Source organism: Halichoerus grypus, chromosome 9, assembly GCF_964656455.1.
Source record: "Halichoerus grypus chromosome 9, mHalGry1.hap1.1, whole genome shotgun sequence".
NCBI classification, from domain to species: domain Eukaryota; kingdom Metazoa; phylum Chordata; class Mammalia; order Carnivora; family Phocidae; genus Halichoerus; species Halichoerus grypus.
The window spans coordinates 110,948,342-111,018,258 of NC_135720.1; the positions used below are offsets into that span (position 1 = coordinate 110,948,342).

At 54.2% G+C, this 69,917-nt stretch overlaps 1 protein-coding gene across 2 annotated transcripts; it reads left to right on the forward strand.

The window, feature by feature from the left end:
* Positions 1-2,858: 2,858 nt before the first annotated feature.
* Positions 2,859-60,488, forward strand: MDGA1 (MAM domain containing glycosylphosphatidylinositol anchor 1). 2 transcript variants are annotated; one of them, XM_036074363.2, is made up of 17 exons: positions 2,859-3,012; positions 31,602-31,741; positions 36,044-36,218; positions 37,901-38,097; positions 38,907-39,039; positions 39,281-39,550; positions 41,779-42,108; positions 44,574-44,870; positions 45,868-46,152; positions 47,848-47,999; positions 48,839-49,016; positions 49,275-49,298; positions 50,340-50,492; positions 51,140-51,274; positions 54,705-54,835; positions 55,062-55,170; positions 55,914-60,488. In XM_036074363.2, the coding sequence occupies exons 1-17, from the start codon at positions 2,946-2,948 to the stop codon at positions 56,003-56,005; spliced, it is 2,868 nt and encodes a 955-aa protein (XP_035930256.2). In that variant the 5' UTR covers positions 2,859-2,945; the 3' UTR covers positions 56,006-60,488. The 2 variants fall into 2 exon arrangements, with proteins under 2 accessions (XP_035930256.2, XP_035930257.2); XM_036074364.2 differs by lacking the exon at positions 49,275-49,298.
* Positions 60,489-69,917: the final 9,429 nt, after the last annotated feature.

Below are 69,917 nucleotides of genomic sequence, written 5' to 3' on the forward strand. Positions count from 1 at the left end.
GCATCACTCATCCATTCATTTAACAAATCTGCAGCTAGCATCTGTTGGGTGCCCCGCACTAAATCAGATCGCCTTATTCAGCCTTGGATCCACAGGAAAGGAAGGAGAGAGAAAGGGGGGAGGGGAAGGAAGAAGGAGCAATCAATTGGAGGTGGGCTGGAGAATAAGATTCTTTAGATGTTTTGGGACTTCCCAGGATGGACAGAAAGGGAACCGAGAAGGTGTCACTGGATGGCACATCCCCCCACCGCGGCCTGGCATTTCCCCCAACACCTCCCACTGCTGCCCGGCACGTTCTCCTGTGAGAAGTCAGTCCCTCGAGGGTCAGGGGAGGAGGGACCTAGCAGGAAATGGACCTGGGATGGGGTGGGGTTTATTATTTTTTAAATTTATGTTTTAATTTTACATATTGAAAAATGAAACCTTTTTTGGTGTAAGTTCTTTGAGTTTTGGCAAACGCATAGAGTCGCGGAACCACCATCACAGCCAAGATACTGAACAGTTCCGGGGAGTGGGGGAAGGAGGGTTAAATAATCTCCCCGCTTGTTAGCTGCTGCGGTCGTCCGCGATCCCACGGGCCGCCCTAATACAGTCTTGCGCACCAGCCGAGATAAATAACGGCGACAGGTGGAGCAGGTGAGATTAGCAGGACCCGGGTGGGGGGACGCGATCGGAAGCGCAGGGGAGGCCGCCCACCTGGCTTCCCAGCCTACGCCTCCTCCCCGCTGGCGTTTGGGAGGAGCGCTCTCCCCACCCCTGCTCTGGGAGCCTGGGTGAGGTAGCGGAGTTCCGGAGTGCCTGACCCCCGCAGCTGGAGCGGGCCGCCGGGCTTGGCTACCGGAAGAGAGTGCGCCCCTGGGGCGCTTGGGGGCGCCTGAGGTCCTAAGGAGAGGCAGGATGGGGGGAGAGACAGGGGCGAGCCGGGGAGAATGTGGGTGGCCTAGGGGAGCTCCGGCAGCGGGGTCCTGCGGACAAACCTGTTGGCAACCGGTGGGCCGAGGCAAGGGCAGGAGCTCCAAGCGCGCGCTCTCCGCCCCCGGCTCCGCCAGCCGCGGTGCCGGTGGCCCCCACGCCCTACACAGGGAGAGGCCGCGGCTGCCTGGAAAGGGGCGGGGGCTCGGCCGGGGGCGGAGGGACTCCGGGGCCGCGCAGACAGCCCTGCAGACAGCTGGCGGCCGGCTCGCGCGCCTGCAGGACCCCAAAAGACGCGGGCCCGTGGCCTTTCCCTCCGAACCCCGCTTTAGTTCCGACCACCAAAAGTGCAAAACATTTACTAAGTGTGCACTGCCCCGCAGGCTTCGGTCCCCGGGGCGAACGGCCGTGCTTGCCCCGCGAGCATACTGGAATCGGTGCACCCGGCTCGGCAGCCAGTCTGGGTGTGCAAGGGCGGGCGAAGACCGCGCGTGCGAGCGCGCGGCTGCAGAGCCCGCGCCGAAACCCACGTCCCTCCGCCACTGTCCTCGGGATAGATGGATCCATTTCTGCTTTCTGACATTTTCCTGCCGGGGGGTGGGGGGGGGCGGAGAGAGGAGAGAACGGGGAGGGGCAGAGAGAGAGAGAGAGAGAGAGAGAGAGAGAGAGAGAGAGAAGAAAGCAGTCTGCTTCCCCCAGCCCTGTTTTGTTTTCTCTAATTGGTCCTGGGGGAGGCGAGGAAATTGGACAGAGGCTGGGCCGGGCGAGCTGGGCTGCCTTTAATTGGCTCCTTTTTTTAACTGGAGGGGAATCAAACAGGAGAGCGAGCGACAAAGGGTGGGAGAGCGAGAGACCGAACGAGGAGACGCGAGGAGGAGGGAGGAGGAAGGGAGGGAGGGAGGGAGGCGGGGGGAGCGCGGAATGAAAAGCTCCGAGGGGGGAAAAAGCAGCACAGCGAAGCCCAAGTTGCCGAGCGAACGGAGCGCTCACGCGGCCCCGAGCCCAGCGGCCGCCGCGCCCGGGAGCCCGCCCGGCCCCGCCCGCTCGGGGCCCCCGCCGGCCGAGGCCGCCGGGCGGGGGCGGGGACGACCAACTTGGGGCGCGGCGCAGCCCCGCTCTCCGGAGAGCATCGAGCGCGGGAGCGCCACGGCCGCGGCCAGACGGCGGGAGCGAAGCGCGGTGAGCGGAGGCGGCGAGCGGCGCCCGCGCCGCAGCCCCGGCCTCGCCGAGAGCGCGAATATTTTTCAAACGACTCAAACTTTCCTCCTTTCCCCGCTTTCTGGGGTCTCTCTTGGCTGGAATTGCTCTCCTGATTCCCGCGGGGGCGCCGGGGCGCGATTCCTCCTCGGGGTTCCTCGGTGGCTCGGTTAACTTCGCGGACCTGGGGACCCGTGGCTCTCGCCCCTCGGCCGAACCCAGCCAGCGCTGCTCCCCCGCTCAGGAGGGCCGGGGGCCGGGGCTCCTTCGCCTCCGGGAGGGCGCCCAACCCGGCCCGCTTGGGTCGGGCTACTGAGACCCCAGCACCCGCCGCAGAACTGGTGACAGCGGATTAACCCCGAGGGAAGTCCGGGCCTTCCCGTCCCCGCTCCGCGGAGGGGCGTCCCCTGGGCGGGGAAACGACAAGTTTGTCAGTCGTCGGTGGCCTGTTGGATCGAAGCGCCCCCGCCGCCGCAGAGGGGTCCCTGGCGCCCAGCACACGGAGCAGACAGCCCTGGGGACCCCGGACGCATCGGCGGCCGGGCTCCTCGGGCCGGGGCGCTGGCTGCTGCGCCGGGCGCGCCAAGGCACCCGGGGCCGGGCCAGCGCCCCCTGCGTCCCCACGCGGGCAGCGGCCCCGCCAGAGGAGAAACCCGGGTCGCCGCCGCCGCCACCGCCGCCTCCTCAGTCTCCTGGTCTCCGTCGCCGCCGCCGCCCCCTCCGTCGCCTCTCGGGGGAGGGGGGGACGCAGGGGGCATCGCGGGGCCCCGGCGGATGCGCCCCCCGCCACCTCTCGGGCTGCGCCGCCTCGCGGGGATGAAGCACCGGCCGTGAAGATGGAGGTGACCTGCCTTCTACTTCTGGCGCTGATCCCCTTCCACTGCCGGGGACAAGGAGTCTACGGTAAGAGCCCGCGTCCCGCTCCACGCTGGCTTAGCACCGCGCGGAAACTTTGCAAGAGGCGCAAAGTGCGCGCTGCCGGGGTTTGGTGGGGACCCCGGCTCGGACTCTGGAGTGGATGCCCGGATCCCCGCCCTTCTCACGGCGCGAGGAGATCGAGCTAGCTGTTTCGGAGCACGGAGACGGGTCGTAGGGTCTAGCGTGAAGCCGGGGATGCCAGGGGGAGGGACCCACTTCCTCAAACCTTGCCAGGGGCAGGAGTGACTCGGAACCCTTGAGAACACCCAGTCGGCTCGGGAGATCCCGACAGACCCCAAACCTGGGCCTGGGGCAGCGACTTGCACGGAAACCTGGTCCTACCCTGGCTCGGCCGGAGTAGAAGCCGAGCGATGCACGATCCGGAGTTGCGCGTGGCTGGCGGGTGAGCTGGCTGCCGGCACCGCGGCCGGGCGGCGGGCTCGCCTTCCCGGCTCTCGCTGCGGCTTCGCTTCTTTTTACTCGCTTCTTGACGGCCAGAGCGGGTGCCAGCATCCCCCGGATTGGGTGCCTAAAACCCCGGCATCCGTTTTCGAACCTAGCCTGAGCCAGTTCCTCCTGTCCCCGGTTCTCAGCTACAAAATCCCAGCCCCACCTTCCTTCTCCCTGAGCGCACACACGGACACATTCAGCCACCGTCCCCAGGAAACGCGAACACTGCACTCACCCATCGGGCTACGTGTTCAAACTCTGCCTCCTGCCACGCAGCTCTGCTCCTGCGTCCCTACGCCGTGTTCTCCGGCGCTCAGGGGACTGTGGCTGGGTGTCCCTTCTCCAGACTCTCCAGAGGGTGTTCCCCGGGGAAAGGTCCCGAGAGCAGGCATCATCTGTGCACGATCGTCCAGAGCTCCCCCCTCTCAGGGACCCTCCTTCTGAGTTCTAGCAGGCTTCTGTACCCTGACCTTAGAGCGCGAAAAAGTCCGTCTCGGGGCCCAGTGGTCTTTACTTTGCCTTCTCCTGACTGCAGGGTGGTCTGTGTGGGTCACTTTGTAATCGTGTGTAGCTGGGGTGGGGAGAGGTCCCTGTCCCTCTTCCCCTGGGCCCAGGGTCTGATTGTTCATCTTTAGATCAGAGGAGAGTTTGACTCGTTCTGTGGGTGCGGAGGCAGAGGTATTGTCCTCCCAGCTGCCCCCCCACCATGGCGCCGGGCATACACCTGCCAGCCTCAAGTGCAGATGCTAAATGCTCCCTTCTGGGGGCGGCTGGCCTTGCTGTGCCTCCCAAGAGGCAGGGGTGTCCTGAGGGGTGTCTGGGAGGTGACATGCTCCCCGCCCTACACAGTTAGCTGGCTTTGGCTTAATTCCCTGGGGAGGCGGGCCCAGGCATCTGGCCAAACTCTGCTTCTTAATTAGTTTGTGTGTCTCTTACTGCCTGGCCCTTTACAGAGGCCAGAAGAGGGAAGGGGGAGGAGGAGCGCAGCGGAGACTGGGGGGGGGGGGGCTTGTAGGGAGGAGGCCACTGAGCTGGCCCCAGAGGCCTCCCTAGGGCAGAGGAAGACACCAGGGGTTTAGGGGGCGGGGGTCCTCTTTCTTCTTTCCCCCAAGGTTTCCTCGTAGCCTCACTGCCTCAAGAGCTGGCCTAAGGAGGGATGTCACTGAGGTCTTTGCCCCCTGCTCCCCACACCGCAGGGGCTCTGAGAGTGACAGAGACCTCGCACTATTCCCTGCTGTCTGTCCTCTACCCTGCTCTTCCCTCCAAATGTCCTTGGGAGATCTGGCCAACCTGTTTCCTGGCCATCCCTCTCCTCTATCCCCTCCAGCGTTTCCAGCCTTCTCCAGGGCTACACAGGGCCCATGTTGAGGAAGCTCCTCTGAGCCTAGCCTGGAAGCCCCAGCAATGAGGGCAGTGGGGGTGGGGTGGGGGAGATAGGGGTGGTGTCTGCGGGCTCTGATTTCAGAGGACTTGGGGCCAGGATTTAGCCATTGGCTTATCTGCCCCCTATTTTCTGTAGTTTCTCCTCCCTCGTGTGCCTGGGTCTCCCTTTTCGTTGCTCTCCATTTGGAGCAAATCAAGGTGAGCTGGGTGTACTGGGGCCAGCCCCGGGCCCTGGGGTGACAGCGCCTTTGGGGTATTGGCTCCAAAGAAGCCTGGGGCCTCAGAGGAATTGCAGAGTGGAGTGTCTTCGTTGAGGTTGATGGAGAGAAGTGACAATCTAGTAGGAGAAGGAGGACGGCAAGAGGCTGCTGAGTTCTTTGTGATGCTAGAAGCTTTGGCCAGAGACAGCAGAAGGGGGAACAATTGTAGGACTGTAGTCCTTCTGCCCTCCCAGTTTCCCTCTCCGTCCAAAGCAGATAAAGCAGCTCGAGAAAGAGTAGAGTGTAGGGGTGAGGGATGGTCACTTGTGTCCATCATTGTATCCTGGCATCCAACGTGGTACCGGGCACACAGCAGAAGCTGGGCAAACATTTGTTGTAGGAATGAAGGGCCATGGTTGGGGAGGAGGTTGAGGAAATGTTTTTTGAAATTCTTTTCCTCCAATAAGTCAGTCTAGGATGTTTTCCAGCAAGGTAGTGGGGCATACTCTGAGGGTCTCTGTTTAGGGAGAGTCACAGAGCCCTAGGCTGGCAGCCTAGGGGACCTCAGGGAGAACAGAGAAGAGGCTTAAAGCCCAGGCACAAAAGAAAACAGTGTGTCCTGGGGAGGGAACTCCAGCCCCTTCCCCTCTATCCCAGGCCTGTGTGGCTGAAGGAGGGGCAGATTAACATGGAAGCTAAATTGAGGAGAGGGAGGAAGAACAGGAGGACATGGAGGGCAAAGCCGGCAGGATCTAGCCTGGGCTGTGGGTCTCTGTTGAGGCTGGTGGGAGGCAAGTACTCAGAACCCTATACTCCACTTCCCTCTGAGGGTCCTCTTGCCGGCACTGAGCTCTGCTGTCTGCAGTAGGGCTGGGGAGGTGCGCTCAGTCTGGCCAGGTGGCCTCCCTTCTTCTTTGGGGCGCAGATGCTATAGCAGCCGAGTACTGGACCAGATGGTCCATTTGGAGCTGATCCCCTCCTCCCTCCCTGCTTCCCAATCTCCTGGCCCAGTTTGTTGTGCTCCGTGGTGGATCCTGTAATTTGTTTTCTGGCTGGCAAGGGAGGTGGGCTGGCCCCAGAGTGATGGAGGAAGAGTCTCCTGTGTGTGGAGAGCATCAGAAAGCACCCCCTCCTCCATCCCGGCTTCCTTTCCTCCCCTAGCTGCTGGACTTCCAGCCAGGGCAGGTCGGTGGGATTCCTCTCCCTTACAAAAACACAACGAACCCCTGGATTATTTAATATGCAGGAGTAGGAATTGACATTATCCTTAAGACAGGTTGTTTGCAACTTACTGGTGGAAGTCAAAATATTTCACCAAAGGTGTCATCAGAAACTACTATCCTATGCTAATTTTTGTGGGAACATGAAGACAGATGTTGAATAATTTGACAAGAGCAACATAGCTTACAGAATTATCACCAAGTCAGGTTTTTTTCCACTCCTCTGAGGGGTGCAGAGAAGGAATTTCAGGAAGTGTGTCTCCCAGTACCATCTTCTGGGTGTTCATCTGGGTGTGGGCACTCTGGGGAATTTTCACTAGAGTTTCTATCACGTGCCTTGAGACTGGCTGTCCGTATCTAACTCTCCCCCTGGAGAAGGCATGGCATCAGAAAATTCTGGTCCCCTAGGGCTAACAGAAGGCTTGGGGTTTTCTAAATGTCCTCAAGAAGGTTCAAACCTCTGTTCCTTCTTCCTCCCCAGTTACAGAAACAGCATGAGGGAGAGCCGGGGCCTTGTTCCACCAAAGCCGGCTGGTTTGTTTGCCTTGCCGACAGCACTGTCTCCCTGCCCCGCCCCCCACATTTCCCCGCTGAAGTTGATGTTGGCCGCTGAGCCAGCCGAGGGCTCCCCAGGCCCAGCAGCAGGCTGGAGAGCCCCACTTTGGGTCAAGATCGGCATGATGTCCCATCCTACACTGCAGGCTGGGAATCTGTGTTTCCTGACTGGCTGGGGGCCCTGGTGAGGGGGTGGTTAGAGAGAATGTTATTAGCCAGGAAAGCACCCTTGAGGGGGTGTGCTGGGGCCACGCCAAGGGCCCACTTGTGATTGGCCAGGCTTGGCTGTGAGTTGCCGGGGCTGGGTGGCAAAGCCTCATTTAGAGCCTGCTATTAGCTCTGCTTTGCTAGAACAGGGAAGAACAGGCGGGGTGGGTGGGGGTGGGGGTTGCTCCGGAGGGAGAATAGAGGGAGCTAATCACCGCCGCCAAGGCCCGGGAAATGAATGATGCAGGAAATCAATATCTGGGGGCGGGAGTGGAAATCTGGGCAGTGGGAGCAACCCCAGCTTCTCCAGCCGCCCAGGAGGCATGGGTGGGCCTGGGAGGAGTGGGACAGGCCGAAGTATGGAGGACCCCTCTGGGCCACCTCCTCCCACCCCCCCACGACCACTCTGCATCTCAGCCCCCCCACCCTCGCCTATCTGCCACCTGCCTTCCATCTCCATGTTGGGTTAGGAGATGCCCCTGCAACACAGCGGGACTGGGAGAGCCTTGCCCTGCCCCCTACCTGTCTCTGGACACCTGAGCCTGACTTGGCCTCAGGTGCAGGGAGTGTGTATAGCAGCCTGGGGACGCTGCCCCCTGCTGTTGGCACTGCCACTCCAGATGTGGCCAGCAGGGGGAGGGCTTGGCCACCACATTGCCTTTCCTGGGCTTCCCTGGGCCTCAGGCTTCCTGGTGGGCTGAGAGTTAGTCCAATTCCTCAGCCTGGGGTCCCTCGGGGCTCCCTAGGGCCGGCTGAAGCTCTGGGCCCCCTCCACCTCCTACGTACTCACCCCAGTGTCCCACGGCACTTGCCTGTGGCCAAAGCCACGCGTCCTGCCCCTAGTGCCACAGGAGAGCTCTGTGGTGGGGCTCAGCTCTGTGGGATCCTGCCCAGGTGGGGCTGTATACAGAGCAGGGACTGTTGCCCTTGCAGAGCTGCCTCTTTGTGAACCTGGGGTGTGGCCCCTGTTCTTCGTCTTCCTCCCCTTCTCAGAAGACTCTGCTTTGCAGGCACGCAGCTGCCATGGCAGGAACTGGGTATGAAGGGGCCCGATTACACTTCAGTGCTGATACAGGAGGCAAGAGCAATGCTTAACACAGGAATCCTTTTTTAAACAATGAAATCTCTCTTTTCCCCAAGTCAATGAGTAACATGTAACAATCAGAGAATATATTAAATTATAAGGAGGAAAGTAAAACTCGACACCCCGCCATGCATTTGGTGAGGGTTCTTTCAGGCATCCTTTTGTGCAAAGAGGAATGAATCTTTCAAGGAGACTCGTTGGTTTTAACAACAATCCCTTATAGGCGTGTAAGTGTCGTGTGCCTGCCTCACTGTTTCAATGCCTCTGCCCCCACTCAGTTGGGCTGGAGGACAGGCTGAAAAGGACTGGGCAGTTAGAGTTGGAACCGCTAAGGAATGATAATAACAACCGCTCACGTTTCCTGCAGAGGCTGAGATCACAAACATGTATTGTCTTTAATCCTCACCACCGCCCCTTGAGTGAGTCATTGTCAGCCCCTTTTACCAAAAAGTAAACTGAGGGCTCAGGAAGATGAAGTCACTTGTCCGAGTGACAGAGCTGGGCTCAAACCCAGAGCTGATTACAGAGCCTGTGCTTGGGGGGAGTAGGCTGGAATCCTGGGTGTGGGAGAAGCTGCCAGGAAGTTCTCAAGCAGAGAAATGGGCTGACGTGAGCCATCTTTCAGGCCGCTGTGCAGCTGCGTGTTTTAAAGAGGATATGGCCAGGAGGACGGAGACTGGGCAGGAGGTCCTGGAGTTGTCCGGGGAAGCCATAGGGAGAACTTGATCCAGGGTGGTGGCTGGGAGGATGGACAGGAGGGAGTGGGTACAAGGACTGTGGTCATTGAACAAACACCTGAGTGAAGGCTCTGGATGGAACACTTGAGATATCTGGTGAGAGAAACATGCTCTTACTCTCGGAGACTTTGCATTCAAACCGAGGAGAGATAGGCAGTAAACAATGAACAAGTATGTAATGCATCGTATGACGATGGGTTCTATGAAAAAGGGTAAAGGAGCCAAGGGGACAAGGAGTGGTCGACTGCAGTTCACGTTCAAATACAGTGGCTGGAAGGCCTCCTTGTGTAGGTGCCACCTGACCAGAGATCTGAAGATGCGGAGGGAGGAGGCCCGGTGGATATTTGCAGGACGTATATTCCAGGCAGGAGATTAGCCAGTGCAAAGACTGGGGTAGAAGCGTGCCTGGACTGTTTAGCAACAAGGAGGCGTCCAGTATGGCTGGAGCCCAGTGATCGATGGGGAGGGGCGTTGGGAGGTGGGTGTTAGAGGGTTAGTGGGCCAGGTTGTTAGCAGTCTTGAAGGCTATGTAAGGATGTTGGCTTGTATTCTGAGAGATGTGGGGAGCCATGGGGGGGGGCGGTTTGAGGAGGAGAGGGACATGGACTGACACTTTTTAAATAGAATTCCCCTGGCTGCCCTGTGGAGAATGGGCTGTAGGGGGTTGGGTATGGGGGAAGGGATCCACTCAGAGATTGTGGGAAAAGGCAAGAAATGAGACCATATGATCATTAGCTTCCACAAGTGCTTCAGGAAGAGTGTAGGCAAGAGTTGGGGCTGCCGATGGCTCTGAGGCTTGGCACGCAATGGCGGTGAGGTACAGCAAGGGCCATGGAAGGCAGGCAGGTTTGGGGCAATGGAGTGACGGAGTTAAGAGCTGGGACTTCTGGGTAAGAAACCTGGTCTGAACCCCAGCTCTGCCCTGCAGCAGCCACGAGAGCCTGAGAAGTTACCTGAGCTGTGGAAGTCATGGCTTTTCTGCTTGTCGGATAGAGACAGTCAAACCCATGGCGTGGGTTTGTGATAAGCAAGTGTGATAAGTGGGAGTAACTGCAGTGAGACAGCCTGGGAGGCCCTGAGCCCCGTGCTCGGCTCTCAGCCAGGCCTCAGTGCATGGTTTTCTTTTAACAACAATGCCAGTGCAGTTTTGAAGTTCATGGGATCCCGGTGTGGGATGTCTGGGAGAGATGTTGGCGGGGTAAATGGACGTAAGTGTTCACGCTCAGGAGAGAGATCATGGTGAGAGGCAGATTTGCACATCTGGATTTATGTGCACAGAATGATGTGGGTTGAAATCGTGAATGGACTAAAACTGCCAGGGAGGAGAGAGTAGAGTGAGGGGCACTGGACTGAGACCAGCACCCTGGGGGTGGGAGGCATGAAAAGAGACAGAGTAGGTGGCATCAGGGAGGTGGGAGGAGACCCAAGAGGGGACAGGGACAAGGAGAAGCGAGGAGAAGGGACGGGGTCGGTGGGAGCTGAGGTGGAGGAGGAGACAGAGTAAGGGCCGTCTAGGGGCTGGGGGGTTGGCGGGGAGGCAGCTGCATCTCTGAGCAGGGCTCCTCGAGATCCAACAGGACTCCACTGGGGCTTTTGTGAAAACGCAGATGCCGATTCAGTGGGTCTGGGGCTAGGCGGAGATTCTGCATTTCTAACACACTCTTGGGTGCTGCCCGGGCTGCTGGTCCGCGTTGCTCTTCGAATACCAAGGGCACGCAGGAGAGACGCTGGACTCAAATGGCCGACTTGGGTTGGAGGGCCGAGTGGGTAACTTGCTGCCAGTGCGGGGCCCTGGCCCCGGAGCCTTGCTTCTGAGCCTCAGTTTCCCTCTCTGGAAGGCTGGTTCAGGCATGCCCGCCTCTTGGGATTACAGAGAAGCCCGACAGTGATAACGCTTTGTAAACTCTCAGGTGAACTCTGGGGACTGTGTTTCCCGAGAGCAGAGGGGGTGGCAGGCAGATGGTAGGGAGCCCCGGGTGTGGGTGGTGTGTGGAAGCAGGAGGTGCAGCCTGTGTTTTGAGAAACGTGGCCGGCCGGGGAGGGGCTGAACCGCAGTCCCTGCTCCCTGGACCCGGCCTCCTGCCCGTGGGAAGCTGGGGCCGCAGGGGCGGTGGTCTCCGTCAGTGGGTAGTGACTTGGGCGGGCAGGAGGGCGCTGCTTGGCCAGCTTTGCAGATTCCACCCCAGGCTCTTGCTGGTTCCTTTCCAGTGCCAGAAACTCAGCTGAAAAAGACTTTGATTATCTGGAGGGTTGGAAGCTGTGTAGAGAAGTGGTTCTCAACCCCAGGGGCATCTCAGAACCACCTGGAGAGCTTTTCCAACGACAGATGCCTGGCTCCACCCCCAGACCTCCCGAATCAGAAGCTCTGCAGGTGGCATCAAGGCAGCTGTGTTCGTAAAGAGCTCTCCATTTGATTCTTGGGCACAGCTGGTGTAGACCGTGCATCCGAATGAGTCAGGCCCAAACAGATGTCTTCTTCCCTTGGGCTTTCTGAGGGCATTTCTGGGTTTTCCAGGTCACCGCCCAAGCTTTGATTCAGCCAAGCTTATCTGGACCCTGGGGTCTTTAAAAACAACAACAACAACAACAACCCACACTTATTATTTTGTAAATGATGAGCAGGGAGGCTTTCTAGTTTAATAGTTCTAACTGGCAAGTCCAGGTCACGGGCTTGGGAAACTGGCCCCTCCCCCTGCTTGGAACCGGGGGATTTCCAGTCCTGAACCTTGAGAGCCAGAAAGACACTGCCCCAGAAACTCTTTTCATTGATTTTCAGTAGGTAAATTCTGTTACCATTTTGAAATGTTGCCCTGTTGTTTATTCTTTTCTCTTTTTGGTTTAGAGAAAATGAAAATTTCAGAGCTGGGCCATGTCACAGCCATTCAGCGTAAACCAAGCAAATATTTAATGAGTATCTGCTAAGTGTCTGAAAGGGTGGTGGGTGCCGGGGCTGCAGAGGGGAAGGGCACCTGCCTCCAAGGAGCTCACAGGGAAATGGGAGAATGCAGTCTTTTCCACAGCCCTCATTTTCCAGATGGAGAAGCTTGAGTGACTTACCCAAGGCTGTACGATTAACAGGTAGTGGAGTAAGGATTTGAACTCAAGCCTGGCTCGTGCCAAGTCTAGGGTCTGCCTGCTGCCCCATGTGTGAGGTTCCTGAGGGTGGTATCTGGCCATTTTTTATTCCCCAGCCTGTGTTGTGGAGGATGGGCTGGCTGATGGGAGCAGCGTGAGGACCCTCGGTCCTATATCAGATAGACATCACATTCTGTTGCCAGAAACAAAGACCCAACTACAGAGCCTCCAACAAATTAAAGTTGACCTTCTCAAGTCAAGAGGTAGGCTCTCCATGACTGCTATGGTGACTCCTTGGTCACTAGAGATCCAGACTCCTTCCATCTTATTGCTCTGCTCTCCTTCTTAGAGTGGTGCTTCTCAAACTCTGCCACATGTTAGAATTACCTGGCGAGTGTTTAAAAATCCCAATGCCTAGGTCATACCCCATAGCAATTAAATCAGAACGTCTGGGAGTAAGAACCAGGCATTGGGATATAAATGTATTTTTAAAGAACTCCAGCCATAGAGTGTTTTGCCTCAAAGTCGCCAAAGGGCTGCTGGGGCTCAGCCATCATGATACATTCCAGGCAGGAGGAAGGGAGGAACATCTAAAAGGGTGGACCTACCAGCTGAGTCAGCTTCTGTTAAAGAACTTTTCCAGGAGCTCCCTTCCAATGACTTCTGCATACATCGCACTGGCTAGTCTTAGCTGCAAGGGAGGCTGAGAAATGAAGTCTTTTAGATGGGCACATTCTCACCTAAGAAAACATGAGGTTCGGTTAGAAGAGGAGAATGGATATTGGGTAGGTAATGAGTAGTCTTAACCACAAATCCCCACCTCAGGGCCCGTTGGCATCTTTTGAAATGAGAAAGGATTTAGATGGATGTGAACGCTGTTATCACCCCTCCGTGCCAGGCTAGCTCAGGTGGGCTGGGCGGCTCTGAGCGCTCTGAGGATGCCCAGAAGGAACCTCAGAGAAGACCGAGAGGCACAAGGAAGGGACAGACGTTCATGAGGGGTCCCACTTCTCATCTGCTCTTGTTCCCTCCCCCTCCTCCCACCACTCATGCTTGCCTGAGTTTGTTCATTTCTGTTGCTTGGTACCTCTTTCCACTAGCAGGTGGCTCCTTTGAGTCATAGCCACAGGAGCATTCTGAGGACCCTCCTGATTTTTAGACCAGAAACTGAGGGTCCATACTGGAAGCCAGGGACTGCACTGTGGAAGTGATCTAGCTCATCTTTCTCCCTGTCAGACCCGCACCCACCCGAGACCAGGCTACTCCACTGCTGTTTGCTCAGTGTCTCTGGTCCTTGTTGCTGGGAACTTCTCATTGTCTGACCTTGTTTCAACTTGCCATAACATCATCTCTAATCAGTAAGATTCAGGAGCTGAGGCTTCTGAGCTGAACTTGAACATCTGTTTGGCCCTGAGATTTTTCCCCTATGTGGTTCTTAAGAAACTCTGAGAGGGACATCAGGAGGGTAGAGGTAAGGAGCTGGATTCCGGTGGCCTCATCTACCTATGTTTGGTTCTGGGGTTTCAGTGAAATGCAGGGAGACCTTGGGGAGGTCAGTTTAACTTCCAGTAAAATACAGAGGCCCACAAGGCAAGTTGGAGGTGGAAAGGCCTGGCTCTTCTCTCCTTTTTGGAATAAGGCTACAGGGTAGACAGAGGGAAGGCCATGAGATGGGGCCAGAGGGTGTGGCAAGGAGTGAGCTCAGCTGCTAGCCAGTAGCCTTAAGTGACCCAGAAGCAGATCCTTGAGATTCAGTGCAGGAAGAAACTGAGACCGGTGAAGGTAAGTGGCTTGTTGAGGTCACACAGCAATTAGGTACTAAGGCTGAAGTTAAAAGCCATGCCAAGGGACTCTATAGCTAGATCTTGCTCATTCTCCAGTATCACCTTATAGGTTCAGGAGAAGCCAGGACATGTCCGCATGGCATTTATAAGCTCTTTTATGTCCATAATTCCCCCTCACCCCCCTCTGAATCCTATTTCTTATTCCCAGGCCTCTTTGTATCTGGACTATAGGATCCGGGGCTTGCTCCTGGTTCAAGACTCTGGCTTAGATTTTAGAAGCTGTTAATGGAAATCTCAAGGAGGCCCCCCTTGTGGGTAGAGGAGGCAGCTAGCTGGTTTGGCAGTGTGAACTGGAGGTTGCTGCCAGGACCCACCAGGTCCGACATCTCTGTCATCTTGCCTAAGTCCCACCTTAGAGTTATTAACAAGTGGGCCAGCAGAACCATAGACACTGTTACCAGAAGGTTGCTCTGGGAATACCTGGCAGCCCTCAGGCCTTTTGGTCGGTTGATCAGATGAGTTGGATCTTGAAGTGTTGGTACTCAGACAAGGAAGATTCCGAGGAAGTAATGGGTCAAGGTTGGGGACCATGGTCAGTTATGTGATGTTTGTGGGTGTGATGGTTAAGCAATATGAGGGCTCTGGGTCATAGCCATGTGAGAGATTTAATAGTGGACATCATGATGATCAGAACTGGCTTGGACTCTCAGTCTTCATTTGGGTGCCCCAGAAGCAGACCTTGAGATAAGAAGCCAAGTGAGGTAATTTATTTGGCAGGTGAGCCTGGGAAACTCTGGTAGGGAAATAGAGACGTAAGACGGGGACGCAAAGGGAACCAAGAAATGTGCCTTGTCAAGCCAGTCACCATGTCCCATTGGGGACCTCTGGGACACTGTAAACACACCAGAGTTCTCCCACTGTGGTGAGGGAGCTGGGGCATGTATACGCCAGCTCCAATCTGTCGTTGGTTGAGGGCTGCTCCGGGGGTATTAATTTCCTGGTACTTATAGCCCAGTCCACATGCAGTGTAATCTCTAGTGGCCAGAGACAGCCTCAGGCAGAGAGAAGCAGCTTCTGGCCAGCGTGCAATCAAGTGGTTAGGGGAAGGGGGGTGGCGGCAGGCACCGACAGCTTGTATTACATCCTGCCTAAGCCATCCCCCTTGTTTTTTCAGATCCAGCCTGTTTTGCTGAGCTCTTTGTTCTTAGGTCTTGTCTTCTGGATGCACATATAAGCCCTGACTCCAGGCTGAACACTCTCCCCTGCGGCCATCAGACCTGTGAGCTGCTCATTTACTTCCTTGGATTCTGTGACCAGAAACCCAGCACATCGATTTCCCCAAGACCTTCCTGATAGAATCCAGGCTGTCCCTGAAGGATGGAGGGGGCCTCACACTTGGGGAGGGCAGGGTTGGGGGATCATTGAGGACAAACCCAGAGTCTACAGGTCTTTTAGGCATTGCCATGAGAGGCATGATCTTTAGCTCCCCACCTGCTGAATTCAAAACTAAGAAAGAGGTGGGGACAACCTCCGAGACCAGCTCTCTGCAGGCAGAATTCCATGTAATAGAGTTGATTGTATTCTGTCCACTTCCTTCTCCAGGAACCAAACCTCCTCCCGTGGGCAATGACTAGGCTAGCCTGCACCCCTGAATATCCCTGGGACTTATAGATCTAAATCAGAGCACCTCCATCCTGTTGTGAATTTTTGTATCAGTTCATTATCCACCTGAGATTAATTAATTCATCAAATATGTATTGAGTACTTCCTATGTGCCAGACACTGTTCTAGGTGCTGAGGATACAGCAGAGAGCAAGACAGAGAGAGGATCTAGAATTACCAGTTCGTGGAGTCAGAGCCGGGAGGGATCTTAGCACAGAACTAATCATTTGTCGGAAGAGAAACCTGAGGCCGAGAAGGGGCAAGACAAGTCCTCAGGCCACACGGCAAATAGGGAGCCCAGCTTGGAATCAAGGAAGGTCTGAGATAATGAGCTAAGGGGTCAGCTGTCCCTAACTGGTCAGTTTTTAGAGGCAGAAACCAGTGGCCAGAGGCAGAGTCACACCAAACTAGTGTGTGTGTGTGTGTGTGTGTGTGTGTGTGTGTGTGTGTGGCTTCATGTGGGCTAGGGCAGCCAGCAGGAGACATGAGTGGCTTTCTGTGATCAAGCCGTCCCACCTCCTTCCAGGGCATTCAGAGGCTGCGGTGAGCTCTCCCCTCCCCTCTTGCCTCCCCTAGCTCCCCCATATGGCCATGGCATATGGCCACAGTGGCCTCGGGCAGTGCCGGGAGGGTTCAGTACTGAGGGATGCCCCAATGTGCCTGAAGCATCCACACCCCTGTCTGACTCACTCCCTCACTTTCTCGGGAGCTGAAGGAGCACGCTCAGTGGGCTGCATCCCTCGCAGTCTCCTTCCCCTCACTCTGTGGGAGTTGGGGCAGGTGGAAGGAGTGGCTCCAGAGAGCCAGGCTGAGAGGCAAAAGGAGGTAATTGGGTGGGGAGCTCTGGTGATCAGTGTGTGTGTGTGTGTGTGTGTGTGTGTGTGTGTGTGTGTAGGACCATTGGCATGAGATAAACTGCTCCCACTGGGTACCTCGATAGGAGCTGAAATACATCCCCCTCAGTTCTCTCTATCCTGTGCATGTGTACTCCATTTGTATTTTTGTGTGTACCTGTAAATATATGAGGGCGTACCTGTGCTGAAGGTGTGTATATGCATGGTGATACACCCAAGAACGTGCACCTATGTGCGTGGGGCCAAGCATGTACATGTGGGGAGACTGCAGACCTCTTTGGGGGACCTTCTCTGGGTCCACCTTTATCCCCCTGCCCCTCCAGGCAGCCCTTGGTTCCCAGGCGGGGGGCAGGAACAGACATTCAGCACTCTGGGCTGTCGGCCAGTGCTTATGTCCAGCCTGGGTTATGGCTGGTCCCCCCCACCCCCCACTTCTAGGAGACCTGAAGTGGGGGCCAGGGGCAGGCCGAGGCTGGCCTGGAGCTCCCGGCTAATTTTCCCCGGCCTCCATCGATCCAGCAGCTTCTCCTGAGTCTATTAGCAGTCGGCGAGTGAAAATATCCCCCATTGCGAGCCCTGACCTGAGACAGGGAGGAATCCATAGCAATTTGTTCAAACAGAGGAAAGCGTTTCCCTCTGATTTGTATTCCAATTTATTCTAGGCAGGAAGGGGGTCAGGGTGGGGGGGATGGGCCCAGGCCCGTCTCCCTTGGCCCCCCATGCCAGCCAGGGTGGCAGCTGGTGCTCCCCATGGTTCCTGGGGGAGGGCTGAGGCAGGGAGGGCGGGCCCCAGCAGGGGGACGGGAAGAGAGGCCCGTCAGCCTTCCCAGCAGGCCCGGCTTGGCTGCAGAGCTCAGTTGTGGATTTGGTTTTCACAAAATACAAAGCCGCCTGCTCGGAGCCTCTCTCCCGGGCACTGGGGCCTGTGCCAGGCGTGCGCTCACCCACTGCACCCATGCCAGGATGGGGGCTGGGCCGGGCCCATGGACAGTGGCCCCAGCTGGGCTGAGTGGCAGGAGGGTCTATTCTTCTCCTGAAGCCCTCACCAGCCAGCCTTGCAGGAGCAGAGCTGCTCAGGCTCGGAGGGGAGCTGACACTTCGGAAAAGCTGCTGTGCAGGGTGGAGAGCCCCTCGCCACAGGAGCCCCGAGTGCATCTGACTGGTGCCGTGCTGAGGCTTCGTTCCTGGTCTGGGCAAATGGGGGGCTCACCACTCTCCGACCCAGGAAGTCTCTCTTGAGCACTTACAGTGACGACAGCTCTGACTGACATTCATTAAGGACCCACTATTTGCCGGGCACTGGGCTAATGCTATCAAGTATCCAGTCCTTGCAGGGTCCAGGCGTCCTTGGGTGCCTCAGTTTCCCCACCCTTCCAGATCCTTCTGCCACCTCCCTCACCCACCTCTGCCCGATCCTTCTCACTTCCTCCTGAGAATCACTTCTCCCTTCTACCTGAGGGTGGCCCTGGTGACTGAAGGTCTCAGGACTGACGCCTCTGAGGCCCCCTTTTCCAGAGGGACCCCACGAACAGGCTAGCTCCTTTTTTTCCAGGTAGCTTCCTTTGGCCCCACCTCACCCTCACCGCCAGGGCGCAGGCCTCTGCAGAGGTGACGCCATGGCAACGGGAGAGGAGGATTCTGGGAAGGGTCAGCCAAATGGTCCTACAGCTACAGCCGCCCCCCCCCCCCACTGTTTCTTTCTTTCTTGGCCAGTGCCCGCAGGGAGGGGAGTAACCAGAGACGCTCTTCACACTCAGGTGTCAGCGACTAGCAGCTCTGAGGTCCGCGGTTGCACATGATTTGCCAGGCTCCATGACACCACCAGGGTCTAATTTCAGAAGCCAGCAACTAAATATATCAAAGTGGATGAATAATCATCTCCCCCAGGTGGGAGAATGTGGCGTGAAGGAGCAGAGGCTTCGGACACAGATGTGGGTTCAGGTTCTGCCTCAGCCGCTCCCCGGCTGTGTGATCTTGGGCAGGTTATGCTCTGTGCCTCCCGCACAAGCTTCCAGATGGCGGTCCCAGCGCCCTCCCGAGGGGGCTGTGGTGAAGGGGCAGTGCGAGCGCGTGGAAAGCCGTTCTGAGCCCGGTGCCTGGCACACGGGGGTCAGTGATGGCGGCTGTTCAGAGGCGGCCCTGCTAAGTGAGTGATGCCCGTGCCGGGGCCTGGCTCGGGAAGCTAGTGAGTCACAGAGACTGCCACCAGGGAAGCTGCACGGGAGGCTCTGTGTGCCGGCGTGTGACACATTATTAGGGGGAAGAGGGAGCAAGACAGAGACCCTGGCCCGGGAGAAAGGGTGGCAGAATTCCAGCCCTCCTCCCATCTTCCTCTTGGGGAAATTTATAGCCAGAATGTTCCCTTCGAGCCACTTTGTAGGTTGGGAGACAGGTATGTTTTGCACCCCGGCCTTTACTGCACCACTGCCTCTCCCAGACCTCATTTTCCTCCTAAGAGGCAGCCCCCACCCCCGCCCCCACCTCCTCAGCCCCTAGGAGCTTCCTAAGGGCAATGACTTTTCTGTCTCTGGCTGCGATTGAACTCTGGTGCAATTGGCCTCCCCCCTCCCCAAGTCCTTCACTTTTCTCCCCCGACCTACTGGGTTCCAAATCATTTATAGGTTGTTCGGAGGCTCAGCATTATAATCAGATCCTACGGTGCATGCCACTTACGTGGTTTCTAAAGTTTTAGCCAAAAAAGGAGTGAAAGCCTTCAGTGATGGAGAAAAAAAATAATGAGAATACTTAACAGGAGGGCAGGTATGGCATTTCTTGATTTATAAATGTACCCAATGCTAAAGAAAATATGTTCCCCAACTTGATGCTTCCTGCATTGACTCTTGGAAAGAAAAGATTGTTCATCCTTTTCAGGGATTTAACATGCTTTCCCTCCCAGGGGTGTTTGCCTTTTGAAAGGGACACAGGTAAAGAATGAACAAGTGACTGTTTAATATGCAGGTGTTGATGAGTGTTATGAAGAACACACAAAGCAGGGAAAGGGATTGAAAGTGATAGAAGTGGGGGCATGCATGCTGTCTGAAATAGGGTGGTCAGGGAAGGCCTCCCTGAAAACACAGCTGAAGGAAGTGAGGGAGTGAGCTCTGGAAATCTGGGGAAGAATAATCCAGCAGCGGGAGCTGCAAGTGCAAAGGCCCTGAGATAGGAGTGGTTTTGGCCTGCTTGAAGAACAACAGATCTGAGAGCAGTGTGACCACAGTGCCAGGGGGCAGTAAAACATAAGTGGGGATGGGAGCAGATGACAGGGGATGTGACAGCCTATTAAGAAAGTGTTGGCTTTTGACTGCACGTGAGGTGGGAGCCATGGTAGGGTTTTGAGCAGAGGAAGGACAGGGCTTGACTTAGTGTTGTAAAGGGATCCCTTTGGTTTCTTGTGGAGAACAGACTGTACTGGGCAAGGGAGGAAGCAGAGTAGACCTATCAGGAGGCTGCTGTCGAAATCCAGGCAGAAGATGGTGATGGCTAAAAGTAGGGTGGTATCGCAGGGGTCGGATTGGGGATCTGTTTTGAAGGCAGCTGAGAGGGCTTGCTGGTGGATTGGGTGTGGGCTGTAGGAGAAGGGGTGAGGATTGTTTCTGGCTGACAGCAGGGGATATTGTGTTTTCACTAATGGGGATGCGGTGAGGAATGACTCTCAGGCCGCTGGCGGACGGTAACGGCTGTCCTCCGGATGTCACTGGGTGCAGAGAGAGGCATACAGCAAATCAGGCCCTTACATCTCTGCTCCCTGATTTTTAAACCTCAGAGCTAAGCCTCCTGCCACCTCCTGAGCTGGATGGGGTGAAGGCCGGTCTGGAGAACTGTGGGGAGGTGGCTTCAAGACGTTTCATGCAGTCAGGTCATGGCACCTTTAACTCCACCCCACCCTGGGGTAGGGGACAAGGCCCCGAAACCCACAGCGCCTGGGGGTGGGACCCTTGGAGGCTCTCCAGAAACTCTGTCCTCCCCTCCCCTGCTCTTCCGTCCTGGGGTCTAAGGCCCCACCTGCTCTCAAGCCGCGGGATTGGTTTTGCTTTCAGGGTTGTATTGTTATTATTACCCACTTAAACAACCTCATGGAAAAAAAAAAAGAAAAAAAGGGAACCCAATGACCATCAAACACTAACCGTTCATTCTAAATTCCCAGCCCATACCTGTCAATACATTTTTATATAGCGGTAAACAGTCGTCCGTTCTGCACTGTCGGCCGACTTTATCTCCCACGCACGTCTCGCAGTATTGACTGAGCCCTCAGCCCTGTCACTTTAATGGCTGCAGGGCACCCCCGCATCGATGTGCTGGAGTTGGGTCACCATTTCTCTGTGGCGGAGAGTTTGGGCAGGTGCCAGTTTCCCCTGCTTCTAGAGAGCTCTGCCGTGAATAACCTTATGTGAATTACTTTTTCCTTTTAAATTATTTCCTTGGGGCCTATTCCCCAAAGTGAGATTGCCTAATAGGTCATAGGATAGGAACAGGTTTATGGTTCTCATTTCGCCCTGCTGGGTCACACTACAAAAAGTTTGAGCCAGCTTTGCACACAGCCCAGCCACAGTGGATTTTATCCTCCGAATTTATTTCCCTGGGTTTAATAGATGCATTATGACTTGTTTCTTAACTTCCAGTGTTTGCTTCCCGAAGCCACATTTGGGTCTCTCGGCGCCTAATAAGTACCTGATCTGGGCAGAACTTTACAGTTTACGTGGAGCTTTCTGGTATGCCATCTCAGTGAGGCACTGTGAGCGTAATATTATTGGCCTCTGTTTTATACGGCAGAATGGGAGTTTAGTCACGTTAAGTGCTGGAGTGAAGCCTCCAACCAGTTCTTGCAGGTTTGGTTAGAAAGGATTCCCATCCGCCTGCCACCATCCCATTCTCTTTGTGGGCCCAGGGTCCCCAGATGCCCAGTTCAGCCCCAATTCAGTGCCCTCAGCCCTGTCGTCTCCCCTCTGCTCCCACAGCCAGCTGGTGCCAGACCCTATGCCCTATGCCTATGCTCCCAGGTTGGGCCTCAGCTCTGTGGGGCTTGGAGGAAGCCACTGGGTTTGGGGGTCAGGTGGGGCTTTGGGGGTTCTTTGCCTTAGCAAAGCCATGACACTTTCCATTTCCTGGCCTAGGACTGGCCCAAGCTCTATGTTCTGGGTGGGGAACCCAGACCTAGCAGGTTTTATTCTGCTCCCTTCAAACCATACTTTTTTTTTTTTTTTTTTTTTAAGATTTTATTTATTTGACAGAGAGAGACACAGCGAGAGAGGGAACACAAGCAGGGAGAGTGGGAGAGGGAGAAGCAGGCTCCCCGCTGAGCAGGGAGCCCGATGCGGGGCTCGATCCCAGGACCCTGGGATCATGACCTGAGCTGAAGGCAGACGCTTAATGACTGAGCCACCCAGGTACCCCTCGAACCACACTTCTTGAGTATCGCCTAGGCAGTGTGCACTGTGCTTGGTGGATCTGGTTTTTACTGTATTTAACACTCACCATAGGGAGCGCGCTTGTGCCCATTTTATAGTCAGGAGACTGAAGCTCTAGACTAGAGAGTTAAAAGATCTGCCCCAGGCCACAGAGCAATTGCTGTAACTCCCTAGACAAGAACCCCGTGCCCAGGCTGGGTCTACACCAGACCTGCGCCTCCCATGGGTTTGGGTCAATAGTTATGCTTTAGTGTGGGGCTGGGGTGGGGACTTGGTCATATCTAATGTCTGGGCTGCTGCCAGGGTGCAGGGCCAAGGGAATGGCAGTGACTGGTCCCCAGGACTGGCAGAGCTTGGCAGGGCTGGGCAGCTGGGACCCAAGTAGGAAAATCTACATGATTGACCCCATGTCCATGGACTTCACATCCCTGGGCCAGGCAGGCTCAGGTCCTACGTTCTAGAAGCCATTCTCTGCCCTATGGATGGCAGCCTCTCTCTTCCACCATCATCCAGTATGTTCTCTTGGGGAGATCTTTCCTTCCCACGATTACCTCCTTTAGCCCACCTTGCTGTTCTGGTCTCTCAAGATTACGGCTCGTGGCGTTCCCCCCAAAGTAGACCTCCGCATCCAGTGTTGCATTTTCTCCTTGTAGGCCCTTTGAACAGGTTCCCACAGGGTCCCGGGCTATATTATCAAATGGAAAAGGGTCTAGAATTTATTAAGTACCTATTTCGATACCAGTCCTTGTGTTAGGTACCCGATGTGTGTGATCTCATTTAATTCTCACAACCCAGAAGTTACTTCCCCTACTGTCTGAGATGTCTTTTCTCCATTTGCAGAGTGAGGAAACTGAGGCTTCAGGAGGCTGAAGGACTTGCCCGATAGTAAGGAGATGAATGGTAGAGTCCTGCCTCCCGCCCCTTGTCCCACACCATCTGGGCAGCCCCTCAGGCTTACATGTACAGCCTTAGGTCAAGCAGTGCCGGATTTAGGGCATGTGACTCTCTGCTCTCTTTCCTGAGTGTCCTGCCTGCACTTATTAGAGCTGCCCTAGGTCCCTTCACTGTTGAGACTTTTGATCCTGGTCTTCTGCGACCCAGGGAGAAAGTCCCTTACAGCTTCTCCCAGGGCACCTCAGAGTCCCCACATAGGGGGCTTTCCTGGTGGCCTGTCCCGACATCCTGGAGTTCCATTAGTGGGGTGCCCATTAGACTTCCATTGATCCACAGTCCATGAGTATCACTTGGCACTCTCAACCCCTGTGTGCCTTCCGATGAGGCCAGGATGTGGGTGCAAGGGTGCTGGACATTCCCTGGGACTGGGGCACAGTTGGACCGGCCACCACTTCCGGCAGAGGAAATCTGTCAAGAGGGCCAGGCTCTGCCCAAAGCGTCGGGTTCTGCACACGGTACTAGGCCGTGCAAACAGTATCCAGTCCTGCAAATAGGAGCAGGCTCTGCAGGCAGTCGCAGGCCCTGCCTCCGAGCGGGGAAGCAGAGCTTTTGTGCTCGGTCGTGGTGATAGGGTGGCAGGCTGAGCACTCATCCCTTCTTCTGTGGCTGCTCTCATATTCAGTGACGGCACCTTGTACTTGGAGGTCAGAGACATACACGCTCAGGTTGGGGAGAGATTTTTGTGGCCAAAGAGGAGGATGGCTGAATACGGGTTTGGTTGTGATGAGCCAAAAAAGGACCCTGGGGTGGAGGGCAAACTCTAGTGGGATCTGCAGCCAAGTGAGGACAGAGGTTCTTCACTGAGGGCAGCTCTGCCTTTACGGCTCTGCATCCCAGCTCTGAGGGGAGGACAGTTCACACAATAGGTGCTTAGGAAATACTGCAGAAAGAATCGATGAATCAATGGCAAATAAACAGGCAATTGTGTGTGTCCTCTGAAGGGTTGGGAGCCCAGGAGCGAGAGGGAGGATGGAGAGGAAATCAGCTTGCACTGAGGTCTAATGACCCAAGAGAATGTCCAGAGGGGTGCAGGGCAGAGTGTGATGATGCTTCCCCTCAAGATGACCGGCATTTTTTTTTTAAAGATTTATTTATTTATTTGAGAGAGAGAGAGAGAGAGAGAGCGTGTGCACATGTGAGCAGGGGGAGGGGCAGAAGAAGAGAGAGAATCCCAAGCAGGTTTCCCGCTAAGCGCGGAGCCCAGTGCAGGACTTGATCCTGCAATCCTGAGATCATGACCCGAGCCAAAACCAAGAGTTGAATGATCAACTGGCTAAGCCAGGCCAGATGCCCCTCAAGATGACCGGCATTAAGGTGAGGTCAGAGGAGATGGTGTGGGATGGGGGAGACTGTTTCAGGCTGGTTTTCCCAGCATTGAATTGGAGACTCCCCTAGACTTGGAGAAGTCCCCTGGTCCATCCTGGGTGGTGAACAGAGGACAGGTGGTAGCCAGCTCCACAACCAGCCAAGGCCAAGGTGGGGGTAGGGCAAAGCCTTGCTGTGGACAGCACAGAAGGGTGAGTTTTCCCAAGAGGCCTATGTTTGATGGCCCACAGTTTGTTGGAGAGGTGTGGAGCGTCATCCCTGGCAGAAGGATGCCCAGGTGGAGCTGGCCAAGTGCCTGCCCCATGAGCCTCCTCCCAGACCCTGGCCGTCATTCTCTCAGCAGCTAATTAAAAGAGAAAAGCCTGTTAATATTTCAGCACTGTTAACTCTGCTAAATTATTAAGTGTCCATTTACATTACGTGTATAAAAGGATCGATAAACATGTGCGTACCAGGAGCTGGGAGGGCCACGGCAAGATGGTTTCTAAGGATGCTGCATGGGACTGGCCTAACTAGTGACTCGGAGACTATGTCGTGCATCCTGAGCCCTGAGTCCTCAGCACTGTGCCAGGCACTCAGGAGCTGGAAACACACAGGGCTTAGCATAAAAGTCAGAGAGTCAGACTCTAAATCAGCAGGGTGTCCTTGGGCAACTTACTTAACCTTGCTGAGCCTCAGCTTCCTGATCTGACAAATGGGTGTAATAGGCTTGTTATGAGCAATACATGAGATAATAGACATAAAACACTTGACACATGCTGGCACAGAGTAAATTGTTACTGTTATGTATATATCGTGATGTTATTGTTATGTTAGGGGGGTGGGTCGGGGGACACCGGAGCCTTAACTCCAGCTCACGGCCAATCTCTCCCTGCCCGCTCAGCAGGCCTTTATAGACATTGTCCTCATCCCAGCTCTTCCGGACTGCACACTTCTCTAGTACCCCTCAGCACCAAGCTCAGCACCTCATGCTCATAAGGATGTGTTGACTGATGGAAGTCAGGACTAGAACACAGATCCTGATTCCATATTGCCTGGCCCAGAACACTCAGTGATACTTGTGGGAGGTTGTGAGGATGGTGGCACTTGCCCTGCCATCTGCTAACGGGGTAGATAGAACTGACTTCAGGTGGAGAAGTCTGCAGCCCCCTTCTCCCCCCCACCCCCCTGTTCCTCTGGAAGTTTCCCAGCCACACACACCTTCCCAGAAAGAATCAGGAGTTGGAAGCAGGACAACAGCCCCCACTTGACGATGATTAACTTTTTTTTTTTCTGCAAAGATTTTATTTATTTATTTGACAGAGAGAGACACAGCGAGAGAGGGAACACAAGTGGGGGAGTGGGAGAGGGAGAAGCAGGCTCCCGGCTCAGCAGGGAGCCCAATGCGGGCCTCAATCCCAGGACCCTGGGATCATGACCAGAGCCCAAAGCAGACACCTTAATGACTGAGCCACCCAGGCGTCCCTATGTTTAACCTTTTTAAATGCGGCGTGGGGAAGAAACCTGAAGGAAAGCTGATGGAGCTTTAAACTAAGGGTTTCCATTCATTTCGCTGCCTGCCTGCCTGCCTGCCTTATTTGGCTCTACATCTTACTGCCGCATCCTTGTGCATTTAACAGCACCTCCTACACTTTGGCTAGTGCCGGGGAGGAGATTCTCTTATGAGGGATGGGGGTCTTTGAGGAAATTTCCCCTCCAGGTTCCAGTCAGAATTCTCTTCTGAAGCCTGGTGGATGAGTTGAATTTGCTTTAACATGAATCCTTGAGAGTTTGTGGCTTCCTCACTGGGCCTGCTGGGTGCTGGCTGTCCCGACCCCCACCTATAATTTGGGGTGTATGCTTTCTGGAGGAAAAAGGAGTGAGCCGGTAGGCCCGAAGCATTGTACCAGGGACCCACTATTTCTGCCTCAGCTGTACTCCTTATGATGCTGCCTTGTGGGTGACACCTCTCATGCTGTTTGGCTCTGCTCAGCCACAGGGCTGGGGAGGGCCGTGATACTTGGCTCGACAGCCATTAGTTTTATATTGAGCTTTGGATCAGCATTTCTCCACTTGTTTTCCACAACGCTTCTCTCTTTCAAGATGCTAAGAGTTCCTCTGTGAAGAAAGGGCTTTATGGTCAAATATATTTGGAAAGCACTGGCTTAAACTAAGTTACATAGGTGTGTTTACTGCAGGACTTTTCAGAGCCTTTAATAATCTACCTTTGGGTGCCAAGACACTCTGGGAAGGAGAGAGAAGACGCAGCATCAGCATCCTGACTTGGCAGAGGACTATCAATGAACACTTTATGGCACCATGGGTTGGGAGATACTGTTTTCCTTTTCCACGGGGCTTCATTGAAAGATCTCAGGAGAGTGAAATCAGAAATGTCTTATAGACCAGAGGCAGGGAAACATACATGGTTCCAAACTCCCGTCCTATCTTCTATCCACCAGTGTGGTGTCAAGCAGAGATGATCAAATCCAGCCTCCAAAATTCCCAAAGAGCTTGTTACAAATACAAACTCTGACAACCTTGGAGTTGGCATGGCAACAGCCTCCCTGGTGACACAAGGCGGGGGTAGGGGATTCGTGGAGGACTGGGACAGGGACTAGAGTTCCAAGCTAGCAGGTGAAAAGGCCGGGGTTCAAGTCCCACTCTGCTCTTGTCCTGTGTCAGTGAGTGACAGGGACAGGGCATTTCCTTCTCTGGGCTTCCACTGTCTTCTCTGCCAAAAGAGGCTAAATCAGACTTACTCTTTTTGCCTCTCAGAACAAGGTAAGGAGCTTGGAAATATATACAGTGGACCCCAGGAAGGTATCACTCGTCACCATCTGTGGCAGATAAGACCAGGTCCTTTCATGCAAAGGACTTGCAGCCCCCCAGGGAGGTGGGTTCTTGAGAGGAGCGCGGGATCATTTATAGAATAATGATGCTAGCTACCATGTTTAGATGGCTTACTGTGTACCAGGCACTGCTTTCAGCACCTGACCTAAGTTTACTTACGTATTCCTCACAACAAGCCCATTTTACAAGTGAGCAAATGAAGGCTTAAGTAACTTGCTAAAGTCACGAAGTAACTTGCTGAGAGCTGAGTGTGCTGGGAAGCTGAGAGGGATGCTCAGAAGGGGCCCCATCCCTCCCCCCCGTTCCCAGCTCCTCTGAAGCCTTGCACCGCCCTCAACATGAATTTTAACATATCTGTGAAACATCCCTACCGGCTTAATGTCCGCTTTGAGCATCTCCAACCTGGGATTTTGGGGGGCCCCAGAGGGTGCTCTCCTGCCCCCATCTCTTGTTTCTACTTAATCATCTCAGGAGCTGTTATTTATTGAGAGAGCACATATTGTTTGGCCAGATGTTTGTGTTGTTTTTTTTTTTAAAGATTTTATTTATTTATCTGACAGACACACAGCGAGAGAGGGAACACAAGCAGAGGGAATGGGAGAGGGAGAAGCAGGCTTCCCGCTGAGCAGGGAGCCCAATGCAGGGCTTGATCCCAGGACTCCGGGATCCCGACCTGAGCCGAAGGCAGACACTTAACGACTGAGCCACCCAGGCGCCCCTGGCCAGATGTTTTATAGATGTTGTCTTAAACCCTCATGCCAGCCCCGGGAGAAGGCATTATTGTTCCCATTTTATGAGGGAAGAGGCTGAGGCTCAGAGAAGTTAAGTAACTTGCCTAACGTCTCCCAGCTAGTGGGTAGCAGAGCCAGGCATTAGGCCCGGATTGTCTGCTTTTCCCATTTCTCTAAGGCATCTCTCTCCTCTGTTCGCTGTTCCTTGACGAATCCCCTGCTCTAGAGTAGTCTTAGCACTTAGAGCACTCTGAAGCCATCCTGTTCATTTCTGTTCCCTTGTTTGCTATCCATCTCCCCAACAGTGCTCCTTTGTTGTTTGCTTTTCCTGATGGTCTGTCCGGCACCCACGCAGAGCGGCCGGCTCGAAGCATTTGTTGTTTGACAGACTGAATGAAGGGATTATGATGTCATGGTGCCTCTTGACACAGGTCCTGGCCTGGTTGCCTTTGGAACAGAAGATGCGGCTGCTGGCCTTGCCTTCCCAGGGCGCGTCGAACAAGAGGCTGAGGTTAAGTGAGGCAGAGCCTTTGGGGGCCTGCGACTTGGTGGGGACTCTGTTGGTTCAGGGTCCGAAACACAGTTCTAGCCATTCCAGGGGTGAGCAGAGTGGGGGAGGCTGATTCACGTTAACGAAGCTCAGTGGGAAGCCACGGGCATTTTCCCTTTGCTGCAGAGGGAAAATCTACACCTCGAAGAAGTCAGCCGTGGGAAGCAGAAAATCAAATAGGAATCAGAGTAAAGGGAGTAGGTAGTTGTAATGGTTAGTGTCAACCAAAGAAACCTGATAACCTCAATGGGCAATTTTTAAAAATTGAAGTGTAACTTAGGTAGAGCCAAATCTTAAGCAAATAACCCGATGCATTTTTACATATATGTCCACTCATATAACTACCACTCAGATTAAGATGTAGACATTTCCACCGTACCAGATGGGATCCCACCTTCTCCCCAGAAACTTCTGGTGTGCCCTTCCCAGTAAATAATCCCTATCCCCACCCAAGGGCAACCACTGTTACTTTAAAATCGGTTTTTCCAGTTTTGAATTTCAGACACATGAAATCATATACTATTTACTCTTTGGTGTCTGAGTTCTTCCACCCAGATTGTCCATGTGAGATTCAACAGTGCCATTGTATCTATTAGGAGTTCTTTTTATTTTATTTTTTATTTTTGTGTAATATTCCATTATATGAATATACCAGAATTTATTTATCCATGCTAGTCTTGATGGACATATGGGTGGTTCTCGTTTTTAGCCGTAATGAATAAAGCTGCTGTGAATATTCTTGGACCTATTGTTTTGTTGTCATAAGCACTCCTTTCCACTGGGTACTACCCAGGAATGGAATTGCTGTGTCATGAACCATACCCTCGTCTAGCTCGAGTAGGTACTGCTAAAATCTCTTCCACAGTGGTTCTATCATTTTAGAGTTTGATACTCTTAAGAGTTAATGTCATCAAAGGGAGTTAGATCATCTTAATGATGTCATCATTCATGATGCCCGGTCTCCAGTGAGGAAACGTGGCTGGTGGCCAGAGGCCTTGTGTCTGCTGGCCAGGTCCTGTGTTTTCTGGCCTCTGCTGGCCAGACCCTGAGAATGTCAGGCTCTCCAGCTCCTTTTCAGTATTCCTTATCAGTCACCGAACCTTCTGTGGTTACAACACTATTTGGCTACGGGCAAGCCACAGTGTCCAAGATTACAGCTTATCTTCCACTCAAGCCCGTTATATCAATGCCTTCCTTGTGGGGAGGCACCCCAGGCCTCTTGTAGACATCCATGGGACCTTCTGGTCTTATCAGCAACTGGCACGCACATCATGCATGGCGGGGGTTGTTTCCTGATGAGATTTCCTGGGGTCCTTGGCCACAGATGACTCTCTGCCATGGTATGGTGATGTTCATGCATTTTCGTCGCAGAGTGTGAGTTTCAGACCCATTCCCCAGATTCCAGGGTGCATCTTATATATGGACTACACGCTGATTACAAATGTATAGAAAGTGTGAGTTGAGAAGGATCTCAGAGGTCTTCTAATCCACTCCCCCGCTATAGGAGGGGAAACTGAGGCCCATGAGGTCTGACTTGCCCAAGGTTGCATAGCTTGTCTCTGACAACTAGCCTCAGTTCATTCCTCTATGGCAGCCAGGCAGGCAGGATGGTTGTCTGGACACTCAGACTCTAGGCTGCTGGTAGCTGTTACTGTTTGCAGAGACTCTCGTGGTTCAACATGTGTTGCCCCCAGTCGCTGCCCCACAGGCTTTTTGACCTACAGCCGGGCTGCCTCTGGGGACCCACCTCTGTAATTAGTTCATGACTGTCCCATCTGTGTTGGTTGGAGAGGCTCTGGTAAGGCGCTACTTGTAACTGCAGGATACATCGGGGTTCACTAAGCACGTCTCATCTAGCCTGTGTTACTGTCACACCCACCCTCGTGAGTTCTCAGGGCTGGCAGCATTCTCTCTGTTTTAGAGATGAGAAAATAAAGGTCCAAAGATCACTCATGGTTTACTCCAGGTAATATATATTATATAGGACTTTCTCCTTCACCCAGCAAAAATCTCCCCTATTCTCTGAGGCCTGGTGAGAAAGCTGCCTCTTCTAGAACCTTCTGTGATCCTTCCTCTAGCAGACTTTCTCTCTCCTCTGATCTCCTAGGGCCTTCTGTATCTCTTTTAAGATGCTTAGCGACATCATCATGGGATAGTCTTGTAAATTCATCCATTCAACGTTCACTGAGTGCCCACTGTATTAAAGGCCTCGTGCTGGGGATAACAAGATGGAACTCATGGTTTGGTAGACAGAAGGACAAGAGCCCTGGATCTGGCAGACAGGCAGAATGATGCTCTGCTGTTGCACTGGGGGAGTGATGGGTACAGAAGGAGGGAGGGCGCCGGTCAGTCAGGGGATGCTTCCTGGAGGAAGTTACACATTTTATGTATAGGTTTTACCTCATCTTTGTGCACCTCTTTGGGGCAAGGACTCTGTTTTCAGCCCCTTGTGCCCCTGGTGCCCACCTCCACTTTCTCCACCCTCAGCTGTGAGCAGACAGGTATGAACTCGGGGGCCTCCTTTTCAGAGCCCAAACATTGCTGGGCTGGGGGCTGGACACTTAGGGAGGGGCTGTGTACTTCTCCCAGTCAGTCGTCTTCCCTTTGGGTGTCACAGCTGTGGTCCCCTGGCCCTGGTCACTGTGAGAAAGGCCAGGGAGGAGCCAGTCTTTTGAGAGCTTCCAGGCCCCTGGAGAGAGCTTCCATCCCTTAAAGAGGTTGGCCCAGGCTCAGGGAGCAATGAGGGAAGAGTAACAGGCCTTTGGGTGAGGGGAATGAGCAGTCTGTGGGACTGGGAGATATCTTAGTCAAGCTCTCTAAAAGTAAAGCCTGGGATGGTTGAGAGGGTGCAGGTCAGGCATGGGATTTGTGAGAAAGTGCTCTCAGGAGACACTGGAAGGGGAAGCAGCCAGGCAAAAACATGGTTCAGTTGCTTTAGCCTCAACCTGCTCCCAGGGGGACTCTGGAGAGTAAATGGCACCATGGTCATCCCACCAGCGGGGTTGGTGGGGGGCGGGGTGTAGCTATCAGTCACTGGGCTCCGTGTGTGCGTATTGGGGAAAGGGGTGATCTTGTGGGCATTTCTGGCCCAGGCAGCTCCCACTGGCAAAGGGCAATTCCCAGGGGAAGGGGAGCTCTGTGCACCTAGCAGCTAACGCTCAGCAGCTGGGGGGTGGATGCCCCCGCCAGGTATAGGGAGCTGGGGGGAGCACCGGCAGCTCCCACTACAGGGCCTGCTGAGACAGTGATACTCATTGAGTGATAACCAATCGGTATAGATACCGAGCCCCTCATGCTCATCAGCTCACTGAGAGCACAGATCTCCTGAAAGGAGAGTGGGATGAGGAGGAACTGCCCCCATCCTGAGTCCTTGACCTTTCTGGTTCTGGCCTGGGGCCCTGGGAGTGTCCTTTCCAGAGCTCAGCAGGTCAGGCCTCTGAGGCGTGGCCTGGGGAGGTCTGAGCTTCCTCCTCCCACTTACATACTCAGAGGAGGGAGCCTTAGACCCCCTCTGGCCTTGGTGCCTCTTGCCTAAACCTGTGTCTCCCCCCCCACCCCCCGCCCCCAGCTCCTGCCCAGGCTCAGATTGTCCACGCCGGCCAGGCATGTGTGGTGAAGGAGGACAACATCAGCGAGCGTGTCTACACCATCCGGGAGGGGGACACTCTCGTGCTGCAGTGCCTTGTCACGGGGCATCCTCGGCCCCAGGTAAGCACACCCCCCACCCCCCCACCCCACGGCCTCGGCTTCTCACTCCCCACCCCGCCCTGGGATCAGAGCTGCCGAAGAGGCAGTGGGAGCTGGGAACAAGAGGCGCACGAAGTTGGCAAGCCAACACAAGACAGAAGACTGGGGCGGGGAGAGAGCTAGAAAATGAACTCTGTGGGGAAGGGCTGGAGGCCGTGATCTTATTCTCCTGAAAACATGGATGGCTGAGGGGACAAATTAAATGGCAGTTGTTCAATTCCACTTCATTCCTGTTGTATCTGCTGGGCAGACGCTTCCTCAGATGCACCTTCCACCTCAGTCTGAGGGCAGACCTCACACACCAACACTGTGTTGGCGCTTCCTCCAGCGTCTTCTCTTTGGAGCCTCACAACCAGGCTGTGGGGGAGACATGAGGGCTTCTGTTACACAGCTGAGGAAATCAAAGCTTGGGGAGGTTGAGTGAACTCCCAAGATCACACAGCTCCTGGGAGGGTGGAAGCAGAATTTGAATCCAGAACCAGTGTTCTCTGTAGCTTAGCACACTTCCCCCCAGTGTGTCCATCTTTGGGTTGGGGGGTTCCGGGAGCCTCTTCAGGAGGCTTCAGGTAGGCAAGCCCCACACCCTTGAGGTTAAAAGACTGAAAGCAGTTAGAAAGCAACAGAAGAGGAGTACCTGGAAATGCCAGGTATGTTTTTGTCACGGACCAAGTATGTGGTTTAGTTAGAAGGGTTGTCCAATTATCACTGAAGCTGATGGGAAGAGGCAGGAGGCGGGCTGGAGGGGTGGCTGGAATTTGCTGGTGAGCTGCTGTGGCATTTAAGAGCAGCAGAAAATTTTTCATTGGCTCCTAGGGAGGGCAATGAAATGCAGAAGCATTTTTGGGATAATTTTGGGCACAGAGATGGCTTTGGTAAGTTTGGCCTGGAGATAAGCAAAGGGACAAGGAAACCCCTGAGGACTCAACCTGAAACCATCATCACCGCTTGCTTCTTCTTAAAGTTTTGCTTCAAAGTGATAGTGATGCTGCCAGGCTTCAGGTTGCTGTTTGCATCAGGCGTGACGTCAGGATGGTCCTCCCTGGCCAGGGAGGCCGCTGGGCCATCTCTCCCTCAGGCTGCACTGGCCACCTGTGTGTGTCCCCTTGTGCATTGCATTCATGAGTGGTTTATGGCTGGGGCTCAGTGTGTGTGCGCACACACTCTTTTTTCTACTTCCATCCACAATGTCATTGTTCTTCCTGCTACCTAGGCTCAAACCCTTGGGCTACAATATGGCTCTGTGCCATCTCATTCCCCACATCTAGCCAGCCTCTGCGGCTTCTGTTTTTATGTCTCTTGCATGGGTCTTTGTTTCTATTCCTCATTACCTCTGGAGGTCAGACCTGCAATCCTAGCCCTTGGACCACTGCAGTAGGCTAACTGGCCCCCCTCCATGCTCCCCCCTCCAATTCGCTTCTGTACCCAGCTCCCAGAATTGTAATCTTGAAACCTGCTCTATCATAGCACTCCCCTGCTCAGAAACCTTCAGTGGTTTACCTCTTAACTACCAGACCCAGTTCAGGCTGCTAGGGGTGGAAGGGAAGACCCCCCCCCACCCCAGTCTGGCCCCACCTGCCTTTCCTGTCTGACCTCCACTGCCATCCTCCTCATACCCATACTGTGCTCTAGTCACACGTGCCCAAGTACACCCTGTTCATTCCTGTGTCGGCCACTGCTGCTCACCTCTCCTGAAATGCGTCTACCTCCTTGTTTGCTCATTTCATTAAACACGTAGTTATTGAGCACCTGCTATGTGCCCAGCGCTGTGATGGGCCCTGAAGATATAGTTCCCGTTGTCATGGAGCATCCAATCTAGCAGGAGAACAGGGAAGGAGCATCTCAAGGCCCACTTTGAGGTCAGGATGGGGGATGGAATGGGCATGGAATTCCCCACTCCAAACAAATAGTAAGAGAGTGGGAATCTCAAGGGCCAAAATGAAGAAAGAATCTGGAGCAATGGCAGTGAGCAGAAGGTGAAGAACATGGTCCTTGGAGGGGCTTGAACTACATACTCACCTCAGGGATAATAGTATGAATACATGCACAGGGGGTATGAGCTGAGGCCCCAGGTCCATCTATGGTTGGAGGCTAGACTTAGACTCTCTACCTAAAGAAGGAAGCTTGACAAGGGCACCCCCTGTGAATGGGGACCAGAAGTTCTCTGTCCCACAGCCCAGAGTCACAGCAGGGAGCAGACTCTGCTTCAGGGCGTATGTACAAATGGTCGCCTCTAAAGGAGCACACCCCTTGGGCTGTCTGTTTCTTACACTGTCCAAGTGGTGAGGACACCCAAAGCTGAGAAACTAATATAAAAACTAGTTGGAACCTGTGAACCCATGGGTCTTGGGCATAGGCAACCATAGAGCTACACCACAGACAGGCATGTGAGGGCCCATGTGGAACTTCTGTGGAAGAAAACTCCCATGGACTACAAGCCTGTGGAGTAAAATTTTAAAACACATTTAAAAATACAGTGCCAGCAGGGCCAGTCCAGAGACTCAAAGAATTGAACAAGTCATATCTGAGGAAACAGAGTAAACAGAGCCATCTGAAAGGATCTTGAGAATAAATATGTTTAAAGTGTTTAAAGAGATAACAAAAGATTATACAACCTGATCAGTTAGATATGGGGGGAAGAAACCAAATAGAAATCCTAGAAATAAAAATAATACGATCTTTTGAAAAATTTGGCCTCAATACCATAGAGATAGCTAAAGAGAAAATTAGCTAATTGGATGATAGATCCGAGGAAATCAACTACAAAGCAGCCTGGAGAAGACAAAGAGATGGGAATTGTGAAAAGGAAGTTGGGAGACATGGAGGATAGAATGACAAGCTACAACATAAACTTAGGGCAGACTAGAGAAAACTGAGAGAAGACAACATTTAAAGAGATAAAGGCTGAGAATTTTGTAGAATTGAAGAAAAGTACAAACCCTGGAGTGGCTGCTCTCTGCATGAGAAAGTTGCCCTTCACCCACTTCTCCCCAGCCTTGTTGTTTTCATGGCCTACAGCCTGACCTCTTCGCCGGGATCAGGGGCTTTGCCCTGTCTCAGTAATAAGCAACCCTCCCCAACTTTAAGTTGGAAGCTTCCCTACCCCATCTTCCAATCCTTAAGACTTAATCATCTGGAACTGACCAATTTTTCTTAAACCTCTGCTACTCTGAGTAGTAGCTCCAGTGTCTTGTGTGATCCTTGCTAGCTCCCCACAATATAGGGCAATGTTGATAACAGTGGAAATTCGTTGAGTGAGTAATATATACCGGGGGCTACATTTAGGTGCTTTATACGCTTTGTTTCTAAACCTCTGCAAAGCAGAAATTATGCTATGTTATAGTTATAGTCATCTACTGCTGCGTAACAAATGCTCTAAAACTCAGCAACTCAAAACAACAAACACGTATTGCCTCACCGTTCCTGTGGGACCAGAATCCAGGAGCAGCTTAGCTGGCTGGTTCTGGCCCGTGGTCTCTCAGGAGGCTGCAGCCATTTGAGAACTGACTGGGGTGGGAGGACCCACTTGCAGGCGACCTCCTGTGGCTGTTCACCTGAGGTTTCCCCTCTTCCCCTGTGGACCCCTCCCTCCGGAGGGCTGCTCATGACAAGCCAGATGGCTTTCCCCAAGATGGAAATCACAGTCCTTCATAACCTGATCTTGGAAGTGACATACCATCATGCCCACTGTGTTATATTGGTCACACAGCCCATCCCCAGTACAAAGTGGGAGGGCACCCCAGAAAAAAGGACTAGAGGCTGGGATCACTGGGGACCATCTTGGAGTCTACCCCATAGACCTCTTCCACAGATGAAAAATCTGAGGCTGAGAGAGGAGTAACCTACCCAAGGCCACTAAAAACTTTATCAAATTCTTAGTCTTACAGGCACTAAGGCACATTTAATCCTCCCAGGAAGCCTAGGTGGGATATTCTCCATCTTCCCAATGAGGAAAGGAAGGCAGGAAAGGTGGGATAACTTGCCCCAATCCAACTTGCCTCTTAACCACTGCACTATCCTGCCTTCTTTAAAGCCTCCTCCCTCTGACCCCAGATTCCCCAGATTCCTTCCCGAGACCCTGCCCCATCTGTGTATTCCCCTGGGGGAATTAGTTTCCCAGGCCAGGGTGGTCCCCACGGGCACTCAGGAAAAACAGTGGGGGCCGGGGGGAGGGAAGGCACGGTCGCCTGGCCTTCAGCCGGGAACCCTACCCCCCCCCCCCCCCCCGCACTGCCGCGGCTCACTCGGCCCACCCCGCCGGCCCAGGTGCGCTGGACCAAGACTGCGGGCAGCGCCTCAGACAAGTTCCAGGAGACATCCGTGTTCAACGAGACGCTGCGCATCGAGCGCATCGCGCGCACGCAGGGCGGCCGCTACTACTGCAAGGCGGAGAACGGCGTGGGCGTGCCCGCCATCAAGTCTATCCGCGTGGACGTGCAGTGTGAGTCTCGGCCGGGGGTGCCCCCGGGCGCTCAGGCTTGGCGGGAGGGGGGGGTGGAAAGGAGGCTGGAGAAGCGACACCTCCGTGGAAGAGCACAGTAGAGACTTCATCTCTTCCGGACTGAAGGGGTTTACCTGCTGTTCCTCCAGTGTGTCTCACCCTATACCCTTCACACGTTTCCCTCCATAATCCATACGTACCTTGCAACAGCCCTCTCAAGTGATCAGGGAGGGTGGGACAGGTTGGATTATACTTTTTTCACAGATGAAATTGAGGTACTGGGGGTCTATGACTTGTTCATCTGCAAAGGTTCTCTGGACTCTGCTCTGGTGCCCTTCCCATAGTACCTCATGTCTCTGCTTTTGCCCCAGGGGCCTCTCTGAAACTTCCCTACTCCCACCACTTACAGGACCAAGCACCCCTCAATCCTGGCTGCTGGTTGAATGGGAAGCCCCTAGTCCCTACCTGCCCGCCATAGAGATACCCCCTTAGCCCCAAGAGGCTATTTCACTGCTCGCCCAGGCTGATCCTAGTTACCCAGAAGCCGTAGGGCCAAGCCAAGGGGCCTGTCTGGCATCATCTTAATGTCTACAATGAACCTACCCATTAAATATGCCCATGCACCCCCACCCAAGTGAGACCCCCAAGTGGTGAGCAATGGAACCTCAGACCCTTCTGTCCCCTTTCAGTCAACCACAGGCCTGCCAAATCCTGGGGCTGAGGGTCATTTCTTGATTTATTGGTGCTGAAAGGGGCTGGCAGACATGGCCCGGGTGTTACCAATGCCCTACCTCCACCTCTGGTCTTTGTTATGACTTCTGTCCAAGTGGGCTGTGCGAGGACAGAATGATGGGACACCTGTCGAAGGATGTTAGGCTGTGCAATGTGGGTGCCTTTGGTTCACAACACTGGCTGCCCATTAGAATGTCTACGGGGGTCTTTAGAAGAAACTACTGATGCCTGGGTTCCACTTCCAGAGATTCTGATAATTGCGTGTGGGGCCCCGGCATCAGGATTTTTCTTAAACTCTTTTTTTTAAATTGAGGATTAAGCTACATCCGATAGAGTACACTAATCTTAAATGTACAGTACAGTGAATTCTTATGTCTATGCATGTGTAAACACCATCCAGTTCAAGAGCATTTCCAGGACCAGAAAGTTCCCTCATGCTCCCTCCCAGTCAATAATCTCCTTAGAGGCAATCATTCTTCTGACTTCTGACACCATCAGTGAGCTCTGCCAGGCAGTGGTATTACAAGGAAAGTGTCCATGTGATTCTGTCCTGCAAACAGAGGTGAGAACCACCAGTCTAGTCCAATTTACCAGCGAGGAAACAAGCCCAGAGAGAGAAGGGACTTAGGCAGGTCACACTGCAAATTAACAGCTAACCTGGGATTTGAACCAGTGTCCTGATTTCCAGTCTGCAGCTGCTTCCTCCATCCCATGATGGGAGGGTGAAGATAGACACCCGCATGCAGGGCCAGGGGGAGGGACAGCTGGGAAGCCGTTAAGTCCATTCCCCGGCCTCTAATGGGTGGTCAAGCTTGTGGGCTGGGAGAGCATCTGGCTCTCTGGAAGCATCCCTTGAGGGTGGCTTAGCTTTCCCTGCGGGCTGCCAGAAAACCCAGCCCCCCGCCTTGGGGTCAGCTGGCCCTGACTCCACTGGGGCTGTGTCCTTGCAGACCTGGACGAGCCCATGCTGACGGTGCACCAGACGGTGAGCGATGTTCGAGGCAATTTCTACCAGGAGAAGACAGTGTTCCTGCGCTGTACCGTCAACTCCAACCCGCCTGCCCGCTTCATCTGGAAGCGGGGCTCCGACACCCTGTCTCACAGCCAGGACAATGGGGTCGACATCTATGAGCCCCTCTACACCCAGGTCAGGATGGACAGCAGCCGGCCTGGTCTCCTCATGGCTCGCCCCACACTCTTCCTTCTGCACCCAGCAAGGGAGGGGGACGCAGAGACCGAGGCCTCGTGATCCTGTGTTCCAGGAACTATGCCCTGACTCCACTAATTCTGTTCTGACGTCAGAAGCATGCATTCTGATTGGGCTTCAGACAGCCCTTGCCAAATGAAATCAGGACAGAAAGGTCAGGGAGGACAGGAGAGTCCCCCAGGCACCAGTCCTCCGGGGACGTTGGTAGTTAGGAAAGGCACCCTCCAGGGGCAGGCATGTCATCCCCGCGTGCTGCTGGCTGGCAGAGTATTGGGAACTCTTGGGCAGGCGCAGTAGCAGTTGGGGGCAGAGAGATGACTGCACTTCCCATGGGACCCCTACAGTCCGGGATGGTGGTGATGCAGCTGTCCTACCAGGGGCATCTTTCAGAGGTGGCTATCCTAGGTGGCAAAACTCCACATGGGGCCATGGCCTGTGGGCCAGCCGCATGTTTGTATGGGTTGTAAGACAGAGCAGGAGTCCTTCCTTACCGTCCATTTCCCAGAGTGGGAAAACTGAGGCTGTCCCGGCCGGTGTGCCCCAGGACAGCACCAGATGCAGAGAAGCCCAAGGTATGGAGACTGCCGTATCCACCCCAGGCCCCGGCTCCCTGAGGCTAAACGCTGTGGAGGTTGGAAAGATAGAAATTTAAGTAGAAATTTGCTTCCGCCTCGGGTGCTGGGTGAATGTGTGTGGGATCCCTAGAGACCCAAGCAGACCCCTCACCCCAGTGCTCTGCTGCTGCCTAGGGGGAGACCAAGGTCCTGAAGCTGAAGAACCTGCGGCCCCAGGACTATGCCAGCTACACCTGCCAGGTGTCTGTACGCAACGTGTGCGGCATCCCGGACAAGGCCATCACCTTCCGGCTCACCAACACCACGGGTACAGGCCTTCCCTGCCCGTGCCCCCCGCCCGCCTGGGGCTGACTCCCCAGCTAGGAGACAGCGCCCCGCCCCCCACAGGACTCTAGGCCCCTCACCGTGAGCGTGTCCCCACCCCGCCCCCCGCCTGCTCCCTGCCCTCTCCCTCCAGGCCTTCCCCAAGCCCATGGCTTCTCCTCCCCCCTCAGCTCCCCCAGCGCTGCCTCACGGTCCCCTAAGACCCCACCTCCTTGTCCTCCTAGCACCACCAGCCCTGAAGCTGTCTGTGAATGAAACTCTGGTGGTCAACCCGGGGGAGAATGTGACAGTACAGTGTCTGCTGGCAGGCGGCGATCCCTTACCCCAGCTGCAGTGGTCCCATGGGCCGGGCCCGCTGCCCCTGGGTGCTGTGGCCCGGAGTGGCACCCTCAGCATCCCTTCAGTGCAGGCCCAGGACTCTGGCTACTACAACTGCACGGCCACCAACAACGTGGGCAACCCTGCCAAGAAGACGGTCAACCTGCTGGTGCGATGTACGTGTGTCCGGAGGGGCGGGAGGGAACTCGGGAGGCGGGCGGGGGCCCTGCCCTCCAGGAACCACCGGGGAACTGGGAAAGGAGCTTGTCTGCTTCCTTTTGTCTGTCTGCCAGCGGCTGGACTACAATTTGTATAAAGTTTTATTTATAATCTACATTTCCAAATGTCATCTTGACAGTGGAAGAAGTGGGAAGGGCTGGCGTTGATTTCCTATATATTTTTTTAAGATTTTATTTATTCATGAGAGAGAGAGAGGCAGAGGGAGAGGGAGAGGGAGAAGCAGACTCCTCGCTGAGCAGGGAGCCCAATGCGGGACTCGATCCCAAGACCCTGGGATCATGACCTGAGCCAAAGGCAGACGCTTAACTGACTGAGCCACCCAGGCACCCCAATTACTGACATTTTTCTTAGATTGGGAAACTGAGGCTGCCAAAAGCTAAATGTGGACATTCCAGTCTTTAAGAGAAAATTCCTGACTCTTCCCATACAATGGTTTCTACATTTTCCACAGAATTAAAATGAAAATAACATGGATTTGTACATACCTCATATGCAAATCTTTATTAGCAAAGTGTGTCAGTGAGTCTGAAGGTAATTACTAAATGTAAAAATGATACAAAACTTGGGGCACGATTAAAGAAGTATAAACACCCTACTTACTAAACCTCAGCCTCATTAGCTTCTCAGTATGATCTTGATTTTGCTACTGTGCTTGAAGGAGAAAGCTTTTTTTTTTTTTTTAAGTTTTATTTATTTAAGTAATCTCTATACCCAACATGGGGCTCGAACTCATGACCCTGAGATCAACAGTCACATGCTCTACTGATCACATGCTCTACTGACTGAGCCAGCCAGGCACCCCTAAAGAGAAAACTTAAAATTCTTCTGACTTAGAAGTAACTTTAGGTTGTTGTTTGGCTGTTGTTAATTTATTTGAAAATTTTAAAGATCCAGGCTTGTTTGCAGCTCTTTAGCCCTTGAAAATAAAGTATAGCTTCTGTCAAATCCAGTGGAGAGTCTTCTGATGAAATGGTCTCTCCTTTTTGTTCTTCCCTCATCCCAAAAAGAAGCTAGCTCTCGGTGAGTTTTTACTTAATCAGAGCAAGAAAGACAGTAGCAAGATTGTTGCTGATGACTGCTTTTTCCTTTGATGGTACTTTTCTTGTCAGGTTACTTTTTTCCACCTAATTCCATTTGGCCTTTAAAACCTAGGTTCCTGAGATTGCAGTTTACATCAAATACTTACGGTCGCCTCTTAGGGTGATGTCCAGCCTGCTCTGCCCAGCCCAGTCCTAGTTCATGGCCGTTGTACCAGGGACCTGTCGAATTAGCACCCACTATTGAGAATTCTGTCTAGGGGCACCTGGATGGCTCAGTCAGTTAAGTGTCCAACTCTTGATTTCAGCTCAGGTCTTGATCTCAGGGTCATGAGTTCAAGCCCTGCTTTGGGCTCCATGCTAGATGTGGAGCCTACTTAAAAAAAGAAGAAGAAAAATTCTGTCTAACTCTTGGCTGTGTCAGACAATATTCAGATTTTTCAAAGAGGCTAGACCCTTTTTTTCTAAACTCTGTGTTTTATGTAATTTCACGTAAAATAATTGTATTAGGCTTTTATTATTAAAATTGCACAAACTTGTTGCAAAGAAGCAAACAGTACAAAAGGATAAAATTTCCCCTCAGCCCCACTCTCTAGACAGAAGCATTAATACATTCTGGTGCCTCTTTCCAAAAATTGTACTTTGCATATTCAAGGTTTAAAACAAGAATAAAAATAAAGCAGTGCAGCCTTTAAGAGTGTAGGCTGAGTCTGAATTCAAGGTTGGCTATTTCTTTGGGCAAGTTAGTTAAGCTGTCTGAGCCTCAGTTCTCTCCTTTGTAAAATGGGGACAGCAAAGTGCCTCACTCCAAGATTGTGGGATGGGTGAGATGAGTAAACCCATGTCAAGCACTTGGAATGGTGCCTCTCACAAAATGGACGTTCAGCCAACAGTGGCTATAACAATTCCTAAACCCACTTTCCTACAGCCAGGTTTTTTGGATTTTTAAAAATGCATCTGAGCAAGCAGAACGATTTCCAAGCAAAGTGATGGTTTCTCTTGGGGGTGGTGATGGTGTGGGAAGGCCAGTTCAAGGAGAGAAGCTGGGTCCGGATGGGGGTGGGAGGGACATGGACCCTTGGCTTTGGGCCAGCCCCAGCCACCTCTCCCTCCCCATCCACCCATAGCCATGAAGAACGCTACGTTCCAGATCACCCCAGATGTGATCAAAGAGAGTGAGAACATACAGCTGGGCCAGGACCTGAAGCTGTCATGCCATGTGGATGCAGTACCCCAGGAGAAGGTGACCTACCAGTGGTTCAAGAACGGCAAGCCGGCACGCATGTCCAAGAGGCTGCTGGTGACCCGAAATGACCCCGAGTTGCCTGCCGTCACGAGCAGCCTAGAGCTCATTGACCTGCACTTCAGTGACTATGGCACCTACCTGTGCGTGGCTTCCTTCCCAGGAGCACCTGTGCCTGACCTCAGCATCGAGGTCAACATCTCCTCTGAGACAGGTGGGCAGCTGAAGCGGCATGGGTGTGTGTGTGTGTGTGTGAGGAAACTGGAGAGGCCCACAGAGGGGAGGTGGGCACAGTAGCTTGGGGGAAAGGAGACCAGAGTGAGGGGAACACGATTTGTGTTTCCTCTGTGTTCCATATGAAGCATCTGTTGTATGCCAGGCATTGTGCTAGGCTCTGGGGTAGAGTGGTGGGCAAAATGAGCTCTGCTGGCATTGAACGAAGCAGGAAGGCAAACATTTTTCAGACAGTCTCACAAATATATCACTGCAAACTCTGATGCACGAGAGTTGGGAAAGAGTTTCCTAAGATAGAATGTTTGATCTGAGATCTAAGGGAGGGGCAGGATTTTGCTAGGCAAAAGAGAGCAAGGGAGGGTGGAAGAAAAGGGAGGCCAAAGAAGCAGCATGTGCAAAGGCCCTGTGGCAGGTAAGTGCATGGGCCATTTGGAGCACTTTTGAAGGGAGGAAAGTGCAGCTGGGAGAATGGCGTGAAATGGGAGAGAGCAGAGGGGTCAGCGGGGGCCAGATTATGCAGGGATTTGGGTCTTTATTCCAATAATAATAAATAACAACAATGAGATAATGACTAACATTTATTGAGTGTTTACTCTGTGTTCTGATGATTTCATATTTAGCTCATTCACCTTCATGGTTTACCTTATGGGGTAGTTTATCATCAGTGTTTAGAGATGAAGAAACAGGCTCAGAGAGTTTAAGAAACTCACCTAAGTTAACAAATAGTAAGTGGTGTAGCTGGGATTCGAACCCAGGCAGTCTGACTGTAGAGCCACCCCTGAAAGATTTACATTTTAAGAATGACAGGAGTTTGGAGGGGATGATTTTGGAGAGAGTCTCTAGAATCTCATCTCCAGTCCTTAGCCCCTTGCACCGAGGAGCTGGCTGACTTCGGATAAGCCTCTTTGACTCTCTGGGCCTCAGTTTCTCCTCTGTGAGATGGTGAACCAGATGGCCTCAGAGGCCCCTTCCATCCTGACTTCTGCACAGGGAAAAGACTTCGTAGCCAGGGAGTGTGTCCCTTACAAGCCGTATAAGTGGATCCCATAGCTGGGACACAGGATGGGAGAGGGAAGATGAGGCTGGGGAGTGGCAGAGGCTGGAGCACGAGGGTCTTATTTGTAGAGCCAAGGAACTGGAGCTTTAACCTGAGGGCAGTGCAGCCTCAACGGAAGGAGACAGCCCTTTAACCTGTGGGGGCAGAGAAAGGTTGGGAGCTGGGACAGTTTGGAAACAGGGAAATCAACGGGGCACTGGGCCATTTCCTCAGTTTGGCTCATTAGCCTGATGCCTAGGGCATGGAGGCTTTTTAAGGGCCTGTGGAAATAATTTAGACCTGGAAAAACAAATTAATTGGCTGCAAAATACAAAGAGAAAACTGTAAAATTAAAGCCAATGCATTTGTATAAATGTTTACAAGAGTATGCATGATCCTAACTAGATAACTGGACCTCAGCTTGCCTTGTGGAGTTATTTACAATTTATATTTAATGTAGGACATTTTAATTTGTTTGATGGGATGTGGGATGGGACCCATAGAAGTTTTTAAAAGACCCTCCAGTTGGGCGATGTGTTGGGTTGGATTAGGTTTGGCTGTGTGTAACAGAAAATCCCAAAATACTACTAGTGGCTTAAATGAGCTAGATGTGTATTTTTTTTTTCTCATAAAAGTGAGCAGTCCAGGCTGGAATAATGGCTCAGCTCCACCAAGTCCTCAGGGCCCCAGGCTCCATCTTGTCTTGCTATTCTGTTATCCCTAGTGTGGGCCACCTTGTCCACAATGGCAGTTCCAGCTGCCGCCATCAGTCTGCATTCCAGCCTGCAGGAAGGAGGAGGAGAAGAGGGGCACAGCCTCGCCTTTTAAAGGCCCTTATTTCCTGTCACATCCCACTGGCCAGAATTTAGTCACATGCTCACAGCTAGCTAGCGCTAAGACAGGCTGGGAGACATAATGGTTGTTCTGGCTGTGTGCCCTGCTAAACTCCAGATATCCTATTACCTTGGAAGAAAGGGTAAGCATGTTGAGGGACAGACTAGCGATCTGGGATAACACTCCAGAAGGCAAGATGTTGTGGTAACACTCCAGAAGGCAAGATGGAAGCTTTAACTAGATCGGGGTCAGTGGGCAGGAGAGAGGGGGTTGGGAGAGGAGGTCATTGGGTAGAACTGTTTACAAGGTGGAACCCCCTTTCCTTGAGCTAAAGGGAAAGAAGGAATAGGCCGGGACGACTTCAGATCTCTTTCTGAGTTGGGAGACCCTGAGGTAGAGACCCCAGGAGGTAGAGAGAATTGGGGGAGGTGAGCTGTGTTTTGGAAATACTGAGGGATCTTTGGGACATCTGGGATGGGGAAGGGAGGCTCAAAACTAGGGGGAGGGAAGCCGAAGCCCCAAAGCAGGGGCCGGCGGGAGCTCTAACCCTGCTCCTGCCCGCCTCCCCACCGCAGTGCCTCCCACCATCAGCGTGCCCAAGGGCAGGGCCGTGGTCACAGTGCGGGAGGGCTCGCCCGTCGAGCTGCAGTGTGAGGTTCGAGGCAAGCCGCGGCCGCCGGTGCTCTGGTCCCGCGTGGACAAGGAGGCTGCGCTGCTGCCCTCGGGGCTGCCCCTGGAGGAAACCCCAGACGGGAAGCTGCGGCTGGAGCACGTGAGCCGCGACATGAGTGGGACCTACCGCTGCCAGACGGCTCGGTATAATGGCTTCAACGTGCGCCCCCGCGAGGCCCAGGTGCAGCTGAACGTGCAGTGTGAGTCTCATCGCCCCACCTGGACTCCCTTCTGAGCTGTCCCTCCCGGTTCTCAGCCTGACCTGCCCCCTCTCCACCCCTTCATACACTCCAGTCCAACCAACCCCTCCACGTACTGCCCATATCCCCCAAACCTTACCACCCCCGTGTTGTGTTCTAAGGTGGGAGGTCTGTGACTCTTGCCACATTTCCGTTATCAAGTGCCGCCCCCCCACCCCCATCTTCATTCCCAGGGACCCAGTGAGCAAAGAAATAACTGATAGAACGTAACAGGTAGACATGGGAGTTTGAAAGACCTTCAAGGGAGCACGTTGTGTCTGATAGTATAACGATGAGAGTTAACTCACCTCGTGCCAAGCACTGTTCTAAGAGCATTTTAATGCATGAACTCATTTAACCCTTCACAGCCCTATAAATAGACTCTATTATTTCCTTGTTTTTACAAACCGAGAAACCGAGTCACAGGATAAGTAACTTGCTTAAGTTACTTAGTGATAAGGGTTTACATTTTAAGAATGACAGGAGTTTGGAGGGGATGATTTTGGAGAGAGTCTCTAGAATCTCATCTCCAGTCCTTAGCCCCTTGCACCGAGGAGCTGGCTGACTTTGGCTAAGCCTCTTTGACTCTCTAAGGTCTTACCAGCTAGTTTGAGGCAGGGTTGAGATTTGAACCTAAGGCATCTAGCTCTGGGGATTTTGCTCTGAGCTCCCATGTTATGCTGCTTTTCACTACGTGGGGAAGGGGGCGGGGGGAGGAGTGTGAGGGGACCATTTGAGGCCCAGTCTGGGAAGCATGGCTGGAGGAATTGGCCGGGATGGGGTGGGTATCTGCAGGTCAAGGAGGTATGAGCGCGGCTATTGTGTATGTTACGAGTGTGTATCCGCTCTGAGATCCCTCCAGGCTGGGGGGTGCGGGAGCAGGGTCGAGTGCGTCGCCTCCGATGGGGCCGCTCCTCCAACCCCACCCGGCCCCGCTGACCGCCGCCCCCGCCCCCAGTCCCGCCGGAGGTGGAGCCCAGCTCCCAGGATGTGCGCCAAGCGCTGGGCCGGCCCGTGCTGCTGCGCTGCTCGCTGCTGCGGGGCAGCCCCCAGCGTATCGCCTCGGCCGTCTGGCGCTTCAAAGGGCAGCTGCTGCCTCCGCCGCCCGCTGTCCCCGTCGCCGCCGAGGCCCCCGACCACTCCGAACTGCGCCTCGACGCCGTCACCCGCGACAGCAGCGGCAGCTACGAGTGCAGCATCTCGAACGACGTGGGCTCGGCTACCTGCCTCTTTCAGGTCTCGGGTGAGCGTCCCGTGGGTCCCGCCCCCCCAACCGCGCCCACCTGGGGCCAGGCTCCGCCCCAACCACAGCCCCGCCCACAGTCGACCTGGGCCCCGCCCCTTTCCAGCCCCCCTACGCTAAGTTTAGGTCCCTGCTTTTCCAAGACCCTCCCATGCGAGGTCTAAACCCCGCCCACTCCGCTCGGACCAAACCGTCCCCCTAGGGCCCCTCTAGACAGGCTACACCGCTTCACTCACGCCCTCTCCAGGTGTAGGAACTTCTCAAGTCCCACTTATACGTGCCCTAAGCCCCGCCCGTTTTAGCTCAGCCTCCCTCTCCTTGGCCTCGGATAGCCCTGCCGCTTTCAAACCCCTACTTCCCCGGGCTTAGGCTTCGCCCTTCTAGCCCCGCGAGCACCAGGTATGGGCCCTTCTCTTTAAAGACCCATCCACACCGCGCCTGGGCCCCAATTACGAGGCATAGGCCCCACCCCTTCCAGCCTCGTCCAATCCCAGCTCTCCGTTTCCTCCTTTCCTGGTAGCTGGTGCGCTCCAGCCCAGCCCACACCAGGTTTAAACCCTCCAACTCAAGTCCTGGGCACCGCCCCATCCCAGCCATCACATTTCAAGCCCCTCCTCCTTCGTCCTGGGCCCCAGAGGCTGCGGACGGAGGACCCCCTCTTTTCGTAATTGCAGGCCCAATGAGAGGGGCCTGAGCTGTAGCTAAGAGGAGAGAAGACGACCCTCAACAGCTTCTCTGGAACGTCGTGGGTGGCTCTGGGCCAGCCAGCACACATTTCCTGAGCTGTCACCCCAGAGATTCAGGCCCCTTGGTGCCCAGAAATCCCTCTCAGCCTATCTCGTCATCAAGTCATTCCTGGGTGGGCTGTTTGGGGCTGCAGGCGGGCATGGGTGATTCAGAAAGGGGTGGAGGTCGTGGTGAAGGCTGAGGGGAACGCATAGGGGCCAAAGGGGTTTCTGATGCCCTTTCTCTTCTTTGAGGGAGAGCTGGTTCCCTGTCAGAGCTGGTGGCAGCGCCCCTGGAGGAGAGCCCCAGGTGTGCCTGTCCCCTTCTACTGCACCTCCAGCTCTCAGCAGCCCCCAACTGACCGGGTGCCCCTTTAGCTCTTGTGTGGATCTCTTCACTCAAAAGCAGGGGGCCAGGACCACAGGTCACTCCCCAGCCCTTCCCCACCCCACCCAGCCCTGCCAGCCAGAGGCCCCTATGACATTTCCCACCTCCTTCCCCTCTCCCCTGTTCTCCCACACTTCCCCTGTCTCCCCACCTTTTTGCCTCTCTCCATCCCTCTCCTTTCTCTTCCTTCCACCTCAATATCCTTGACCCTTCTTTGCGTCTTTCCCCCATCCTCTTTCCCTGTGTCTTCTCTAATATCCCTCCTCTGTGTCTTCCCAAATTTCTCTTTTCTCTGGCTTTTCCTTGGCCTTTCCTCTCTGTTCTTACCAATACCACGTCTTGGAATTCCCAATCTCCCTTTTCTCCACTTCCCACTTTCATTCTTACTCCACCCTCACTCCCCCAATCTCCTCCTCTCCCACCATCTCCTCTCTTCACTATATTCCCTTTCTCTTTGTCTCCCCATACCCTGTCTCTGTTCCTCACCATCCTCTTCCGTCTCCCTCTCCCGTGCCTCCTCTCTCTGTGTCTCTCCCCATCCCCACCCTTCACGGCCCCACGCCCCCCTCCCCGCCCTCTCAGCCAAAGCCTACAGCCCGGAGTTTTACTTCGACACCCCCAACCCCACCCGCAGCCACAAGCTGTCCAAGAACTACTCCTATGTGCTGCAGTGGACCCAGAGGGAGCCCGATGCTGTCGACCCCCTGCTCAACTACAGACTCAGTGTCCGCCAGGTGGGCCAAGGGGGACAGGGGCCCGGGGGCAGGCTGACCCTGGGAGTGTCCCTCAAGCCATGGGAAGGGGTTGGAGGCAGGGCTTGGACATATTTGACCCCCTTACAGACCACTCTTCAGAGCCAGAGAGAAAGTATTCTGGACACAGCAGCAGAAGCTGGGAGGTTCTAGGGACCTGTGCCCTCTGACCCCATGCTCTGGGCCCAGCCCTGAGAATTGGGCTATGTCTGCTGGGTTCATAGAAGGGAAGGGGGACAGAGCTAGCTCTGCTCACAAAACACAGAATCTACTTGTGAGTCAGGAGCTTAGAGTGGGGTAGGGGGCAGTCTCATCCACAGGGTCTCTAGAATGCAAGGCTGGAGCTACGCTGTTCTTGTGTCCGTCTAATTCCATGTGGTTCTGCCCAAGGGGCAGGAGGTGTGGAGGGTAAAAGTGTGGCTCTGGGGCAGACCGCCTAGGCTAGAATCTAGCTCTGTGTGAGCTAGGGCAAATGACATCTCTTTGGCCTCAGTTTCTTTATCTGTAAAATGGGAGTCATTATAATGTTCCACCTCAGAGGATTGTTATTTTGAGGATTAAGTGAGTTAATAATGGCAAATCACTTTGAACAGTGCCCAGCATCACGTATTATTAAGGACAGCCCTAGGAGGGAGGCGTGGTAGGAGTGATTGCTCTCTCTCACAGAGGGGGAAACTGAGGCTCTGGCTTCCTAGTCCTTTATTCTTTCTGCTCCCTGACACTGCCCCCCACCCCACCCTCCAAGTCCCACCAGGGCCTGGGCCGGTGCTCTGGTGGAGGGTGTGGCCTGCTGGGCATCTGGGAACGCCCTGTATCTGCAGTTGAATCAGCACAACGCCGTGGTGAAGGCCATCCCAGTGCGGCGCGTGGAGAAGGGGCAGCTGCTGGAGTACATCCTGACTGACCTCCGTGTGCCCCACAGCTACGAGGTCCGCCTCACGCCCTACACCACCTTCGGGGCTGGTGACATGGCCTCCCGCATCATCCACTACACAGAGCGTAGGTGGTGGTGCTGGGGTAGGGGTGGTGGGAAGGGTGGGCTCATCTCCTCCCCAGGGGACCCCGCTTTAACCTCCCCACATGGTTCCAGAGCTTGGGGCTCCCCGCTGTGCAGTGTCCTACTTTGTCACCGCAGGCTAGGCCCCTCTGGCCCCCAGTCCTGGTTTCGGGAACCCTGTCCCCTGGTCCCCAGCCTGGGCACCCTCTGAACGGTCCCACACCTCAGTTCTGACTTGGTTTTCCCGCTTGCTTTCTCAGCCATCAACTCTCCCAACCTGTCAGGTGAGACCCCTCCCCCCCACTTCCCCTTCCCTTTGGGAACACAAAGACTCCCTTGGTGGGAGGAGAGGACCCCGAGAGATACCCAGAGAGAAAATGGGGTGGAGGCCAGCCGCTGGAAGAAGCCAAAGGGGACAAGGCTGGGCTTGGAGACCCGTGCATCCAGGATTGATTCTGGGGCTTAAAGGTGGAGGGGGGGCAGAGGTAGGGGACATCTGTAACTCAGGGCCTCTCCTCCTCAATCAGCACCCTGATCCTGTCCCTAGAATCACTGTCCCTAAAAGAAAAATGGAGAGACCAGACTAATCCACATCCCCTGTTCTCTGCGGCAGGGGTCCCTAATCTGAGATCCAGGAAGCCCTCCCTCCCCCCAAAGGATCTGTGTATAGAATTCAGGGGGTCCATGAACCTGGAACGTGGAAGGGCATACAGTGACTTCTTTATCTTCCCCTAACTTCTAGCAGAAGTTTAACATCTTCAGGGACGAATGTAGGCAACAGACCGCACTAGTATGATCACTACCTGTGACCCTGTCATCAGGACAAAGCCCCGTTTGCACAATATCTTAAAGTTGTTACAGCCACTCCTGAATATCATTTACATTCATCAGGACTTCAAAACCACAGCAGTTATTAGAGCTAACACTAGATCTTGTTATTTAATTAGATAATAAAGAAGCCCACCTATTGTTATCTCACAAGTGTGTTTTTTAAATATTTTGACAGCTGTATCTCCATATAAGTGATTTCCCTTTGTGACCCTGTGTATTTCATTTTGTGCATCTAAAATTATTATTCTGAGATGGAGTCCTTAGACTTCACTAGATGTCAGAGGGTCTGCAGTGTACAAAGGTTAGGAAGTCCCGTTCTGGGAAGAGATTTGTCAGGGGCCCTGTTGCCTGGTTTCGGAAGTCCTGAGATCCTAGGCCCACGGCTTGGATGCGCGGCACCTGCCTCAGGGTGGCCAGGGAGGGCGAAGCTAGACCAGGTCGCCTGAGGAGCCTGACCCTCTTTGTCTCCTCCCCTCCTCCTTGGCCCAATGCAGACAACACCTGCCACTTTGAAGATGAGAAGATCTGTGGCTACACCCAGGACCTGACAGACAACTTTGACTGGACACGGCAGAATGCCCTCACCCAGAATCCCAAGCGCTCCCCCAACACTGGTCCTCCCACTGACATCAGTGGCACCCCTGAGGGTGAGGACATGGACTGCGGCAAGGACAGCTTCAGGGAGGGGTCTAGCACTAGGAAACCCCAGTCCAAGGGGGGAGACACAGCCCTGCCCTCAGGGAGCCCCAGTCTGAGGGGGGGCACAGCCCTGCCCTCAGGGAGCCCCAGTCTGAGGGGGGAGACAGCCCTGCCCTCAGGGAGCCTCAGTCTGAGGGGAGACACAGCCCTGCCCTCAGGGAGCCCCAGTCTGAGGGGAGACACAGCCTTGCCCTCAGGGAGCCCCAGTCTGAGGGGGGACACAGCCCTGCCCTCAGGGAGCCCCAGTCTGAGGGGGGACACAGCCCTGCCCTCAGGGAGCCCCAGTCTGAGGGGGAGCCACAGCCCTGCCCTCAGGGAGCCCCAGTCTGAGGGGAGACACAGCCCTGCCTCAGGGAGCCCTAATTTGAGGGGGAGATACAACTCTGTCTTCATGGGGACTCAGAAGAAGAGAAACTGCAGTAGAGCTCGAACTCCTGGCCTAGACTCCTGTGCCGGGCGGTGAGGCGGGGAGGACCAGGTGGGATAGGTGAGGCCCCTGGGGTCAGGTGAAGTTAAGACAGTGAAGGAATCAGACGGGAAGCGGCCTGTGTGGGGTGAGGAGGAGGCTGTTGGTGCATCTCCCCCTCCCCAACAGGCTACTACATGTTCATCGAGACATCAAGGCCCCGGGAGCTGGGGGACCGAGCCCGTTTGGTGAGTCCCTTGTACAATGCCAGCGCTAAGTTCTACTGCGTCTCCTTTTTCTACCACATGTACGGGAAGCACATCGGTGAGTCAGGGGACCAGGTAGTCTGCCCAAGGGTTGCTGGGGCAGGGAGGAGAGAGGGAGTCCACAGGAGGCTGGGCATGGCCCATGCGAGGCCTGGGCTTCCCAGCTTGGCTGAATCACAAATCCTTGGGGGGGGGGTGTAGGCAGAATCTGGGCAAGGGAGGAAGCCAGAGCCAGCTTGTCTGAGGTTGTCCTGAGTCTGCAAAGAAGATGGCTCCAGCAGGACAAGATGGAAGGCTTGGAGGAGAGGGCGAAAAAGGCTAAGAGGGTGTCTGTATTGAGCACCTGTCAAGTGCCTGGTGACTTCCTGGGTGCTCTGCGTCTGTAGTCCCATTATCTCTCACAAGCACCAGGTGAGGGAGGTACTACCATATAAATCAGAGAGGTTCAGCATTTTCCCCAGGATCACACAGCAACCCAAGTCGTCTGACTCCCCCAAGCCCTGAACACAGGATTGGGAGGGTGCCGCTTTGTGAGCAATGAGGGGCAGTCCGGCTTCCTAAGGGTGGGCGTGCATTTGCCCTCTGGGAAGTCACATGAATCAATGAACTTATCATTCAGCCATCACTTCCCCAGCTCCTGCTCTGTGCCAGGCATCAGGTGCCGCAATGAACAGGGCAGAGCAGTTCCCTGTGCTCCTGGCACCTACGGTCAAGTGGGAGAGACAGACGTTAAACAGCTGATGGCACCAGATAAGACTGAGGGGCCGTTGTGACACGTGTCCACGTGGCCAAGACAACTGGGAACAGGGACCAGCGCTGGGGGCTTGATTAGGGAAGACTCTGCTGAGGAAGTGACAAGTTTTTAAGTTTTTTATTTATTTGTTTGTTTACTTCTTTACTAAGACAGGCCATGTATTTTGCATGGGTCAGGAGGTACAAAGGGTGCGTAATGAGAGTCCCCCTCCCGTCCCAGTCCTCCTGCTACCTAGAGCCCTTCCCCAAAGGCAGTCACTGCGCTAGATCTGGGGGCAGGTTTCCGGAAACACTGTATACATATAGAAGCCAAAGGCAGATTTGAATTTGACCGGAGGAAGACTCTGTAAGCATCAGATCTGGACAGGAGGGCTTTCTAGCAGGGATGCTGTGGAGGGGCCCCTGTCCCAAGTCATGTTACTCCCCTGCTCTGCCCCTTTCATCACCATCTCGTCTAGGCCTCCAGTATCTGATCCGGCCCCTGCCTCCTTCTCTGACCTCATTTTCTGCCACTTTCACCTTGGCTCCCACTCAGCTCGCGAGCACACTGGTCTCCTTGCTTTTCTTGAAATACTTGAGGCGGGTTCCTGCCGAAGAGGACTTTGCTCATGAGGTTCCCTGGCCTGGAACATTCTCCCCCTTCCCTCATTCAGGTCTCCTCAGAGAGGTCCCTGACAATCCCACCTCAATACCTCTTTATTCCTTTCCCTGCATTATTAGCTTTATAATGCTTATCACCAATAGAAGGTAAGCTCTAGGAGGGCAGGGGTCTTTGCCTCATTCACTGATGTATCTCTCGTGTCTAGAACAGTGCCTGGCACATAGTGGGGCTCAATTAGTTGAATGAATGAATGATAGGGAGGCCTAAGGTTCACGAACCCCAAAGAAACTTCTAACCATGAGTTTCTCTGAAAGTCCTCTTTCAGTTGTGAGGACCATCATAAACAGTTCTTCATTCAGCACGTAATTGTTTAGAACCCGTAGCAACTTGCTGTAGACCTTCCCTCAAAGAGTCAGACGGGGAGGAGAAGATGTGAATCCCCGCTAACTGTCCCACCATGGAGCAGAGAGTGGTCTGGGGCCTGGAGATGGCGTTGCAGAGAGGCCTCAAATCACAGGAAGGATTTGGCCAGGGCAATGCGGTGGGGGAGGGAGTCTCCAGCAGTGGGAAAAGCCTGAGCAGAAGCCCAGAGGCTGGGAAGCTGCAGTCTGTCTGTCCAGGCTCCGGCACAGATTTCACTCTGGCTTTGCAGGTGGCAAGGGAGGTAGGGAAGACAGTGAGCAGGCCCACCCTTCAGGGAGCTTGCAGGTCTTGGACCCTGGCTGACCGCTATGAAAGGCTGTCAGGAAGCCCCTGAGCAGGGGAGATCCTAGAGCTGATGGGGTACTTAGGGAAGCAATTTTTGGTTAAGCAGTGAAAAGGAGGGGTCCCCCCATTAGTGGCCTTGGGGCAGGGTGGTGGAGGAAGGAGAAAAGATGTGGGAATTGAGGGGGATAAGAACGGGGGTGGGTGGAAGAGCTCCAGGATGGGGAAGAGAGGGGGTCCCTTTGGGGCTGGTGAGGAGCCTGAAAGGCATTGGGGCTTGGGCCTATTGAAGCCTGTGTGGCACCTCCCGGCCCACTGGGAGCTGGCCATAGCCATCTGATGGGTCCATCTGCTGGCGAGGGTCCCCACCCAGGCCTGGCCCTGCTGCTGGGGAAGGGGGTGTTTCTTGCTGTCCTGTTCCCTCCTCTTCCCTCCCCTCGTAGCCCACCTGGCAGCTCTGAGCACCAGCTGTCCCCAGACCTTGTGTCTTTCGGGCCAACTCCTTTCAGCTCAGGCAGGTAACATTTGGTGACTCTCCCCCACCGGGGGTCTGCTATCTGGTGTCACAGATGGTGTGGCTTTGTCTCTGGACAGCGTCATGGAAATGCCAGCCACCAGGTGCTAAGATTCATTCCCCCTTCCCTCTGAGCCAGATCCTTCGTATCACTGGGGGCTCGAGGCGGGCTGGACGAGCCAAGAAGGGGCATGACATGGCCTGGGCACCTTCGCCAAGCCACGATCCCCTCCCTCTTTTCCAGGGCCCCCAGCACCTCCAGAATTCCAGGCCCCTGTGGCCGTGGGCACACGAGCTCAGCACCCACAGGCAAATGCCCTCAGCGTTTCACTTCCTCTGTTTTTCCCGTGGCTATGTGGCACAAATACCAACATCTCTCTTTAAAGCAACTCCCTCTTTTTCTTAGCATTGTCCGAAGCGTCAATATTAGAGAAATCGTGAGTTTGAAGGACTTGCCTTTATTCATTTCTCAAAACATACATCTAAGTATCAAACGTTTTAAAGTCCATTCCTGTGCTTCCAGAAAAATCATCCCACGCCAGGGGTGTGCACTGTGTGCTTTGGGAATCCTGCTCTGTGCTCAGTCATAGGCCCCACTGCCTGGGACAACTCCACTGTTTAGAGGAAGAAGGATGGTGTGTGTGTGTGTGTGTGTGTGTGTGTGTGTGTGTGTGTTGGGGGGGATCAGCTGATTAGAAAGGAAGGGAAGGAATGAAAGAAAATTTGCAGGCGTCCTGATGAATTGAAGCCCGCTGCTGTCGTCTCTGTCCCGTGTTGAAGGTGCCCCTCGCCGCCCCCCCCCCCCCCCCGGGGATAACGGGATGTGAACCAGTCTGGGCTGGTGCTGTAGGCAGTGGCGGGGCAGGGGGCCTTGTCCAGACCCTCACTGCCCCCTTCTCTTCATCCCCACCACAGGCTCCCTCAACCTCCTGGTGCGGTCCCGGAACAAAGGGGGCCTGGACACGCACGCATGGTCCCTCAGTGGCAATAAGGGCAATGTGTGGCAGCAGGTGCATGTGCCCATCAACCCCAGCGGGCCCTTCCAGGTGAGTCCAGCGGGCCCGGGGGCCCCTCACAGGCTCCCCCAGCCCTCAGGCCGGTGCTCTGACCAGGGAGCACTTAGGAAGACTCCGGGCTCCCTCCGGGGAGCTGGGGAGAAACCCAGGCGGGGGTGTGGGGGCTTCCAAGTGGACTGAGGGGAAGGAAGGGGTTGGGGGCTCTCTCAGGAAGAATCCCCTAATCCCTGCTCTCTGCTCTCTGACCCCACCCCAGATTATTTTTGAGGGGGTTCGAGGCTCTGGCTACCTGGGGGATATCGCCATAGATGACGTCACACTGAAGAAGGGAGAGTGTCCCCGGAAGCAGATGGATCCCAATAAAGGTGCAAGATAGGGAGGGAGGGAGGGAGGAGCCGAAGGTAGGGGGAGCGGTGTGGGTAGGCATCTGTCTGTGTCAGGGCTGAATGGGGGTTCAGAGTGACTGTGTGATGCGTGTGTCAGGGACTACGTGAACAGGGGCTGGTGTGTTTGGGCCCCATCTTGGGCCCCACCCTGGCTCAGGTTATGGGGCCTTTGTAGGGCGATGAGAACTGTGCCCTCCTGTGAACTTACTGAGTTATTACAGTACCCAGATGCCTCCTCTGTCTGCGTCTGGGTATGTCTGTGTGTGGGGAGGGGGCAGTGGGGGGGGCAGATGTGAACGTGTGCCCCACCCCCCAGGGCCAGGTGTTTGCAGTTGTAACAGCTGGGATTTATTGAGTCATTACCATGCACCAGGCAGCGTGCAAAACCCTGTATATGCACGATCTCATGTCGTGAGGACAACAGCCCCCTGGGGTGGCACTGACTATTGGACTCATTTTACAGACGAGGAAACTGAGGCCCATGGAGGTCAGGTGAATTGCTCCGTGTCTTAGTGAGCTGCAGAGCCAGGATTTGGACCCTGGAGGCTTAAGTTAAGCCCCACACCACCCAACCTCACATCTGTGCTTACGGGTGTGTCTGTGTGCAGTGAGGGCAGCGTCCCCCTTTAGGTTCCCCCCGAGAGAGGGGGCAGCTTGCTAGGCCCCGGCCTTACCGAGCTGACCGGGGCCCCGGCCTGTGTCCCTTCTCTCTCCTGTCGCAGTGGTGGTGATACCAGGCAGTGGAGCCCCCCGCCAGCCCCACCCACAGCTCTGGGGGCCCATGGTCATCTTCCTCTTGGCATTGCAGAGATGATGAGAGCTGCGTGGCCCCCCCACCCCGCCCCCGGCACACCAAAGTGTCCACATCGTACCAAAGACTGACCCCCGCCAGCCGGGGTGCCCAGGGGCAGGGCCGGCCTGCCAGGGAGGGGGCCTGCATTGGCTGCGAGGATGAGCCGAGAAACAAGGACAGAGGCCCGGCGCTGAGGCCCTGGAGCCGGTCGTCTGACACACGCACACACGCACACACTCACACACACACACACACACACACACATATATTAAAGCACAAGTTTCTATCCGACCGGCCAGCACCTTCTTTTCTGCGGAGACAAGGGACTCGCCGGAATGGCGTCTGCCACCCCAGGGACCTCGGCGCCACGTGGGCGTTGTCCTGGCTGCACCTGTTCCTAACTGGTGACCTTCCCTCGTTCCTAACTCAGCCCAGTGGCTTTACCAGAAGGGAGCCAGAAGGGGAGCTGGCTCAGGAGCCCCACCCTTGGCTGGACTCTGGGACTCCCTGGGATGAGGGAGGCTGGGGTCAAAGGAGGCCCGGGGTACTTTGTGAGCTCTGTGAATGTCCCTCTGCGGGCAGTGGCGAGGGAGGCGAGGCACCTGCCACATGCCCTTTGTTTTCAGGGCAAGGGCTGGAAGGTGGAGACCCCAGGTCACCTTGATCCCTTGACCTGTTTGTTCTTGGACGTCATATCCTCCCCACCCTGCCCCTTCGGAGGGACCCAGCACAGGGTCTCGGGCCTGGGCAGTCTGAAGACTGACACCTTCCCTCCTGCCCCATCTAACCCCACCCCACCCCACAAGGAGCTGGATTCCTGAGAGCACAATCTCCACCCTAGTCAGCTGGCCCAACCTCAGCACCCACCTGCGTCTCGAGGGAGCAGGGCTGGGGGCTTGGGGGTGGGGTGCTGGCCAGCCATTTTCTGGGCTGAGGCTTGACTTTGAGAGGAGCAGAGGAGAAGGCCTGTTTTTTGCAAGTTTGTGCCCCCATGGTATTTGGGAGTAGAGCGGAGCCTTCATTTCTTCTATACTTGGCAGGAAGGGGTGCCCTGGATAAGAGGGTGTGTGTCAAGGGGGTGCCCCAGCTCCCCCTCCACTGCAAAGCACCATCTCGTTGGCTGCTCCGTTCCCTGCCCAGTGGGGGACGGAGGGGTTTGCAGAGCTGGGGCAGGGGGCAGGGGGCAGGGCAGGTGCAGGCCTCCTGTTGCCCTGGAGCTGAGCTCATGCCCGAACTGAAAGGGCTCCCTGTCCTCGGGTTCTGGGTTGGGAGCCTAGGTGGGCACAGTGGAATCTAGCCCTCTCCTCCTCAGTGTCACCCTTGAGACCCCACCCCACGATCCATGGGAGAGAGGAGGCCCAGCCCCTTCCAGGGTGAGTCTTCATGCACGTGTGCTTGTGGCCGTGTGTGCGCGCGCGTGTGCACCTGTCTGTGTCTGGGTAGCACTGTGGGTACATCTCTGGGCAGGAGCGTGTGCACATGTGAGTCTGCACGCGCAGTTACACATATCCGTCTGTGAGGCCGGTCTAACCCCTGGCTTGGTGCGTGCCTGCGGGATGTCGGCATGCATGCCCCCCTCCACGAGTGACATGAATGTGTGTGGGGTGCTGGCCAAATATACCACCGGCAGCCCTATTCTGTAGCCTCAAGCTGCCTGCCACCGCCTGAATTTCTACCTTTCATCCCCTACGGATGACAAAGAGCTTACAGACGACCCTATTGAAATGCGAGCACCTTTGGTGGGGCGTGTTACAGGGCTTGGCCTGGAGCCTTCCGGGGGGACAGCAGGGGGAGCAGGGCAGTGCCAAGAGGCAGGCGGGGCACCTCTCACTGCTCCGTGGCCTGTGCTGTCGTCACCAACAGCTGGGGCGGCTGGGCCAGGCCTGGAGCGGGGCCTTCTGATCCCCCCGCCAGCCTGGCTGCCTTGCTGGCCCAGCCGAGGCCTCTCTCCAAAATGAGTGGCTCCAGGTTCCCAGAACGCACTTCCATCCCGTCTGCTGAGTATTGTTTCTTAATTGTCCCATCTGTGCAGGGTCTGTTGCCCCAACTAGACTGTGAGCTCCTCCTCCGAGCCTTCCAACCTTCTCCCCCGGCCCATCCCAACCTCATGCCCAGCACAGGTGGGCCTGATAGGGGAATCACCGTGGGCTTTGCCCAGTGGAATGGATTCTATAAATCAGTGCTTCCCAGTCCTGGCTACAGAATCGAACCACCAGAGGGTCTTTTAGAAAGCACGGATGCTTGGGTCCTATCCCCAGAGGTTCTGATTTAATTGGACTGATGGGCAGCCTGGCATCAGAAATGTTTAACAGCTCCTCGGAAGAACCCAGGAATGCGAACCACTGGCCTGCCAGGGGCTTCCTCTGCGCCCTTGCTGGGGTGGGTACGGAGGTGCAGAGAGGAATGGCACCGGGCACCTCCTCCTTGGGGCACCGAGGTCCTTGGTCCTCCTGTGTGCATGGGCGAGGCTGGTGCCTGTGTGCGTGTGTGTGTGTGCGCGTGTGCAGGTCTGCAGGGAGTGTGTGTGTCTGTGCGTACTAGCACTAACAGTGCGTGATGGGTGTGCCGGTCTGTGTGTGGGAGGATGGGGTCTGCAAGGAGGAAGGGTATTTGTGTGTCCCGGTGTTCGTGTGTCTGTGTCTGCCTGTGAGTCAGCACGTCTGTGTCATGTCACCTGGGCCATGGGCGTCAGCGTCTGTGCGCTGGTGGGTGGCCCATGAAGACCCCCGGCCCAGGGGAGACCAGGCTGGCTGGATCCGGCGCGTCTCCCCTGTGGCAGTCTCGCCCTCCGGGTCAGGGTGGCTGAGGCATTTTGTGGCCTTAAAACAGGGAGTCCAGGGTCAGCTCTCAAGGTGTTGGGGTTTGTTCACTCCAGTTTCCCCCGTTTGATGTCTTGGGGAGACCCCTGGGGCCAGGTGCTGTACAGGCAGAAGAGGGGGAGTCTCAGCTGGGCTGTGCTGCCCCTGGGACCACGGGCAGCCACCCGGGGTACCCAGCTAAACCTGCAGACCGTGCCCCCGCCTCCCGGGATGCTCCTCCCACCTTGCCTTCTCTGGGATACCCTGCCGCCTCTTTCCCGTTCATTCTCCTTTCTCCCTGTGCTTGGTGGAAGCCCCTGGCTCAGGCTCTCACTGGTGGAATGGGCCTCAGAGGGCCAAACCCCTCCTTGTGTAAATGAGAAAGGTGCAGGGGGCGGATTGGCCCAAGGTCACACAGCCAGTTGGGGTGGAGCTAGCCTTGGAAGCCCGGTGCTCCCACCCTGGGGCTGTCACACTGCGGGCCAAGGCCTCCTACCAGGCAGCAGCGCCGGGCTTGGTCCACCTGCCCTGTCTTCTGGCGCTGGTACAGATGTTAGAGATGTTACCGGGCACCTGCTCTAGGAGCGGTGCTGTCTCCCGCCCCAAATTCTGGCCTCTCATCCCAGGCCACTGCTTCTCCCACGCTGCCTCCCCCTGCCCACACTGGCTTTAGCTACTGCCCAGGCTCCCAGAGAGAAGGGACTGTTTCCCCTCCCCGGCCCTCTGTCTTCACGTGAGCCTGGGCTGCGAGGGATGATCGGTGTGTCCTGGTGTCCTTGTCCTGTGGGCTTCCCCCTAAGGACCAAGAGGGATGGCGTGAGAGGGTACAAAGTCTTGTGTTTCCCTTTCCCTGGACTCAGAGAGCTTGGCAGTATTTCCAAGGTCTGTCCCAAGGAATGGAGTGGATGAACATGCTCTGGAGAGTCCCTGTAGGGCCACGGGTTGAAGTTCTGGGCTCTGGGGAGCTCTCCCCACTTCCAAAGGCAAGATAGCACACCCCTCTCTGTTGAATCAGTGCTGAGTGTGAGAGTGTGTGTCTGTGAGGGTGAAGGGGTCTGTGTGGGGGTGTGAGTATGTGTGTGTATGTGTGTGAGGGTGTGTGCTGGGACAGAAGGACCACTCCTTCCTAGGGAGCCCTTGACCCTGAGAGCTGGAAGGGACCTTAGAGACCATCTAATCCAGTGCCCCCATGGTACAGGTGAGAAAGCTGAGGTCAGAGACATGGCACTTGCCCACCATCACCCCTCCCTCGTGTCCCCTGAATTCATTTCCCAGAGGCCCCACTAGGAGGGCCCTCCCTCCCAGTACCTCCCCACCCCCTCCCAGCCACCCCCATAATCACCGTCTCAGCTCAACTCTGCTGGCCTCTCTGCCCCAGCGGTCTCCAAGCATCCTTCCTGCCCCAGGTGGCCAGCTCACCAAGGCCTTTATCCCCAACCCAGGAGAAGGGGCAGGGGAAGGAGGGGACTGCTCCAGCCCTGAAGCCTCCCAGACTTGAGAGAAAAGCCAACCCTTCCATGCCCAGGCCCACCCCACCACCAAGGTAAAAGCACAACAGGAGACCCTCATTCATGGGTGAAAGGTCTTGGGGTTGTTCTAGTCAGACGACCCCATCCTCACCCCTTTGCCTTGCTCTCTGTCTCCACCCCAACCTCTTTGTCCTTCTTTCACCCCCAAGCCCCCCAAATGTAACCTCTAGTTGCGGACGCGGTTGTTTCAATCAATAAAGCTGCAGTGTTCTAGTGCTCCGGGTCCGGCTGTGTGTGTGGGCGGCAGGTGGGCCAGGAAGGGGCACGGGTGAGTGGCTACGGGGTCTTTTCAGACCTCTGGGGAGAGCCCTTCTCTTTGGCACCTGCTATCATGGGTCCTGCTCTGCCCCCCGGATGGTGGGGACCTGCATTCTGGTCTCCAGCCCAATGAGCCTGGTGTCCTCATTCATTTGTTCCTTGAAGAAATACTAGCCAAATACTGCCTTCATGGATGCTCCTGCTTTAGTGGGGGAGACAGACACCAAGCTCATAATTACACCAGGAAACACATCATTATGAATACAATTAGCGCTGTAAGAGCAGGTTCTCATTTGGGCTAGAGATTCAGGGACAACTTCTCTAAAGAAGAGGCATTTAGGATGAAAGACCTCAATGTCAGACAGAAATCCATCAAAATCCTAGGGGAGAACATAGGCAGTAACCTCTTTGACATCAGCCACAGCAACCGTCTTTCAAGACACGTCTCCAAAGACAAGGGAAACAAAAGCAAAAATGAACTTCTGGGACTTCATCAAGATAAAAAGCTTCTGCACAGCAAAGGAAACAGTCAACAAAACCAAGAGGCAGCCCATGGAATGGGAGAAGATATTTGCAAATGACACTACAGATAAAGGGCTGGTGTCCGAGATCTATAAAGAATTTCTCAAACTCAACACCCAAAAAACAAATAATCGAGTCAAAAAATGGGCAGAAGACATGAACAGACACTTCTCCAAAGACATACAAATGGCTACCAGACACATGAAAAAATGTTCAACGTCATTAGCCATCAGGGAAACTCAAATCAAAACCACATTGAGATACCACCTTACACCAGTTAGAATGGCAAAAATTAACAAGGCAGGAAACAACAAATGTTGGCGAGGATGTGGAGAAAGGAGAACCCTCTTATGCTGTTGGTGGGAATGCAAGCTGGTACAGCTACTCTCGAAAACTGTATGGAGGTTCCTCAAGATGTTAAAAATAGAGCTACCCTATGACCCAGCAATTGCCCTACTAGGTATTTACCCCAAAGACACAGATGTAGTGAAAAGAAGGGGCACATGCATCCCAATGTTCATAGCAGCAATGCCCACAATAGCCAAACTGTGGAAGGAAAACAGATGAATGGATAAAGAAGATGTGGTCCATATATACAATGGAATATTACTCAGCCATCAGAAAGGATGAATACCCACCATTTGCATCGACATGGATGGAACTTGAGGGGATTATGCTAAGTGAAATAAGTCAAGCAGAGAAGGACAATTATCATATGGTTTCACTCATATGTGGAACATAAGGAATAGCATGGAGGACAATAAGGGAAGGGAGGGAAAACTGAAGGAGAAATCAGAGAGGGAGACAGGCCATGAGAGACTCTGGACTCTGGGAAACAAACTGAGGGTTTCAGAGGGGAGGGTGCTGGGGGGATGGAGCAGCTGGGTGATGGGTATTAAGTGTTGTGAAGAGCACCGGGTGTTATACGCAACTGATGAATCACTGAACACTACATCAAAAACTAATGATGCACTGTATGGTGGCTAACTTAACATAATAATAATAAAAAAAGAGGCATTTAGGGGAGACCTAAAGAATGACTGGAGTTAGCCTAGCAGGGCAGAGGGAGGCTTCCAAGCAGAGGGAGCAGAACTAACAAAGGCCCAGAGGGATGAAAAACCATAGAAGGCTCAAGGAAGGGGAAGAAGGATGAAGAAGGAGGAATAAAGTTGGTCAACCGCTGCACCAACTTGGCCTTTCCCTTCTCAGCCCTCCAGCCCCCCATCCCTCCTCCACTCCCTGACTCCCCTCACAGGCTCTGGGTTCCTTCCTGGCCCCATACGCCCCCCTATAGGCACTCCAACGGGGGCTGCCTCCATCATTCACCACCAATGAGCTGCCCCATCCTGTTCCCAAATCATTTTGTACCAACATTTTCCTTTTTCCCAGAACCCTCCCAGAATCCTAGAACTTCAGAGCTGCGAGGTCCTTAAAGGTCACTTATTTCAACCATCTACTACTGTTTTCCTTAGGAGAAACAGCTTGCCAAGATCATGGGGGCGGGCAGTAATGAGGAAAATTCACTCTCCTGTGCACATTTGTGCAGTGGCCCCAAACTAGGGCATGGGTGTCATGATACGAACTAGGGTGAGATCAAGCAAATGACAAAAAGAGTCTCACATTACTTGGTTACAATGATTCAGGTAGGTAGAGCAGATAGTTTCATTTCCATGCTCCCGATGGATAAACTGAGGCTCTGAAAGGTGACAAGACTAGGGGTTCCCTACCCCAGCTTAATCAGCTCACATCTTGGGTAACTTTTTGCTGCCACACTTGGGATTCTTCTTCCAAGAGCTTAGGACCATCACTTCTCTAGGTTGGCTCATTGTGTATAAGGAAGAGAGACCCACTCAAGCTCACTCACTCAAGTACAGGAACATTATTGCAAGGATATACATAGTGAGGGGGACAGCCACTCTCAGAAACCCAAACACGAAAGGAACAGGGATGGGATTCTTGAACCAGATGGCGTTCTGGATTTAAGGTAGCTCTAGGAGATTATGGCCCCTCACCTGTAACAATGGTCGCAAATCCTTTGTTATCTTACCTATAGAGGGGAAGTCTAATTCCCTTCTCCCTGAATCTGGATTCATCTTAGTGACTTATTTGGCCAGTAGAATATGACATTCTGAGATGAAAATGCCTTGAAGCTTCAGCTAAGGTCCCTTGGGACATTCTCTCTGGAAGCCCGGAACTACTGTGTAGGATGTCCTACTCCCCTGAGACCGCCATACTGGAGAGGCCACGTGAAGGGCTCCAGTGGACTGCCCCAGCTGAGCTCAGACTTCCAACCGCACCCCACCCCCCCAAGCACCAGATATGGGAGTAGAGCTGCCTTGGACCATCCAGATCAGCCCATCCACTGGCTGAATACCTTTGCCAAATGCCACATGGAACAGAAGAATCGCCCAGCCAAGCTTTGCCCAAATTCCTTACTCACAAAATCAAGGGATCTAATGAAATAATTATTATTTAAAGCCCATGAGGTTGGGGATAGTTTGCTACAACAGCAATAGATAAGCACCCAGGAATGATTCAGCCACTTTCCCTTTTTCACTTTTCTCTTTGCCCACACAGTTCCTCTCCTGATTTATGGTGTCTGCTCCTTTCCTGGCTCCAACTCTCCCTCATGACCTTCCAATGGCAGCTCCCATTCACTCCCATTCACTGACTCAGCCTCTCTAGAGAAAGGGCCGATTGGACTGGCCCGCCATTTTGTGCCTAATCATAGACACATCATTGGGCAACCTGTTGACCAGCCACTGTTGGGTCAGGTATCACTCAGATCCAATCAGCTGGGTAGGAGGAAGGGGTCATGCATGTAAAACATGGCTGCCCGTGGCCTGCTGCTTCTAGAAAGGCTGTGAGTGGGCCCACTTTAGGGGGGCAGTGGCTGGCAGGCACCATAAATGTACCTCCTTGGTTCCCTCCCCTCTTTCATCCTTCCTCTAATGACCATCTGTTCCCAGGGGCACAGTTGTGCAGTGCGTACACCCTGAAAGGGACCCCCATCCAAGGGCAAGTCCCAGTGTAAACTACACGGGGAGGTCAGGTAACTTACAGGAACAGTGTCTGTATTAAACTTATGATCATGCAGATATTTTTATTTTCATGTTTATAGATAAGGAAGCTGAGGCTCAGAAAGGTGCTGTGGTTACCCGAGCTCATAAAATTAGGAAGGGGAAGAACCTGGAGACAAGTCAAGACTGTGTCCATTTACATCAACCAGATCGCCTCCTCTCCTTCCTCCCCTTTGGGGTCATTCTGTTTTTCTCACCAGCCCATCCCCAGGGGCTGGGAGAAGCTGGACCCTTTTCGGGCAGCCCTCTACTTCAGATGGAAATGGTTCCTGGCTCTGATTTTCTATTTCTAGCTGCCTGACCTTTTTGCATATGTCCTCTGTGGAAAGCTACTATAACACCTTTTTAGAAAGAGGTTGGGTATAAATAAATCCAAGAAAAAAGTCGAAACTCTTCTCCTTGAAGTCACCCCAACCCCAAGTGGAAGGCTCTCCATACTGCTTCCCAAACCCCCTGCTCCTAAATTCATCTTTCCTGAGCTTGCGGCCCTGTCAGCACCCAGCACGTCTCCCTGCTCTGAGGTCAGCTTGGCAAGCCCCCCAAATGCAAATCCTACCACTGAATCCATCACGCTGTCTCTTTAGCAGTTTTTGGTCTTTAAACATGTTTTAAGCCTTCCATTTCCCTCAGGCCCCATGAGACCAGCCAAAGCTCAGCCGAGTGGACTCAGCACTTTGCAAGGCCTCATTCCATCTCCACACACTGCCCTAAGTAACAACCTGCTCTCGGGGGTGGGGGCATCCCCCCAAGAACCACCTACCAGTCAACTCTCCTCTTGGAGGCAGTGAGAAGTAGAGTGAAACATGAGTCAGAGAGGTCGAGAGTGCCAAATGTCCACACAGTGGGTGTCTCTGCTGCCATTTAGAGATGTCCATAATATATTGCTGAGACAGAAGGGCAGAGAAGAAAAAAGTCTGCCAGGTACTATTGCATTTCTTTATACAAAAATATCTGTGTGTATAAGTGTGTACATTTAAGTCTAGAAGAACAGTCACTGGATTATCTGTAGTTGTCTCAGTGATGAAATTGCAGATGCTCCTGACTCACATTTTTAGACTTTTCTGTATTGTCTTGATTATTTTTACATGAACATGTCTGATTCTTAATAACCAGGAAAAAATAGATTTTCTTGAGAAAAGCCAGAAGCCATCAAGGACTACGGATTAGAAATAAAGATCATTTTCTGTTCTTAGCCTTATTTTTATAACCATACATCACAGAGATGGGGAAAGGGCTTTGAACTTAGGCCTTGAAATCTTTGCCTGCTGATTTATTAAAATAAAAATACTCGGGTAATTGGGAGGTGAAGGAGAAGAACTGGTTTGCCTTGACCAAGGATGAGGACGTGGGACTGTCAAGCCCAACTGTGAACAAGAGAAATCCCAGGGAGAATAACACTACCCAGCCACAAATACTAGCGTTTGAAATGTGCTCGACACCTGACCCTGGTGCGTGTGTGAGGGACACCTGTCCCGTGCGTGGGGCTCGCGCATGTGTGTTTGTGCGTGCTCTCTCTGGGACACCTGTGTCATTGGCAGCCCCTGTGCAGTACTGCTGTCGCCCTCCCTCATGATTTTAACAAGGCCTCACTCCAGCAAAGGTGAGTGTGGGCAAACACGCCACCCAGTGGGAAGCAGGAGGGCTGTCTTCTGCAGTCAGGGGAGGGCCTGGAGGAGAGGGGGCAAGATCTCCGGTTGGGCCCTTTTCAGACTCCTCTGCGCCTGCCACTCCCCGCTCCCCTCCCCGCCGCCCCCAGCAGGCAGACAGCCCTCTTGGAAACTCAGATTCTTGACTAGATGTATCCAGGCCTCTGCTGATCTCTGCCTCAAGGCGAGAGTCAGAGAAGGGGTCCTGCTTCCACCGGTGAGAGGTAGAGAGAGGGGAAAGACACAGAGATGGAGCCCGGTGGAAAGAGCCCTCTAAGGAGAGGCAGGGACGCCTGGACCCAAAATCTGGCTTGTGGCCTCGAATAAGCAGCCCCATGTGGGTCTCAGTTTCCCTGTAGAATGGGGGAGGGGTGGGAGGTTTGAACTTGAAGGTTCTTCCAGCTCCAGGCTTCAATGAAATGAGGGGGTGGGGTGTTCCTAAGCAATGCAGAGAAAGGGGGTCCCACAAAAGAAATGGACACCTCAGTGACATAGCCCTGTTTCTGTTTGTGGGACTGAGCATCTGTCTGTCTCTGTCCTCCTCCCCAGTACTGTTCCCCCTACCCCCCCCTCACTCAGGCCTAGGCGAAAGCTGGTCAGTCTGCGTCCCCTCCACACCCCAGTCCCTGAACTGGGCCCCACCCCCGGCATGAGGCGGGCAGGTGGCAGGAACGAGCCCAGCCGGAGTCCGAGAGTCCTGGCCGGGTGCCTGGCAGGTGTGGGCACAGAGTGGGATGACGGCGGGGGAGGTACGGCGGCAGGGGAGGGAGCACTGGGCTTGGCGCCCGGGCGGGCAGCCTGCTAAGCACTAGCAGCGCTGGCCTGGCCAGAGATGCGCAGGACTGCCGGGGCAGAGTGGTCTTGGCAGGGTCGGGTGGATGTCAGGATCCCTGGAAGCTGAGTCAAAGACTGAGGAGGAGAGACCCACAGTCTGCAGGGCGGATGGCCTGGATGGTCAGGGGTGGCAGCTACTAGGATAAGGTGAGCAGGAGAGTCCTGCTCTCCATGGCTCCCAGAGGCATGAGAAAAGTCCTGTTCAATCTGGCCCAGGTTGGGGGTGGGGGGCAGCCCAGGAAATCCAGAAGGTTCCCAGGTCACTGGCCAGCCCCAGACATCCTCTCCTGGAGGGAAGGGTAGAGGCAGTGGGAGGTGTGGGGTCTCAGAGACCCCAGGGTAAGGGTCCAGAGATGGGGAAGAGATGAGGTGCAGTGGGGATGGAAAACCCCCATTTGCCTCCCTCTAGGATGGGAATTTGAGGTCCTTTTCTTTGTACAAAATTTGAAGAGCAGAGTGGTTTCTGCCTGCTATTCCCCTGGGGACTCTGGCAGGATGTATGTGCTGCATTCTAGTGATTTCTGGCCTGTGGAACGGTGATGGTGGGGTGGGGGGTCCAGGTCTCTTCTCTCAGTTCAGATCCCCAGCCTCTGGTGAGCAGGCCTGGCTCTGAGGAATCAGCGGCCCCTCCTCTGCTGGCTTTGACCGCCCCCTGCCCCGGGGCCTGCTGGGCATAGGGCCACACCCTTAGAGGCCTCCGGACATCTGTCTTCTTGCCTCTCTCTCACCGACCTGTCATCAGGGGAACGGCCTCCAGGGCTGGCAGAAGTGTCTGTTATCTGCAGACCCAGGCAGGGCCCCGCCCCCTCTGGCTCGTGAAAACTGAATCAGCCTGGAGATGTTGCTGAGGGCTTCAACATCGAACGCAACCTCTGGCCACCCTCTCCAACGGCTAGCCAGAGTCCTCCCTACAATATCCCCCAGCCTGCTTGAAGGGGGCCACTGACCAGGAACTCTGCACCTTGCAGGCAGGTCATTCCCTACTGGCCACCCAGCCCCCTGCATCCTGTGTGATTGTGGTGGGGAAGGCGGTGGCAGAATGGGGGTGGGGGGGCTCTGTTCTGCACCCCCAGCATTCCAGAATGGGTTAGGGAACTCCAGGCTGTCTGCCTCAAGTCACGCCATGGAGGCCTGGCTCTATCATGAGAAATAATGTAATGTCCCGTGGGAAGGGTAGACACTGGGGTCCCGGAGTCTGGGTTCTGGTCCAGACTCTACCATGGACTTTCTTTTGTTCCTCGTGTATGGGCTTGGATCTTCTCATCTGCAAAATGGAAGGAATTTGGATTGAATGATTTCTTTAGGGCCCTTAAGCTCCAACTTTCGGGGTTCTGTGTTTTACATGCTATTAGGGTAAAGGATGGTTCATAAAGCACCATCACTAATAGTCAAAATCGGTTTTTGGTTGTATCTCTGGTTTAGCCAAGGATGGAGTCCTAGAACGCACATTTAACCTGAGGGCCCACAAGCGGGACCCAGCACCCGTGCCTGTCCCCACGGGCCCTATCTAGGTTCTTAGGTTTGACTGACCCCTATGCCCTTTTCCAAAACTCACATCCTCTGCAGGCCAAGGTGGATTTATTTTTCTCTGCTATTGCCCTGTCAGTCACCCCTGCCCAGCTTCCGGGTACCCTCTCCATCCTGGACCCATCCTCCCTCACCACCCACCCTGACCCCAGCAACTCTGATCTCCTTGCCCCTAAACCCCAGGAGAATCACCATCCCTTTCCCTTCATTGTCTGCCTCTCCCTTCCTGGATCCTGACCCTGGGAGTTCTCCCAACTACCAGGGCTGGAGAGGATACAGTTGTATTTTTACCATCTAGTGTTTGTTCCTTCATTTTTTTTTTTTAAGATTTTATTTATTTATTTTTCAGTGAGAGAGGGAACACAAACAAGGGAGTGGGAGAGGAAGAAGCAGGTTTCCAGCAGAGCAGGGAGCCCAATGTGGGGGCTCAATCCCAGGACCCTGGGACCATGACCTGAGCTGAAGGCAGACGCTTGATGACTGAGCCACCCAGGTGCCCTGTCTGTTCCTTCATTGATTCATTCACCCACTTAGTCACTGTGGCAGACACTGTTGGTTACTAATGCCACAGTCACTCCCTTCTTTTTTGCCCCTCTCCCACTATAGAGCTTGGAAAACTGAGGCCCTCATTTCTTAGCCTCTCTTGCAGCTAAAGTTGGTCCATGTGAGCCAGTTTTGACCAATAAGATATAAGAGGAAGTCTGAGGGGGGTTTGGGGAAAGTTTTTCCTCCCTGCTGAAAGAAGGAAACTCAGGAGGGTGATCCTACCTCACCACTCTGTCCTTTGCCCTGCTTCCTGCCCATGGGCCTGATTAAGTGAGGTTGTGATGCCTGGAATAGTGGTAGCCATCTTGTGGCCACGAGGCACCAAGCCCAAGGATAAAAACCAGCACTCTGAAGATGGTGGAGCAAAAATGGTAGAACAAGCCTGGGGTCCTTGATGACTGTTGAGCTGTTGAATCAAGCCTGAAACCACACTTCTCTACACTTCTCATCGAGTTAATAAATTTCATAGAAACAGTGCAAGCTTTATCAGTGAGGTATTATGGGGTATTTTTGCTGTCACCATAACAGTAACAGTTTAGACATTCACTCAACTCATCATTCACTTACTCATGAATTTACTCATGCATGTATATATTCAACTTCTTGCTGTATTGATAGAATAGAGGTTCAGATGTTCTGACAAAAACCCCGCATGAGAGTTGCTAAATTAAATAGGAAATTTCTTTCTTTCTCACATAACAGTCTGAATATAAGTAAGTGGTCAAGGGCAGTGCCAAGATGTCAGGGGCCCAGGATCCTGCTAGCTTGTGGCTTCACCACTCCTGGGCTGTTCTCTTGTCCACATGCTCCAACATGTCCCCACCACATCACATCTCAGCAGGAGGGAAGGGGAAAAGGCAAGAGAGGGCCTGGTTCTCTCTTTTATTTTTATTTTTTAAAGATTTTATTTATTTATTTGACAGAGAGAGACACAGTGAGAGAGGGAACACAGGCAGGGGGAGTGAGAGAGGGAGAAGCAGGCTTCCCGCCGAGCAGGGAGCCCGATGCAGGGCTCGATCCCAGGACCCTGGGATCATGACCTGAGCCGAAGGCAGACGCTCAATGACTGAGCCACCCAGGTGCCCCCCGGTTCTCTCTTTTAAAGATATGATCTGGAAGTTACTTACCCCACACTTTTGTTCACATCTTATTGGCCAGAACTTAGTTATATGACCACTCCCAGCTATAAGCAA

Coding starts and splice junctions, on each gene's coding strand:
- MDGA1 (XM_036074363.2), top strand. CDS start 2,946: ATGGAGGTGACCTGCCTTCTACTTCTGGCGCTGATCCCCTTCCACTGC. Junction 36,219..37,900: donor TATCCGCGTGGACGTGCAGT/GTGAGTCTCGGC, acceptor GTGTCCTTGCAG/ACCTGGACGAGCCCATGCTG. Junction 49,017..49,274: donor CATCATCCACTACACAGAGC/GTAGGTGGTGGT, acceptor TTGCTTTCTCAG/CCATCAACTCTCCCAACCTG.